The sequence below is a fragment of the Homo sapiens genome, chromosome 12 (genome assembly GCF_000001405.40).
Source record: "Homo sapiens chromosome 12, GRCh38.p14 Primary Assembly".
NCBI classification, from domain to species: Eukaryota; Metazoa; Chordata; class Mammalia; order Primates; family Hominidae; genus Homo; species Homo sapiens.
In genome coordinates this window covers 90890288-90951473 of record NC_000012.12, presented here as the reverse complement: position 1 = coordinate 90951473, position 61186 = coordinate 90890288, and the positions used below count along the sequence as shown (strand labels likewise).

The 61186-nt window shown below is 36.7% G+C and overlaps 1 long non-coding RNA gene across 1 annotated transcript, besides 1 other annotated feature; it reads right to left on the bottom strand.

Annotated features, from left to right (window-relative positions):
• Positions 1-2804: 2804 nt before the first annotated feature.
• Positions 2805-33451, bottom strand: LINC00615 (long intergenic non-protein coding RNA 615). The gene is made up of 5 exons (NR_038868.1): positions 33424-33451; positions 12721-12803; positions 11114-11325; positions 4983-5050; positions 2805-3819 (listed from the first exon to the last, which is right to left on the bottom strand). It is a non-coding gene; the product is annotated as a long intergenic non-protein coding RNA 615 (long non-coding RNA).
• Positions 27848-28142: a silencer, noted in NCBI's record as "tiled region #14687; HepG2 Repressive non-DNase unmatched - State 24:Quies". NCBI's record gives its function as "represses a minimal TATA promoter and a strong SV40 promoter by Sharpr-MPRA in HepG2 cells {active_cell/tissue: HepG2}" and the evidence as "EXISTENCE:reporter gene assay evidence [ECO:0000049][PMID:27701403]".
• Positions 33452-61186: the final 27735 nt, after the last annotated feature.

Below are 61186 nucleotides of genomic sequence, written 5' to 3'. Positions count from 1 at the left end.
ACTATAAAAACATAGATCACTAGAGAACCCAGGAGTAAGGCTGAGGATGTTTATCGTGGGCAGAGGGACCCCTAAGTCTAAAGGCCAAGAGCTGAGAGGAGCTTGATGCCTTTGAGGAACTGAGGATAGAAAGACCAGCATGTCTGGAAGCAACGGCCAATGACAAGTGAGAGAAGTATGCAGAATCCATATTATCTATTCTATTGACTTTTATGCCATCCATATCTTCTAGAATAGACACCAGCAAAAATTAATGAGAGGAGAAAACTATTAGTCATTGATGATTCTCTACCTGACCTTCTTCTTTTTTTTTTTTTTAACTAGCCAGATACTGTGATGCTTGCTTTACTAATCCTGATGGCTAATATGAAATAATTAACCCATGTTAGGGGTTGAAGGGATTGGTCATCCCGGGACACCCACCATTCTAACCAACCACTATCATGTAATGAGGGGGATCTTAGGGTTTCTTGCTCAGCATGATTGGAGCACCATAGTTCTCAACTCCCATGGAGAGCCTCTTGCACAGTTTTAGTTTTAGAGGTATGTGTACACATGAAGAGAAAATACAATTTTCCAAAATAAATTCATTATTATTAAAATTATTTCAAACTTTATTGGGTGAGCACAGTGAGGATGAGGTGCCAGTTAGGCATTTCTTTCAAGAATGGAGCTATTCTGCCAGTTGTCAGAAAAATAACGTTATAAATCATAAAACATGATTATAGGGCCTGGACTTGATAAGCGTTGTTGCTGTCTATTCTGAGGTTTTTTTTCTCATGTGGAGATTCTGGCATTTTCATCCTCTAGAGACTGACAGCATTTCTTGATTTGTCTTCATTACTTTGTCTCCACAGTAACCTCGAGGAATTTTATTTGATGTGAAAATATTAGCCCTCTAAAGATGGTAAATACACTTGACATCTAGAGATCAACTCTGAACTCTGAGTATGATTTTATAAAATTGTAGAACATCCGTATATGAGGAAGACAGTATTTGTAACATATTTAGTTCTATTAAAATAAATGTAGAGGTGAAATGACTAATCTCCTCCAGTTAACACAAACCTACAGATCTGGGAAATAAATGATACATCTCCTATAGGTGACCTTGGGTTAAGGGAGTCGATAAGACTAAAAAAAGTCCTTAAATTACAGGTTTTTTTAGCAGCGTAATAAAATGATACATGCAGCCATGTTTTGTATTCAATAAGGTTTATGTTAATGTAAGACAACCGAAAATTACTCAATGTTGTCATATCACCTTGGCCTTGATTATCTATATATTAAAATCAAAATCAGAATGTGGCTATCTTAGCTGTTTCAGTAGCTAAGTAGCATTTTTCTTTATTTAGTTTTAGTTAATTAGTGGAATACAGTCCAATGTCAAGGTCGGCTAATGGAAGAGAAGATTTGGATGTGGCATGGGAAGGCCTGGATGTGTGTTGTCCTGCTGCCTAAGTGACCTGTGATGGTGGCCACTTGCCTTGGGTTTCTCTTTCCTCAGTGTTAGTGATTATACTTTATCACTTAGGTATATTGTGAAGACAAAATACTCAATATTTAAGAAGAATTGTATTATAACTGCAAAACACTGTTGACCATTATATGTTAAACTACATTTTATAAAGTTATCTCACATAATTTCTGAACATTAGTTCAGTCTAAATTTATTAGCAAGACCCAGAAAATCTTATAGCAATTCTATTGGGCTGACATATCAGATATTTCAGTTGTTATTAATACCACAGAACTAAGTATGAACAAGCTTGTCCTTGAAATGTAGTTTTGGCTTCTGGTAAAATAGTGTGTAAATGGACACTTCACATTGTCTACTGCCATGATTTTTAAAGTGTGGTCTATGAACCAGCAGCACTGACACCCAGGTGTTAGATCCATTGCAGAAGCCTCATGGGAATTTAATGATTAAGACTATGGTTTATGCATTCAAAACTATCATTTATTGCTTGTGTGACCTCAGGGTTGTTACTGAAATTTTGACATCTCATTTTCCTCATCTATAGTACCTACCTCATGGATGAAATGAGATTGTAAAGACTAAGTGAGATAATAGTTACCAAGCACTCAGAACAGTGGCATTCAATACTTCCTAGTTACAATAAGTATTCAGTAAATACACAAATGAGGTCATAGACATGTTATGTGGTGTCTAAAAGTTACTTGTTAGTGATGCGAGCAACTATAAGTGTAAAATCTCCCAAAATAACAAAATGATTAATTAACTCTGCCCTATTTCCCCTAGTGTAACTCTAATCAGATACATTACCTTTGAGCTGCAGATACCATTATGCAGACTATATGAGAACCAGTTAAATCTCTAGAGTTGAACTCTTTCCCAAGATAATATTCTCTGTCCTTTATCTCCCCTCTGCCCCTGCCCTTGCCCCAGGTCAATGATGTTTCCTTTTACGGTTGACATTAATGCTCTAATGGTTGGTGCTAAGAATTACCCGTCCTTTTCCATAGAAGCAATGGATAGTTGAATGCATATTTTCAAAATCAAAATCAATGCAACTGTAATACTTGAAAAACAAATTTGTTTGTAGTGGGTTAATAGTTTATATAAGTGATGTGACGACAATCTAACACAGGAATATTTTATGTGTACGTATATCAATATACACATTTGGTGGGAACAAATGCCTGAGTGGGATAAATTGTTATAAATGTTGCTTTGTTGCTTCTCATCTATAATTAAAGTAAAATCAAAATTTTACTTTAGAAAAATATTCGTAAGAATTTATAGGTAACTTTATAAGTGTATAAGATAACTGGATATCATTCCTAATATTACCACTTTATTGAAGGTTCTGTTTTATGCTACACTTAAAATTAAGCTCATTGTAGATTAAGATACAGTTACAGATATATGAAAATGCCAAACAATATTTAATGCCTGTTGTAAGTCACTTATGTAGAACAGTTAAACTATCAAAATGTAGACGTTAGATTTCAAAACACATTTGAATACATGCAAGGTGGTTAATATACATTATCACATTTAAACATATAACTGTCCTATGAACTAATGCTTTATCTCCCTTTTTATAGATAAAATACCTGAAAATCAAAGGAAATTGTTTCGAGACCCAAGTCCTCAATTTTGTTAAAAGCTGTAGGTACACTGTGTTACTTGAACATTCTGTTATTTTATTTCAAACAACCTATCTAGAAACAAAACTTCCTTTAATAAATTTGACCTGAGTCCAAGGAGGGTAGGCACCTAGAGAGGAGATACTTAAATCCCTGTTTCAATTATAATTCTTATGCTAGCGCACACAAATGTCAAGAGTGTGATATGCAAGGTGTAATTCACCCTTGCCAGGCCACTGGGCTGGAATCAGTCATCCTAGAGTATAAGTGCTTTTTGTGGTCAGGAGGAATTAGAAGAGAGTTATTTGGAGGATCAAGACACTGAAGAATATACTGCTTGAAAGGTGCTTGTATTGGTTCGAGCCCAGAGAGTGGGACCAACAAACAATACAAGGCGGTGTGGAGCAACATGCTGTTTTAACGAACGCCTGGCTGCAGGCGGGCTGAGGCCTAAGATGGCGTCAGCCCCAAGTGAGGACAGGACAGGGGTTTTATAGTCCTCTGTAAACAGGAAGTGTCCCAGTCTGACATGACTGCTACGTAGTACACGATGGCCTCTTTCTCTATCTTCAGGGGTACATGTCTTCCGGCCAGGGTAGGTGTCTTCTGGCCAGGTAGATGTCTTCCGGGCAGCTCTCGTCCTGCTTTTGCTATCTTGCTGATGCACGCTGCTGGCGCAAGTGGTCTTGCGTCTTGGGACTGGGCCTCAGAAGAGAGGAGTTATTCATTCCCTTAAGCTTTCAGGCCCTGCGAGAATCTTTTACTGCTCTACCTATATATTGCTGCATGGTAATATGATCTAGTAGTTCTACTACAAGGGGCAGGGGGAGAGGCAGGGAGGGAGTGTTGGAGACAAATGTATTCCTGGAACAAACTACATTTAAATACTTCTCTGGCATTGCCTTAAATCAAGTATACTTTCATTTCAAGATAAATCCAGTCAAGATGGGTATAACAAGTGCAGAATTTAACTTTTAGATGTCAACCATTTTAGAAATCCGCTTACATATAAATACTTGTATAAATAGAGGTACATAGCAGAGTTTCTCTAACAGAAAAATCCTATATTCAGAAGGATTCCCAAGGGGAGTGACTGACAATTGCCCTCCTTGAATAATGGGCAGCTATAGGATACTACATAATAGAGCTAAAATGTTCTCTGTAACTATGAACACTAGGTCCTAATGCCCTACAACTTTGAGCCCCTAGTGACTTTTGACAACTTGCTAGGGTCATTTCTCCACTGCACATGCTATAGTACCCTAGTGGGTCTACCTTAGTATAACAAAATTATTTCCAACATGTAGACCATGCATGTATTTCTGACTCATTTCCAACTACTAAAGTATCTATAATTATCTCAATTATTGTAAAATTTAACATACAAACAATGGCTTTAAATAAAAAGCTTGTAGACTTTGTATGTTGAAAGGTCATCAGCTCAAATCTTTTATTCCTCCCTTCTTTTTATACAGAAAATATATTAATGTTTTCTATATGAAGATCACATGCAGAACTGTTTTTTACAATTTAAAATACATGGTCGTATTTCCCTCAATAAGAAGTTCTAGTTTTAATTTAAAAAAAAAAATTGTCCTGCCCAGTGCAATGGCTTATGCCTATAATCTCAGCACTTTGGGATTGTATGAGCCCAGGAGTTTGAGACCAGCAGGGGCAACATGGAGAAACCCCATCCTATCAAAAAAAGTAATGTTTGTTATCTGAGGCATTGTAACCCATGGCTGTGGTCTCAGCTACTCGGAAGGCTGAGGTGGAAGGATGGCTTGAGCCCAGGAGATGGTGGAGGTTGCAGTGAGCAGAGATGAAGCCACTGCACTCCAGCCTGGGTGACAGAGCAAGATGCTTACCTTGAAAAAAAAAAAAGGAAGGCTTTTGTTTTTGACCACAGATTCCACCAACTGGTCCTAGTTTTGCACTATAGGAAAATAAACAAAGGTATTATATTTCAAACACAAAAAGGACTTGGCTGTATTTGGACTATCTTTTGGAGAAGCTCCCCTACTTATTTACACCATTGTTCATGTTACATAGGTTTTGACTTACCTTCTTTCTAGGCTGCTTGTTTCATTCTAAATCTATTTCTTTTTCTTTTTTGGATGTTGCTTTTAGAATGGTTATTCTCAACTTAAGACACTAATCACATACTATCCATGCACTCTTCTCATGAGCTGGACACTGTGTTTCTATCTAGCTATTAACCTTGTGCTGCCTAAATTCAATACTGTGATTTCAATAAATAAATACAATGCAATATTTAGTGAAGCATAGACAGTACCAAGAGTTGTAATAAAATTTTAATGATTACTGCATGTTCTCTTACTTTTTGATTTCTTTCAAATTCTATTGGTGATATTTTATTATCCCAGGAAGGTTATTTTGTGTAAACTTTTAACACCTAAGACTAGAAATCCACATTTCTCTTTAAAAATTTAGATTTGACATTAACTGGCATTTTTAGCTGTTATTTAAGCTATTAATATTGGCATCTCCTGATGGTTTCAGAGGGCATTTGAAATTTTTATAATGATTGATAGTTCTGTTATCATGCATTATTTGTGTATCCTCTCCTAAATATATTTAGATTTTTAGCATGTCAGTTTTAGGCCTAGTAATTTAAGACTCTTAACTGGTGTTAATTTACCATTTATCACAAAAATTTCTATTAGACTACACATTTCATATGACATTTATCATTAAATAGTACCACCAAAAGCAGAATTTTAATGCTGCCATATATAATTACAGTTCTTATTTTTTATTAATTTTTATTGATTGCAGAATTTCCTTGAACTGGGAGATTATAATATAGGATGGCAAGCTGAGGTCAAGACTAAGTGGCTGTATATGTTCCCCTGGCAACCCCCAGTGGATTTTTCCAAAATCAATGTTCATCATTTTTTTAAAAAGAATAATGAGTATTTAATGTTTTCCCCTAGTCTTAAAAAAATTTTGTGAATTCTACATTATTTCCTGAACAAATATTTAAATACAAAACAAATTTAATAAAATGGCTTACTTTTCTCTCCTTCACTGTCTATATTGCCTTCTTATGTAGAACTTATGCTCCACAACTATTAATATATAGGTGCCACCTAGTGGCAAAGGCAAAACATTTAAATGTAAGCTAATGATAGATGAGCTGTTGTACTATATTCACAGATGCATTTTTTAGAACACATAATACATTAATACAAATGCAAAAAGAGTACTGTAATGGTATTGTGACAAAGCACCGTATTAAGATAGATATTTAAATTATTTATTTGAATATGCTGCTATACGGCTTGGTGTTTAAAAGTTAGTATCTTTTTGAACTATAAGACTAAGCCATAAACATAAATTACCAAAGTGTGTGAAGGAAAGGGGGAAAACATTGGCCCAGAAGAATCCTTGTATGTCTGTGGATTATTATTTTGATAAAGTTATAATAATTTTATTCCATGAATCATATTTTATCTGAAGGTGTTTCTACAATACTTCTGTCTATTCAAATTCCTTTTGACAGTAACACCACTAATTAACATTCACAATCTGCACTGACAGTGTATTTGTTTTCCTTTAAATAGTGACAATAAACAAGACAATTATCAAATTTGAAATTGCTAAACTAAATAATGCTTAACACTTTAATCTCAAGCAATAAAAATGAGAGTATGTATCCATTGGCCTGGTAGTGAAAGCAGGACTTGTGATAGTCAATCACCTCCTGGGACTCAAACATGGTGTAATGATCATGGCCACTAATTAGAGTACATCTTGTTAGGGAAAGAAACAAACTTGCTTGTTTGTTGGTCTGGCACCCAGAAGATAATTAATATTTTTATTGCTGCCTGATTCCCAGCTCTTTCCAGCTGCTATCTAGGTCTAGTGGGAGCACAAATCAATGCTACGAGCAGGCTCTGCCTTAGCCTGAGAGATAGTTTCTGCCTTTACAACTGCCTTAGTGATGCATTCATCAGTTCTTCCACAGCGCTTCTAGAAAGAGGTGCTCTGTACTTCTTGCTTTGTACTTCCTTAACACTTCACTTTATTGATACTTCCATTATCCTTTCTAAATTATCGTTAATTACCTGTGGTTCTCTTCTGTCTAAAAAAGGTTATAGGTCAAGGAATTGATCATCTTTCTACTTCCAGTGCACAATCTTGCACATAAGAAGCCCTTAATACATAATTTCAATATTTAAAAAAAGAATAAAATAAAAATAAATCTATGAAATGATCTATGATTCTTAGGTAGTTCCAACAGAGAAGCATAATTACTTATCCATGTGTGTACTAAAACCTACTTCATTAGGAAAGCAGAAGAAAGAGTAAGTAGAGACTCAGCCACATCTCTTGTGCTCTAAACTGTGTGGTATAATAGCCCTGTCCTCATGCATAGATTTGCACAGGAACTGAACACAAAATTTTTTAATGTAACAAGAAGCTCTTGGTTCCAACTTGCTGGGCCACAGAATCACCATGAGTATAAACCATCTTAAAAATGCTCATGGCAATGTTCCTGTTTCTAAAAGGCACATGAAAATACATTTTTAGATTATTATAATTTTACAATTTGGAGTACCTGGTGAAGCTTAACGTAGCCAACACTTATTTTATTCTGTTTCACTTTGCTGAGTGTTTACCTTGTGTAGGACCTGTGCTAAGAACATATGCTTAGTTTAGCAGTGAGAAAGCCAATGCTAAGAGCTCTTGACCAAGTTACCCAGGATCCCACAGCTAATAGGTGACAGAGGTTGGAAACCACATAGTCTGTTTCCTTATATCATTAAGTCCACTCTGAAATGGATGGGAGTGTGATGAAATCTTAGATTCAGTTCAGATTATTCAAGGACATAACTTTGAGTCAATAGCCAAAGCCAAACTTTTGCAGTCATACCGCATATTGTAATGCTGTCCTGGAAAAAGTGCTGAGTCTCAGTAATTGATGTCCAAAAGTTCTGTGATAAATTATTTATGTGATGAGACATTTTAAAGAGAGTAAAGAAGCAGAGTGCAAAACTGTGCTAGAATATTCACATCATTAAAACTGTTCCCTGGCCCCTTTTCCCTTTCTTCTAAGGTGAAAGTATAAAGTTCACTCTGATTGCAGAATTCTTAATTCTCTAAATTAGGAATCAGCCTTTACTAATGGAAGTAGGTAGAAATGGAAAACTGCTAGCTACTGGCAGGAGAAGAGCCCAAGAGCTGCTATGTGGCAGTCACAATTAGGAAAAAAATAAAATACAGTATAAAAGCAAAGTAATAGCACTATCTGGAGGTCTGTTGAAAGAAAATGGATATAATGAAGAATGAAAGTTAAAGGTTGAAAAGATTTGCCATGAAAGTATCACATTTCAGGGCAGGCAAAAATCTAAATAAACAATATGGATTAGATTTAGTGAGAAATAAGAACTCGTCTAAGAACACTATTATAGGTAAGATATTATAACTCCTATTTCACTAAAAGTACCATCAGATTCAGCTAGAAGTAAAGGAAAAGACAGAGAGTTTAAATGTTGGTGTACCTTAAAACATATTCACCTTGCAAAGTGAAGATAATTAGTGCTTCTTGAATTTAGCGTAGCTAAGGAATGTTACAGATGGATTGCCAAATAATTTAAATGATTTTAATAAGCAGGGATAAAATATCAAGTTTACTTATCCAGGTATATAAATTCATCTTAGTTCATCAAAGAATCTTTTCTATTCCATGATCAAATATACTACTGATTTCTAAAATTTTATATCTATATATAGAGAGATATACACACAATATGTATATATATACACAAAATAAATAATTACATACATATAATTTCATATGACATAACAGTTTCCTTTGGTGTACCTCTAGCTCTTGATTATCTATCAAGATGATTATGGCAGGGATAATCTCAAAAGGGATAGAATAATTCATATTTACCTTTACCTTACAAAGATTAACTATGCCTTCTACAGTAGACTCATTTTTTTTGTGAGAGGGTTATAGATTCTATAAGCATATACTTAACGCAGGGGACAGGCCTAATTTGAGGGGCTATTTATTCATTCATTTACCCATTGTGTCGCATGTTCCTTCTAAATGCCAGGCATTCTTCTAAATGCTATTGATACATCTAGGAGTTATATTCAAATTGTTTAACCACTGGTTCTACGGGCACCAAGTAATCAGAACAGACACTGCTCAAATAGCACCTCAGGAATAATTGTATATAAAAATACTCACTGTTACCAAGAGGTTTTCCACTTAATGGGGAAGACTGAGTTAACAGGCAGTCACTAGACAGTTTGACAACTGTTCTAATAATTGTAAACACAGCATACATAAAACTTTTTCAAATAATCCCTTAAGTTTTTCCCTATTAGACTCTTGCCTACTTTATAATCTTGATGCATTAAAATTTATGATCCAAAAGTATCTAATTAACCAAAAATTATCTTCAGAGCATGTGATTTAATTTAAAATTATACTTTGACTTTTTAGAAAGTTGATTTTGAAATTAGTAGCTTGTTTTTATAAAACAAAACATAAATTTTTCATGGCTGCTAAAGTATCCATTTCAACTTAAAGATATGTTGCATTCTTTCAAGTTCCCATATCTGCAACATAGCATGTAAAGATTATAACGTGGATCATATTTTATGTTAAATGTGCTTACAGAAAATGCAGTGATTCTCTAAGACATTTATCAAAAACATCAGAAATTCAAGTACAGTAAAATAACCCATTTTTACTTGAATGAACCAACTAAATTATTTCCCACTTTACTTGCCCTCATTTGGAGATCTTGTTATAAATTCTCAGAAACAAATAAATGAGTTTAAGGAGAAACATCTTTGTTAATTTCTGAGGCTTAATTGAGATAGAAATTCTTTTACATGTAAGAATCTTAACAATTGTACTAATTAAAACTATTATTTTTAATTGTAAAAATTGTCAAAAATATAAGTTTTATACTCATAATCAGATGGATATCTATTTTGTAAAAAATTCTATATTCAAAAATCTCTCTGGATATGGAGAAAGTCATTAAAATCAAGCCCTAATGAATAAACAAAAGCTACATGCAGTTCTGTGTTAGAAATAACAATAAAATTGTGCACAAGCACACTTTCTAGGTCTACAGGGTAGTCTATTTTTCCTAGGTGGCCCACCACATTTGCTGAAATATGACACAGTTTTGCATATTTTTTTCCTTAAATACATACGCCATTAGATATTACGCAGCATATGTGGTGCATTGCAGATGTTGCATTAACTCTTGTTAATTTCCCCTAGGTGGCGATCTTTTCAAAGAAGCTGTACAGGCTCTTCCATGTAAGAAAATTGAGTTAATATAAATGTATATATACCCCACTCTAGCTATTAATAATACTACCTTCATCTACACAGAAGGGAAATACAATTTTTTGGTGGGGACACAATATAAATTTAAAGCCTCTTCTCAAAAACCTTACAAAACTGGATATATAGATATTATCTACTTTAAGAACTTAAATGTCTGTTGGAGAAAAGATATTTCAAAAATGTTAGTTCTGGGATATTGGTTAATTATGGATGTAGCATGATAAATCATACTAAAATTTTAGTTTCTGGACTCATTGCTTACAGCTTTTTTTCCTAAAACTCCAACATTGTTGTTTAATGAAATAACAATGGGTTTCATCCACCTCTTTAGAGTTATAATTGTTGTTGCTGTTTTTCATGCTGTTCATAGCTGCTCTTTTGTGACAGCTCCTTTAGGTGGGGTACCCCACTGGTGAATGAAACAGGTGACTAGGCAAGGTTAAGCCCGCTTACATCTTAGCCCATTCCGTAATATATTGAAAGACAGGAGGAGACATTAAAATAGAAAAACAGACTACTTAGATGTAGATAAATGATATGGAGCAGAAAATATTCTAAAATTCAGAAGAAAAAGACCTTTCTTCCTATTCAAGGAGTCTACTTACTTCTATATTTATATAGAACATATAAACCTTCTGAGACACTCACCTATACACACTTGACATTTGTATATATAAACTTAGCCTTCCTCTGCTTTGGAACATCACCTCTTGCTTTTGCTTCATTTGTTATTTTAAATTTTCCCTTGCTCCACCCTAAGGCTTTAACTGTCAAGAGATGTGAGGCTGGCAGTGATGACGCATGACTGCAGCTTCCTTCTCCTAAATGCAGCCACAGAGCAATCAAAGCATCCCATAAGCCTTCAAAAAAAAAAAAGGGTATAGAATTAAAATAACGATATTTGCTATTTGCAAAGAAACTTTATATTAATTATGTACTTTGACATTTGCAACAGCCCTGAGCAGTCAAAAAGCAGGAATCATCATCATCCCCATTTTACAGATAAACCTGAGAAGAATTAAGGTCTTTCATTAGAGTTAAAAAGTTGGCCACTGGAAACCCAAGACTCAAAGAATTTTCTGATTCCTTTGTAAGTTCACTAATGTTTTGGCTGTAACCAGCTCTTCACAATTAGACTCATACTATGTCTCCACTGCCTTCCCTTGGCTTCGTCCTGCTCACAAATAACATGAGTTTACTCCTGTATTCACTATGAGGAGTGGTTTCAAATTTGAAGTGAAGTGTCTAAATAGCCCCTGGGAAAGGATTTATTGAAGCAACTTATAAGAACCTCTCAACTCTATGTTTGGTACCCTGAGCAGAGGCCATGGGCAATAGAATTAAGCACTGGAGTTCAGTGTACTTACTAAAATTTTGGCCAGAGTTCCATTTGGATCTTTGACAGACTAACTTCCTGTATCTTGCAAACTTACCCTTGGCCACTTTTCAAAATGTTAAGTTCATCAGCTCCATTATCTCAATGTATGAATCCATCCTCCCATAAAGTCTTGTTGATGTTCCTTTTTCCCAACTCTTCACCATTGCCTGCCTTCTCTACTCTTTCCACTGTGACCTTTGGAAACCTCCAATCAGAACCAGCTGCAAAATTTGTGGAGCCCAGCGCAAAATGTCAATGCAAGCCTCTTTGTACAAAAAGTAGGCCAAAAAAAAAAAAAAAAAATTCACTTTCCTCCTGTGATTTATCTCTAAACCAGTTATGTGGCATTTTTGTTCTTTTGTTTTGTTATTTAATCTCATGCTCTTTGGGGCATGGAAATACATGCGAGGCAAGTGCAAACCCTCACAGGTACCTGGGTCCTGCCCACAACTCAAACTGTGGGGCTCATACACCTGATCTTGTCCCTTCCCAGACCCATGCTTAGGCCTCCACCATGGGTAGCAGTGGTCACTGGGCAGGTGAGGGGGAGCAGATAGCTGTGATTCTGTCCTGAGAAGGTGAGGAGGTGGGAAAGCAGTGGAAAGGCAGTACCACAGGTGAGCCAAGATTCCAAGCTCTGGCACATCCACTAATATTCCATCAGATTCCATTTACAGAACACAAATTCCAAGATAATCTTGTTAAGAATTTCAAGATATGTCCACAGAGCATTAAGCCCCAAAAGCAGGGTCCCTTTTTTAGAGTGAGGCTCTATTTCAGGGCACTGAGAGCAGTCAAGAAATTGTGCCTGCCGCCTCCACAATAAATGGCTTTCCCCACATTCTCAACCATTTTACAGATCAGATCTCTGTCTTACTGAAATCTGGTGCTCCTCAGAGGTATTTGGTTCCTAGGAATCTGCCGGAGCGTGCATTGCTTCTTCTCTCATGCTCATGGGAACTGGAGGAAAGGGAAGCAGGAAGAATTTTCAACTTCACAATGCTGACTCACTTATAAAGCATTACTCTTTCGACCTAATGTCAACGAGGTGCATATCCTGACTTGTGGTTCCACTACACTCTACGACTTTTCATCAGTCAGCCTCCTGTATTCTATTCCCCCTTTCACTGATTATTTCTTTGCCTCTAGAGTACAATCTTCTTCTCACCCTCAAACCTTGCCATCCTCCAGCTATGTTGAAAATCCATGCAACAATCTCTGTCATGGGCCTTTGACCGCAGCCCCATTGCTCTTCAACTCCACTTTAATAACTTAATTTTGAAGTTATATCTTGCACCTTGACATAGCCAAGAGGCACTAGAACTAGGAAATCTTACATTTTAACCTCCTGTTCTTTGACAATTTTCCCCTGTTGTGTTCTCTAACCCTTTACTGTCCTAAAGACTGACACAACATTTTAGGGGAGAGAAAAAGATTATTTGGATGCAATAGAGATAGGATTTTATTTTCTCTCAAGGATTTTAAATCATCACATATCAAATGCCCAATGTCATATGTTTTGTATCTTTGTAGTAGATTTCATGTATGTTTGATAGTATTATCACATTTCCAACAATTTTATATGCATACTACTGACACACACACATGCACACACACTTTGATTCTGGAAATTTAAGGTGAAGGAGCACAGGCTTTCTTTCCACTCTCCATCCTGCTAACTCTCCAGATAAGTTAATTACAAATTTTCTTTGAAATTGAAATTGTTAAGAGTCTCAGACCCTCCAGAACTCATTTTTATTTCACTCTGCCAAATTTTTCTGGCTTCACTGTAATCAGTAATGTATACATTTCACAATCTTACTCGAATTGCTTTCTTAAAAATATATTATCTCTTGTCTTTCAAAATATCTTATCTCTTCTCTTTCCATTGAACTGGCCCAGGAAACCATAAACTCGAAGTCAATAATAATGACAAAAAATAGTACCAAACATTGCATGTTTCATGTGTTTTATCTTGGTTTTATCTGATTTAATCTTCACAGTGATCTTATGAGGTGAATGCAGTTATCCCCAATTTACATATAAGGTAATTGTGCATTAACAAATTTCAATGACTTGTTTGTGTTACTTTTGAAGTTAGGATTTGTGACTCTCAAACTTTAGTATGTGAAAATACCATCTAAGAATTTAAAAGTGATCTAGAAGTGATCATGGCAGACAGGAGGAAGGACTAGATTATAGCTCAGGACAGAGCAGCTTGTGGAAACTCACTTTATGAATTTTAGCTCCAGATCAACTGTGAGAACAAACCAGCAATCCCGAGAGGACCCACAGACCCTCTGAATGAAGCAGACTGCTCCTGCAGGACCTGTGAAACACCCCGAATATTGTGAAGGCCCCAACTGCAGAACTGCGAAAGGGAGACCCTTCTCTCCCAAACACACACCCCCACTGGAGAAGCTGAAGGTCCATTTGCAGGACAAGTTTCTGACTTTACCTGCAGCTGAGTCAATTTAGAGAGCTGAGTGAAATACAGGGGTAGAAGAAGCAGCAGAAAGGCCCTGGGAGCTTGCTGCATCCCCTAGCAGGCCATTCCTGCCTGGCACTGCAGGGATCCATAGGGAGGGTGACCAGAGGAGCAGGGGGTAAAACTCCACAGAGAGAAAGAATTCTCTAGCTGAAATTTGTAACAATTTGAACAGGGTGAGAAGCCTTCTGGCCAGAACTTGGGGGAGGGCACATATCTGGTGTGCAGACTCCACAGGCATGGGAAGAACCAAGCCCTTTTCTTTCACAGCTGGGAGGCAGGTAGCCTCAGGCAAGTTTTCAAGCCCAACTTGCTCTCCGCCTGGAAACAGACTTGGGTCCATTGTGCGGGGGCACGGTGGGAGTGAGAGAGGCCCTTTGGTTTGTGTGGGAGCTGGGTAAGGCCTGCAACTGCTGGCTTTTCCCCACTTCCTGGAAAACCTGCATGACTCAGCAGAGGCTGCCATAATCCTTCTAGGTACACAACTTCAGTGACCTGGGAATCTCACCCCCTTCCCCAACAGCAGCTGCAGCAAGAGCCACCCAAGGAAAGTCTGAGCTCAGACACACCTAGCCCTGCCCCTACCTGATGGTCCTTCCCTATCCACCTTAGTAGCAGAAGAAAAAGAGCATATAATCTCAGGAGTTATAGGGCCCCGCCCACTGCTGGTACCTCTCCACATTACTACAGCTGATGCTTTCTGGAAAGCGCCACCCCCTGGCAGGAGGCCAAGCAACACAAAAAAAGAGAATTCAACCACCAAACCTAAGAACACTCAGAGTTCATTGCACCCCACCACCACCTCCACTGGAGCAGGCACTGGTATCCACAGCTGAGAGACCCATAGATGGTTCACATCACAGAACTCTGCAGACAGCCCCCAGTACCAGCCCAGAGCCAGGATCTCTGGGTGGCTAGACCCAGAAAAGACACAACAATCACTGTAGTTTGGCTCACAGGAGGTCACATCCACAGGATAAAGGGGAGAGTACTACATCAAGGGAACACCCCATGGGACAAAAGAATCTGAACAACAGCCTTCAGCCCTAGACCTTCCCTCCAACAGAGCCTACCCAAATGAAAAGGAACCAGAAAACCAAGCCTGGTAATATGACAAAACAAAGCTTCTTGACACCCCCCAAAAATCACACTAGTTCACCAGCAATGGATCCAAACCAAGAAGAAATCCCTGATTTACCTGAAAAAGAATTCAGGAGGTTAGTTATTAAGCTCATCAGGGAAGGATGAGAGAAAGATAAAGCCCAAAGCAAGGAAATAAAAAAAAAAAATGATATAAGAAGTGAAGGGAGAGATATTCAAGGAAATAGATAGCTTAAAGAAAAAACAATTAAAAATACAGGAAACTTTGGACACACTCTTAGAAATGTGAAATGCTCTGGAAAGTCTCAGCAATAGAATTGAACAAGTAGAGGAAAGAAATTCAGAGCTCGAAGACGAAGTATTCAAATTAACCCAATCCAACAAAGACAAAGAAAAAATAATGAGAAAATATGAACAAAGTCTCCAATAAGTCTTGGATTATGTTAAACAACCAAACTTAAGAATAATCAGTGTTCCTGAGGAAGAAGATAATTCTAAAAGCTTGGGAAACATATTCAGGGGAATAATCGAGGAAAACTTCCATGACCTTGCTAGAGGCCTAGACATCCAAATACAAGAAGCACAAAGAAGACCTGAAAAATTCATTGCAGAAAGATCTTTGCCTAGGCACATTGTCATCAGCTTAAGAGCTTAATCTGATGTTATCAGCTTAAGAGCTTAATCTGATGTTATCAGCTTAAGAGCTGTCAGACGGAAGCACCAGGTAACCTATAAAGAAAAACCTATCAGATTAACAGCAGATTTCTCAGGAGAAACTCTACAAGCTAGAAGAGATTCGGGGCCCTATCTTCAGCCTCCAAACAATTAGCCAAGAATTTTGTAACCTGCAAAACTAAGCATCATATAAGAAAGAAACATGCAGTTGCTTTCAGACAAACAAATGCTGAGAGAATTCGCCATTACCAAGCCACCACTATGAGAACTGCCAAAAGGAACTCTAAATCTTGAAACAAATCCTGGAAACACATCAAAACAGAACCTCTTTGAAGCATAAATCACACAGGACATATAAAACAAAAATAAATATTAAAAAGCAAAAACATAAAACAAAAATCCCAAAGTACACAGGCAACAAAAAGCACAATGAATGCAATGGTACCTCGTATTTCAATACTAATATTGAATGTAAATGATCTAAATGCTTCAGTTAAAAGATACAGAACTGCAGAATGGATAAGAACTCACCCACCAACTATCTGTTGCCTTCAGGAGACTCACCTAACACATAAGGACTCACATAAAGTAAAGGGGAGGAAAAAGGCATTTCATGCAAATGGGTGCCAAAAATTAGCAGGGGTAGCTGTTTTTATATCAGACAAAACAAATTTTAAAGCAACAGCAATTAAAAGAGACAGAGGGGCATTATATAATGGTAAAAGCCCTTGTCCAATAGAAAAATATCACAACCCTAAACATATGCACACCTAACACTGGAGTTCCCAAATTTATAAAACAATTAGTGGTAAATCTAAGAAATGAGATAGGCAGCAACACAACAATAGTGGGGGACTTCAGTACTCCAATGACAACACTAGACAGGTCATCAAGACAGAAAGTCAACAAAGAAACAATGGATTTAAACTATACCTTGGAACAAATGGACTTAACGGATACATACAGAACATTTCATCCAACAACTGCAGAGTACACGCTCTGTTCAACAGCACATGGAACTTTCTCCAAGATAGACAATATGATAGGCCATAAAATGAGCCTCAATAAATTTAAGAAAATTGAAATTATATCAGCACTCTCTCAGACCACAGTGGAATAAGGCTGGAAATCAACTCAAAAAGGAACCTTCAGAAACAATGCAAATACATGGAAATTAAATAACTTGTTCCCAAATGAGCATTAGGTCAAAAACGAAATAAAGATAACAAAAAATTCTTCAAACTGAATGACAGCAATGACACAACCTATCAAAACCTCTGGGATACAGCAAAGTCAGTGCTAAGAGGAAAGTTTCATAGCCCTAAGTGCCTACATCAAAAAGACTTAAAGGGCATAAACTGACATTCTAAGGTCACACCTCAAGGAATTAGAAAAACAAGAACAAACCAATCTCCAACCCAGCAGAAGAAAGGAAATTACCAAGATCAGAGCAGAACTCAATGAAATTGAAACAGCAACAGCAATGAAAATACAAAAAGATAAATGAAAAGATAAATAAAATTGATAGACCATTGTAAGATTAACCGAGAAAAGAGGAGAGAAAATCCAAATAACCTCACTAAGAAACAAAACAGGAGATATTGCAACTGACACCACTGAAATAGAAAAGATCACTCAATGTTACTATAAACACCTTTATGCACATAAACTAGAAAATCTAGAAGGGATGAATAGATTCCTGGAAAAATATAACCTCCTAGCTTAAATCAGAAAGAATTAGATACCCTCAACAGGTCAATAATAAGCAGCGAGATTGAAATGGTAATTTTTAAAATTACCAACAAAATAAAGTCCAGAACCAGATGGATTCACAGCAGAATTCTAGTAGACATTCAAAGAAAAATTTGTAGCAATCCTTTTGACAGTATTCCACAGGATAGAGAAAGAAGAAACCTGCCTTAATTCATTGTGTGAAGCCAGCATCACCCTAATACTAAAACCAGGAAAGGACATAACCAAAAAATAAAACTACAGACCGATATCCTTGATGAACATTGATGCTAAAATCCTTAACAAAATACTAGCTAACCAAATCCAACAATATGTCAAAAATATAATCCACCATAATCCAATGAGTTTCATACCAGGGATGCAGGGATGGTTTAACATATGCAAGTCAATAAATGTGATATACCACATAAAGAGAATTAAAAACAAAAATCACATAATCATCTCAATAGATGCAGAAAAAGCATTCTAAAAGCACAGCATCCCTTTATGATTAAAACTCTTAGCAAAATCGACAAACAAGGGACATACCTTAATATAATAAAAACCATCTGTGACAAACCCATAGTCAACACAATACTGAATGGGGAAAACTTGAAAGCATTCTCTCTGAGAACTGGAACAAGACAAGGGTGCCCACTCTCACTACTCCTCTTCAACATACTACTGGAAGTCCTAGCCAGAGCAATCAGACAAGAGAAAGAAATAAAAGGCATCCAAATCAGCAACGAGGAAGTCAAACTATCACTGTTTGCTGATGATATGATCATTTACCTTGAAAACCCTAAGGACTCCTCCAGAAAGCTCCTAGAACTGAAAAAAGAATTCAGCAAAGTTTCTGGATACAAGATTAATGTACACAAACTAGTAGCTCTTCTATACACCAACAGTGACCAAAAAGAGAATCAAATCAAGAACTCAACCCCTTTTACAATAGCTGCAGAAAAAATAAAATATTTAGGAATATGCCTAATGAAGGAGTTGAAAGACCTCTACAAGGAAAACTACAAAACACTGCTGAAAGAAATCATAGACAACACAAACAAATGTAAACACATCCCATGCTCATAGATGGATAGAATCAATACTGTGAAAATGACCATACTGCCAAAAGCAATCTACAAATTCACTGCAATCCCCATCAAAATATCACCATTATTCTTCATAGAACTAGAAAAAAACAATTCTAAAATTCATATGGAACCAAAAAAGAGCCTATATAGCCAAAGTAAGAGTAAGCAAACAGAACAAATCTGGAGGCATCACACTACTTGATTTCAAAATATACTGTAAGGCCATAGTAATCAAATCAGCATGGTACTGGTATAAAAATAGGCATATAGACCAATGGAACAGAATAGAGAACCCAGAAGTAAACCCCCATACTTACAGCCAACTGATCTTTGACAAAGCAAACAAAAGCGTAGAGTGGGGAAAGGACACCCTTTTCAGCAAATGGTGCTGGGATGGTAGGCTAGCCACATGTAGGAGAATTAAACTGGATCCTCATCTCTCACCTTATACAAAAATCAACTCAAGATGGATTAAGGTGTTACACCTAAGACCTGAAACTATAAAAATTCTGAAAGATAACATTGGGAAAAATCTTTTAGACATTGACTTAGGCAAGGAATTCATGACCAAGAACCCAAAAGGAAATGCAATAAAAACAAAGATAAATAGCTGGGACCTAATTAAACTAAAGAGCTTTTGCACGGCAAAATGAACAGTCAGCAGAGTAAACAGAAAACCCACAGAGAGGGAGAAAATCTTCACAATCTATACATCTGACAAAGGACTAATGTCCAGAATCTACAGTGAACTCAAACAAATCAGTAAGAAAAAAACAAACAATCCCATCAAAAAGTGGTCTAAAGATGTGAACAGACAATTCTCAAAAGAAGATATACAAATGACAAACATATGAAAAAATGCTCAATATCACTAATGATCAAGGAAATTCAAATCAAAATCATAATGAGATACCACCTTACCCCTGCAAGAATGGCCATAATCAAAAAATCAAAAAACAGTAGATGTTGGCATGGATGCGGTGAACAGGGAACACTTCTACACTGCTGATGGGAATGTAAACTAGTACAGCCACTGTGTAAAACAGTGGAGATTCCTTAAAGAACTAAAAGTAGAACTACCATTTGATCCAGCAATCCCACTACTGCATATCTACTCAGAGGAAAATAAGTCATTATTCAAAAAGAATACTTGGACATGGATGTTTACAGGGGCACAATTCAGGGATAAGACACTACAAATATGGTTCATTGTATACTGCTCTGGTAATGAGTGCACCAAAATCTCACAAATAACCATTAAATAACTTATTCATGTAACTAAATACCACCTGTACCCCAATAAATTATGGAAAAATAATAAATATATGATATTATATTATAAAAAGAAAATACCATCTAAAATCTTTCTTTTTTAAAAATACTTAAGTTCTGGGATATATATGCAGAACATGCAGGTTTGTTACATAGGTATACAAGTGCCATGGTGGTTTTCTGCACCCATCAACCCATCATCTACATTAGGTATTTCTCCTAATGCTATCCCTCCCCTAGCCCCATACCCCCCAACAGGCCCCAGTGTGTGATGTTCCCCTCCCTGGGTCCATGCATTCTAATTGTTCAACTCCTATTTATGAGTGAGAACATGGGATGTTTGGTTTTCTGTTCCTGTGTTAGTTTGCTGAGAATGATGGTTTCCAGCTTCATTCATGTCCCTGCAAAGGACAGGAATTCATCCTTTTTTATGGCTGCATATTATTCCATAGTGTATATGGCCACATTTTCTTTATCCAGTCTATCATTGATGGGCATTTCGGTTGGTTCCAAATCTTTGCTATTGTGAATAGTGCTGCAATAAACATGTGTGTGCATGTGTCTTTATAGTAGAATGATTTATAATCCTTTGGATATATACCCAGTAGTTGGATTGCTGGGTCAAATGGTATTTCTGGTTCTAGATCCTTGAGGAATTGCCACACTGTCTTCCACAATGGTTGAACTAATTCATACTCCCACCAACAGTGTAAACGTTTTCTATTTCTCCACAACCTCTCCAGCATCTATTGTTTCCTAACTTTTTAATGATCACCATTCTAACTGGCATGAGATGGAATCTCACTGTGGTTTTGGTTTGCATTTCTCTAATGACCAGTGATAATGTGCCTTTTTTCATATGTTTGTTGGCTGCATAAATGTCTTCTTTTGAGAAGTGTCTATTCATATCCTGTTGTGGGAAGTCAGGGAACCCAAACGGAGGGACCAGCTGGAGCCACAGCAGAGGAACATAAATTGTGAAGATTTCATATTAATATGGATATTTATCATCCCCAAATAATACTTTTATAATTACTTATGCCTGACTTTACTTTAATCTCTTAATCCTGTTATCTCCATAAACTGATGTATGTCACCTCAGGACCACTGTGATAATTGTGTTAATTGTACAAAGTGATTGTAAAACATGTGTGTTTGAACAATATGAAATCAGTGCACCTTGAAAAAGAACAGAATAAGAGCGATTTTTATGGAACAAGGGAAGACAACCATAACATCTGTTTGCTTGCAGGGTTGGGCAAAAAGAGCCATATTTTTCTTCTTGCAGAGAGCTTATAAATGGACGTGCAAGTAGGAAAGATATCACTAAATTCTTTTCCTAGCAAGGAATATTAAGATTAATATCCTGGGAAAGGAATGCTTTCCTAGGGGGAGGTCTATAAACGGCCACTCTGGGAATGTATGTCTTATGCAGTTGAGATAAGGACTGAGATATGCCCTGGTCTCCTGCAGAACCCTCAGGCTTACTAGGGTGGGGAAAAACTCCACCCTGGTAAATTTGTGGTCAAGACTGGTTCTCTGCTCTCAAACTCTGCTCTCTGTTGTCTAAGATGTTTATCAAGACAATACATGCACCGCTGTATATAGACCCTTATCAGTGGTTCTGCTTTTGCCCTTTGTCCTGTTCCCTCAGAAGCATGTGATCTTTGTTAGACCCTTATTAGTGGTTCTGCTTTTTGCTCTTTGAAGCATGTGATCTTTGTACCTACTCTCTGTTCTTACACCCCCTCCCCTTTTGAAACCCTTAATAAAAACTTGCTGGTCTGAGACTCAGGTGGGCATCACAGTCCTATCGATATGTGATGTCACCCCTGGCTGCCCAGCTGTAAAATTCCTCTATTTGTACTGTCTCTCTTTATTTCTCAGCTAGCCAACACTTATGGAAAATAGAAAGAACCTATGTTGAAATATTGGGGGCATGTTCCTCCAATAATATCCTTCACCCACTTTTTGATGGGGTCATTTGTTTTTTCTTGTAAATTTGTTTAAGTTCCTTGTAGATTCTGGATATCCACTCTGATGATAGTTTGTTTTGCTGTGCACAAGCTCTTTAGTTTAATTAGATCCCATTTGTCAATTTTGGCTTTCGTTGCCATTGCTTTTGGTGTTTTAGTCATGAAGTCTTTCCCTATGCCCATGTCCTGAATGGTATTATTGCCCAGGTTTTCTTCTAGGGCTTTTATGGTTTTAGGTCTTATATTTAAATCTTTAATCCATCTTGAATTAATTTTTGTATAAGGTATAAGGAAGGGGTCCAGTTTCAGTTTTCTGCATATTGCTACCCATTTTCCCAACACTATTTATTAAATAGGGAATCCTTTCTCCATTGCTTGTTTTTGTCAGCTTTGTCAAAGATCAGATGGTTGTAAATGTGTGGTGTTAATTCAACATCCCTTCATGTGATTAAAAACTCTCAATAAACTAGGTATTGAAGGAATGTATCTCAAAACAATAAGAGCTATTTATGACAAACTCACAGCAAATATGAAGGGCAAAAGCTGGAAGCATTCTGTTTGAAGGCCTTTTATGCATCTATTGAGATAATCATGTGTTTTTTGTGATTGGTTCTCTTTATGTGATGGATTATGTTTATTGATTTGCATATGTTGAACGAGCCTTGCATCCCAGGGATGAAGCCTCTGTTCTGCTCCATTGGTCTATATATCTATTTTGGTACCAGTACCATTTTGTTACTGTAGCCTTGCAGTATAGCTTGAAATCAGGTAGTGTGATGACTCCAGCTTTGTTCTTTTTGCTTAGGATTGTCTTGGCTATGCATGTGATTTTTTTGGTACCATATGAAATTTAAAGTAGTTTTTTCTAATTCGGTGAAGAAAGTCAATGGTAGCTTGATGGGGGTGGCATTGAATCTATAAATTACTTAAGGCAGTATGCCCATTTTCATGATATTGATTCTTCCTATCCATGAGCATGGAATGTTTGTCCATTTTTGTGTGTCCTTTCTTATTTCCTTAAGGAGTGGTATGCAGTTCTCCTTGAAGAGGTCCTACACTTTCCTTGTAAGTTGTATTCCTAGGTATTTTATTCTCTTTGCAACAATTGTGAATGAGAGTTCACTCATGATTTGGCTCTTTGTCTGTTATTGGTGTATAGGAATGATTGTGATTTTTGCACATTGATTTTGTATGCTGAGACTTTGCTGAAGTTGCTTATCAGCTTAAGGAGATTTTGGGCTGAGACGACGGGGTTTTCTAATTATACAATCATGTCATCTGCAAACAGAGACAATTTGACTTTCTCTCTTCCTATTTGAATACCCTTTATTTCTGGCCTGATTGCCCTGGCCAGAACTTCCAATACTATGTTGAATAGGAGTGGTGAGAAAGGGGATCCTTGTCTTGTGACAGTTTTCAAACAGAATGCTTCCAGCTTTTGCCCATACAGTATGATATTGGCTGTGAGTTTGTCATAAATAACTCTTAATGTTTTGAGATGCATTCCATCAATACCCAGTTTATTGAGAGTTTTTAGCATGAAGGGATGTTGGAAGGCCTTTTATGCATCTATTGAGATAATCATGTGGTTTTTGTGATTGGTTCTGTTTATGTGATGGATTACGTTTATTGATTTGCATATGTCGAACCAGCCTTCCATCCCAGGGATGAAGCCAACTTGGCTGTGTGGATAAGCTTTTTGATGTGCTGCAAGATTCAGTTTGCCAGTATTTTATTGAGGATTTTTGCATCGATGTTCATTAGGGATATTGGCCTGAAATTTTTGTTTTTCTTCTTGTGTCTCTGCCAGGTTTTGGTATCAGGATGATGCTGGCTTCATAAAATGAGTTAGGGAGGATTCCCTCTTTTTCTGTTGTTTGGAATAGTTACAGAAGGAATGTTATTAGCTCCTCCTTGTAATTCTGGTAGAATTGGGCCATGAATCTGTCTGGTCCTGGGCCTGTTTTTGGTTGGGAGGCTACTAATTACTGCCTCAATTTCAGAGCTTATTATTGGTTTATTCAGGGATTCAACTTCTTCCTGGTTTAGTCTTGGGAGGGTGTATCTGTCCAGGAATTTGTCCATTTCTTCTAGATTTTCTAGTTTATTTGCATAGAAGTATTTATAGTATTCTCTGATGGTAGTTTGTATTTCTGTGGAATCAGTGGTTATATGTCCTTTATCATTTTTTATTGCATCTATTTGATTCTTCTCTCTTCTTTATTAGTCTAGCTAGCAGTCTATCTATTTTGTTAATCTTTTCAGAAAAACAGCTCCTGGGTTCATTGATTTTTTGAAGGCCTTTTCGTGTCTCTATCTCCTTCACTTCTGCTCCAATCTTAGTTATTTTTTGTGTTCTGCTAGCTTTTGAATTTGTTTGCACTTCCTTCTCTAGTTATTTAAATTTTGATGTTAGGGTGTTGATTTTGGAGCTTTTCTACTTTCTCCTGTGGGCATTTAGTGCTATAAATTTTCCTCTAAACACTGTTTTATCTGTGTCCCAGAGATTCTGGTACATTGTGTCTTTGTTCTCATTGGTTTCAAAAAACTTATTTATTTCTGCCTTAATTTCGTTATTTACCCTGTAGTCATTCAGGAGCAGGTTGTTCAGTTTCCATGTAGTTGTGCACCTTTGAGTGAGTTCTTAATCCCGAGTTCTAATTTGATTGCACTGTGGTCTAAGAGACTGTTATGATTTCTGTTCTCTTTCATTTGCTGAGGAGTGTTTTACTTCCAATTATGTGGTCAATTTTAGAATAAGTGCGATGTGGTGCTGAGAAGAATGTATATTCTGTTGATTTGGGGTGGAGAGTTCTGTAGACCAACACCATCTAAAATCTTAAGTAATATTTCTAGGTCCCACCCTCGAGATTCTGATTTTGGATGGGTGGGTGTGGTATAAGAATTTGTATGTTTAATAAACCTCCAAATGATTCTGATAGTGAGGCTCACTTGGGCCTTTCATAACGCTCCTTTTATTAGGTCTTTATTTGGACTTGCCCAGCAGAAGAAAGACTATCAAGAGGGAGTAGACAGCTTGGGGAGCCCGTATTCTTTCTTTTCAGCCCTGGCTCATTAATTTTGCCCTTTGTGAACAAATTAAGATTAGAATTATTTGTGCCAGAAACTAAGTTGACTTTGAAAACTAAGTCATACAATGAATAACAGAAAATATTAGCTCTCATGATCAATCAGTTATATGAAAAATTGTTTTACTTAAGTTATTGACTCAACTTGAAAGTAAAGCATTAGTTATTAGCAAGTCTAATAATACTGTTACTTTTTTTTTTTTTAACTGATTTTTCTGGTAGTGCTCCTCTCATGGGGGCAACAGCTGCGGGGGTTCTGTCCCTTGCAGACCCTTGACCCAGGGACCGATGAATCAAGTACACAGACACACAGATATTCTGCTTTACCAGTCCAACTGAGTGTGTCCGAGCCACTTACAGACTCCAGCAGAGTCCTGTAAACAGTTGCAACTCAGCCTTCATTGGTGAGACTTGCATTTATTTAGTAAAGATTAAAGGGTTGTGAGTAAACACCACTAGAGGGTGAAGATTAAAGGTCAGGTCCCGAGGCCTAAAGCAAACACCATTTGAGGGTAATAAACTTCTGCCGACCCCCCAAGGAGGCAGTTAAGCATCTGTGGTAGGAAGAAGGTTAGTCTTAGGCCTATATAAGAGTGCTACCACAGTTGGTGCCTGGTGTGAGGAGAGCTACCACAGATTTTGACCATTGTGGCCTTCAATAAAATTTTTTTTTGGTGGCAATATTACCAACAGAATGCTGCAATACTTCTAGTTTGAACCAGGAGCAAGTATAACACAGAGATATGCACTGGTACTCTGCATAATTATTCACATAGTGAATAAAAGTTGGATGAACAAGATTATAAATCTTGTTATAATAAAACCTTATATAAGAATCTTTTAAAAAACACATTATTTTAAATGTGTCAATAGCTGAAACAACTGAGATTTTGTTTTTAATAACTTCTGATATTTCTAGTTCATTAATAATATATGCATTGTAGACAGTATTGCCTTTGAAAGTCTTAGATACTATGTGCCTTTTAGAGACTTTCACCCTTCCATAATTCCTATACATACATTTTAACTTGATTTAATGGCATTCATATTATTCAAAAGTCCCCAGTGTATCTGAAAAACCTCTGAAATGTTATATTCCATTTTTCTCCCCCTTATGTCAGTGGTTGCTTTATTAGATGTAGACAGCTGGGATAGCATATGTTTCTTTAAAAGAAACCTTTAAAATTTAAAATTTGGAGAGCACTCTCTTAAAATCCACCAGGGTGAGTTTAATTTCTTCTGAGATATCTGAAAAGATTCAAACATCAACATGTAAGAAATCTCACTCTACACTCGAATGTACACTGCATGGGGAGTTAAGTCCGGAGATGTTTTCATTAACTTTAGATGCAATTTTATATAAATCATTTAAATTAATGGTATTGATTGCCTTATTTATAAATCAAGGTTGATTTGGTATTTTAGAGTATTGCACCTTAGAGTATTTTATTTTTAAGGTATTATTGAGGTATTCTGGTACTTTAGAGTATTTTTTTAAGACCACATGTAGTGATAAAAGAAAAAGCACAGTGAAAAATATAAGTCACAAGATAGGAGAGAAAGTCGTGTTTATTGGACATCTGCTGTATTTCAGGCACAATGCCAAGCACATCACATATCTTTTCAATTTAAGCCTCACAATCTGCTCTGTAGAATGGACATATTATCCCTATTTTAAGGAAAAGATTTTAAGGCTCTAAGAAATTAACTAATTTGCTTAAGGCTAAACAGTAAATTGTGGAGCTGTGATTAGCAAATTCTGCTGATTCCATCTTCTAAATGTGTCCAGAATCTAACTACTTCTCACCATCTTCACGATTACCACTTTGGCATAAGCTACCACCAATTCTTGCCTGAACTATTGCAGTAGTTCACTCATACTTTATTTTTGCCATCTCCCTGGAGTCTGTTCTTAACACATAAGAGGGAGCCCTCTAAAATTTGTCAGATCATTCACACCCCTCCTCAAAACTCTCAAAGGACTTCCTTCGTTCAGAATAAATAGCAAAGTCCTTAATGTGTCATAGAGTTCCTGCATTATTTAGGCTTCTGTCTCTTATTATTTCTTTGACTTTTATCTCTTATAATTCTGTTACTTTTAGGCTGTTATCCACACTGGCCAGCTGACCTCCTTGCAGTGCTTCAACCATTCTAGGCATGCTCCCTCTTGGAGTGTGTGCATGGAGCTATTCTCCCCACCAACGATGATCTTCCCCCATATGTACTCATGTATCTCCTCCTCATCTCTTTCAAATCTGCTCAAATATCACCTTCTCAATGAAGCTTTACTTAAATATTATCACACTCAGCCCTCTCCTTTTAAACTACCTCTTCTCATCTTTTTCTCCTTACAACATTTCACCATCTGCCATAGGAAAAATACAAAACAACACACTGATTAATTGATAGTTTATCCCATTCCCCACTGGTAAATAAGCATCATGAGGGTAGGTACTCTTCTGTTTTGGTGCATTGTGGTATCCACTTGGGAGTGGGCCCACAGTTGAATCTCTTCCCTGTAAATGCCCTTGGCCAAATAGGATATACCTCAGCAAGGTAAGTGCTTCCCCTGGGAGAAGCCACCATTCCATGACTGGTAGATGAGAGTATGAAGGCCAAGACTCCTTGCCACATTTAAGGACAATGTTCAAGGTGCATGGAGCTCAAGCTCATGAGCTCAGCTTAAAGGTGGAGGTCTTTTTTGCAACTGTGCTGTGATTCAGCTCTCCCTCTGCCAACATCTGCTTCTTTCACTTCCCTCCAAATGTTGTTCCTGAGAGAATTCCTCAATAAACTTCCTGCAGGCAAACCATCTCAGACTTTGTTTCCTGGGGAACCCAGTCTATACCCTTGCACCTGTAAAAAGCATGATGTGCAGTTGATGCTTCAATAAATACTTTTTGAATAAACGGGTGAATAGAGACTAAAATAGAATAGAAAAGAATGGACTAGAATAGAAAATGTTAAGAATCTGTGTTCTGGAGTCAAAAAAATCTATATTGCAATCTTCACTCTTTCTCTTAATTCCTGCGACTTAGATTAATTTGCTTAAAATTATCCATGGAAGAGGTTACAATAGTACCTTTCTCAGATTATTTTAGGATTAAAGGAGATGAAGCATATAAAGCCAGAATCATAGCGCCTGGAAATTATGTTCTTAATAGACACTATAAAAATAATTATTTTTTCTATTTATACAAGAGATATAGTCTACTCTCCCAATCAATATTTCTTTCTTTCTTGTTTCTTTCTTTCTTTAACATACAGGTTAAATTGATTAAATAAAACTATGGTAACAGATTTTTAGGTATACCAATCAACATTATCATTCTGAGAGAGTGGTTAAAAGGGCAACTAGCCCAGCTCTCTGTTTCTAGGCTAAACTTACACCATTCAAAGCTGTTTATCATCTAAATGATTCTAATTGATATGGATGCCGAAATATTTCATGATTCCCCTGAAGTTTTTGTTCCAGTATTTAATTGCTTGGTACCATCAGGAGATTCTCCTTCAAATAACTTTTAATCTATTTCTTGAATTTTAATATATTTCATACAGTTCTGGCCACTATGCTAATGTAGGACTACTGATCTTTGTCCTTTGAGCCTCAATTTAAGTACTTTAATTAATCAAAAACTTTCTTATTGAGCTTTGTGCCAAGTATTGGGCTGGGCTTGATGACAAGTTTTAATTCATGGTCTTTCTTGCTGTACTCTGCCCTGCTTGGAGTCCTGGAGTCCCTTTCATCTTTTCTAATAGTCTTATTTTCATTTTTGTTGATCTTCTTTGAATGTGCTCCAATTTGTCTACAACTTTCATAAATACTTTAGGAAAGGCTTGATTATTGCCAAATATGGAAGAAAGATTACTACTCACTCATGATAAGCTAGTCATACTGCTATTAATATATTCCAGCATAATGTTTCCTTTATAAATAATTGCTTTATGCAGCTGACTCATCTGATTTGTATTATATGATGAGTGTAAGTCATTTTTTTCTTCTGTACTTGAGCACACAAAATCTTTCCTTTCTTAAATCAATCAAATTTGTACTTTGTTCCTCACTGTAATCTTTAATTTAAATTTGTTTAATTCAGTCCTAGGTTTTTTAAAAACATATTTAAGTTGAATTATCATCCTTTTTTAAATTAGCAGTTTTTTTCCAATGCTTTTCCTCATTCAGCTCAGTTCTAGTCAATATTTATCACCTATTATCAGCCAGGCATTGTGCTAGATATTAAGTCTACAAAATTGTAAATACAGGCCTTATTAAGAAGTTCTCAATGTAGAGGTGACAGAAAAATCTGTTAAATTCCAAGTGCGAAATAGAGGAATGCAAAAATTCAGAGTACCCTTGGTCACCTTGGAAGTAGGCTTCCTGGAGGAGATTATGCTGAATTGAGCTTTAAAGATTGCATGAAAATTAAGTAATGAAAGAAAATAGGACTGCAGCATTCCAGGCAGAGGGAGCCATGCAATAAAAAATGTAGAGGCTTGTAAGAACAAATGTATCTGGAAACTGTAAACAGCTTCTTACCACTAGTGTAAAATGCAAGCTGAAAAATGGTGAAAAAGTTAAAAACATTATTTCAACCTCACTGAAGAACTAATAATAGGTTGGTGCAAAAGTAATTGCAATTTTTGCCATTCAAAGTAATGGCAGGGCTGGGCACGTTGGCTCACGCCTGTAATCCCAGCACTTTGGGAGGTGGAGGCAGGTGGATTACTTGAGGTCAGGAGTTCAATACCAGCCTGGTCAACATGCAAAAAACCCATTTCTACTAAAAAAATATACAAAAATTAGTTGGGAGTGGTGGCACGTGATTGTAGTCCCAGCTACCGGGAGGCTGAGGCACGAGAATTGCTTGAACCTGGGAGGCAAGGTTGCAGTGAACTGAGATCATGCCACTGCACCCCAGCCTGAGTGATAGAGTGAGACTCTGTCTCTAAATAAATACATACAAGCAAAGGAGAGAGGCCTCAGAGGATAGGCATAAAAACAAAACAAAAGAAAACAAAAACCAGTACTAGCAAAGACTACAATTACTTTTGCACCAACCTAATAACATGTTATCTTTGGTGTCTCATGGTTGAATTGTCTTTATTACAGTCAATACTCATTATCATATATTCCATATTTGTAAGTTCACCTACATACTAAAATTTTTTTGTAATTTCCCAATCAATACTGCCAGCACTTCTGTGGGAATTAGTGTACATGGCGCATAGTGGTGAAAAATCTGATTGCCCAACTTGCATGTTCCCATTGGACGTTAGACAAGGCAATGCTCCATCTTCTTATTGCAGCTCTGAGACTGTAAACAAGTATCCTTTGCAAGGCCTTTTTTGTGCCATAAATTTTGCATTTTTGTACTTTTTTTGGTTATTTATTTATGTATTTATTTATTTATTTGCTCAAAATGGCCCCAAAGTATAGGAAGTGCTGTTTAGCATTCGTAAGCACAAGAAGGTAGCAATGTGCTTTATGGACAAAATGCTATGTGTATGTTAGACAAGCTTCCTTTGGGCCTGAGTTAAAACACTGTTGGATGTGACTTTAATTTTAATAAATCAACAATATACATTAAATTTAGTTGCCTTTTAACAGAAACATATGTAAAACAAAGTTATGTATTGATCGGTTGCCAAAAATATTGTGACCAGAGTTTGCAGAAACCTAATTTTGTATTTCCCCTAGGAGCAATAGTTCAGCACTTGCTAATTCAGTGTTTTCAGCAATGTGATAGAATATAACTACCATGAATAAGGAGAATCAACTGCATATTGTGCAACACACCAGCTGGTAACAACAACAACAACAACAAAACAACAAGTAAAAAGGCTACACTAACAAGAACTGAGCTGCATCTCCAAACAAAAGCATTGCAGTGCCTAAACTTCTAAATTCCATCAATATGAGGGGTACCTGAAGATATTTCTTGATTTAAATGCATTGCCAATATTGCCAAACCATACTTAACTTTGACCATCAAAATCAGTGAAGTTCTGGAGTGCAAGTTATTATTTGCATTGATTCTCTGCTGACTACATACAACTCTACTAAAATAGGAATGTCTTGCATTTGCATTAATTCAATGAATTTTTATTGATGATGAACATAATGGTGGTGATGTTAACAATGAAAGACAAAAAGTTGCATGAGTGAATGTTGCATGTTCAACCAAAATAGAGCAAATGCAGCTAGGCTGGGAAATATGTGCTTTGAGGGCATGTCCAGTAAAATTAAGTAAATATAAATATGATGTTTATTGAACTGCTTCTGCATGCACGTCTCTGTGCTAGTATTAATTATGGACAACAATCTCTTCCCACAAAGAGTTTACAATATAGTGAATTTTTTATGTTAAGACAATTACTTATCAAGATGTAAATTCAAGTAGAAAACTTAAAGAGAATGAATTAAAGTACTATGAACTTTTAATGGTGACTGAAACCCTATTTGGTAGTGGGAAGAAGAATATCACAAAAAAATCTTCATATGGAGATGATATTCCACCATACTTTAGAAAGAGCATATCCAAAGTCAGGAAAACCCAAGGCATTAAATTCAGTGAAGAAAGCACCCAGTTTGGCTTTATTATAAACTTTTTAAAGGCAAGAAGAAGCAGGAATTGTGACTAGAAAAGCAGGTTGCACTTTTAAATGCAATTGGAGGTTCTTGAGCAGGGGACTAATTATGAGGAGAACTTCAGGAAGTTTCATCTTATTAGGTAGTGTGCAGGAAGAAGCATATCCAACAGGTAAATGGTTCTGGATGTAGTTCCTAGGAGAGATTTTGTGGCCTATATAATGGTGGTGGATTTAAAAATGAAAAAGAGGACAGGTGTGAAGCTTTGCAGAGGTTGCATACATAGTCAGCTAGACCTTCCAGTCTGAGTTACTAGAAGAATGGATGCACCATTCATGGTCATAGGAACTTCAGAAGCAACTGACTGAGTTTCATGTTATACAAATTAAGTTTCAAGGGACAAGAGACATTAAAGTGAAAACATTTAAATGGAGAGTTGGTAAATATGTATCATGAGAGTGGTTGGAATGGGATTATTTTGAAGACATCTTCTTAAAAATAATACTAAATCCTAAAAAATGAAAGCAACTGAACTGTATGTTATATATGTAGATATACATATATAAAATAGATAGTTTATACATGTTAGTATATATGTTCAAATGTGCTCTTTCATTGGATTCTCAGTGCGATACTGTGGGTCAGGAGCCACAGAATTTAAAAGAAGACAAGAACTATTTTACTCAGAAGTTGGAAAAGAAAGAATAATAATGAAGTATGTACTCTCTCCCTCTAAGAAATATGAATGTGAAGGATGAAAATGGGCCAGGAGGGTGGTGGAAATGGCTATTAAATTCGAAAGAATATTTTCCTGAATTTGCCTAAATTCAGGTGTCTATTAATTTTTACCTGGATTGATAGTATAGGATTCTAACTGGCTTTCCTGTTTTCCAGCTCACTGATGCTCCATTCAGAGGCCAGTCTGATCTTTTATAACTTTAGATATAACCTTTTTCCCTTCTGTTTAAACACGTCTGTTGGTCCATCCTTTCTTATAAAAATATTTAAAGTCTCATCTAATTTCATTCTCACCAACTTGGACTCCAAACTCACTTCAGAGCACTTGGCATTTCCCAGGCTTACCAAAGTATGTTTAGACCTGTGGAAATTTTCTGCTGTCTGTCCAAGAGCCTACCCCCTACCAAACACTCCTAACAAAATCTTACTGAAATCTACAACTTCCAGATCAAATGCTACTCCCTGAGAACCTTTGCTCATCTCCATCCTCTAAGTAGATATTCAGTCCTGTGTTGCCCAAGTAGCCAGCCCAGGAAGATGTTGGATTAATAATATAGTTGAATATTGGTGTTCATGGGAGCCTATCAAGTCTGATTCTTTTGCCTAACATGAATGAGATAACTGTTTCCATTTGTTTGTTTTTAGCAAAAGTATTAGCGTTAGAGTAGGCAGATAGATATACGTGAGCAGGAGAGGAAGCCCTGAGAAAAGAAGGTCTGGGAAGCCTCACTCACTCCCAGGGACCACCCAAAATCTGCATGTTAATAGTATCTCTAATGATGAAGTGGGCGGGCAATTAGTCAAGTGTAAGCAAGGAAAAGAGAAAATACCTATGCAAAAAGGAACGCCTCTTAAGATGCCCAGTAACGGCTCACTCTGCAGTCAAACCGTCAAACTGTAGCTAGCTACATACTGATATGGAGGAGAAAGGGCAAAGGAGAATTTCCTAAGAAATGCACATGTGCAACAAGTATAGATTTAACAGCTATATAACCTTCCTTGGGTAGCAGTAATTAGCAAGGCAACCATCACCTAAAATTTGTAGTCAACACAAGCTGAAGCATGCTCATTAATCAATAGTAAGGGAGAGTCCCACAAACCTGGGATGGGAACTATGTGGAGAAAGGCAGAAATGGAAAAAACTAGACAAAAGAAGCCCAGACCGAGGTAGGAACTTAAAAAAAGATTCTGACATCATAAAAACCCCAATGCAGAGCTCTCTGGAGGGCTGCTGGCTCACTCTCTTTCAGCAGCCAGCTGTGCCTCATCCTTCAAAGGGTACTGTATCTTTAAATAAACTCTGCTCTCTATTTTCCTTCAATAAATTCTCTTTTATGGCTAAATTGTCTCTTGGCCAAATTCTTTCTCCCAAGAAAGACAAAGGACCCAGGATTTCTGCACTTCCCACTAACATTAGGATATTAGAAATTTGAAGTCGTGTCTATGTTAATACCATCAGAGTAGATTTTATTGAAAATTGCTCGGATATATATGAAACCTATCAAAATGCAACCACTATTTTTGCATTCTGCACAACATAAACCTGTTCAGACATGAAGAAAATCATGAAGAATGTTAGCATCAGCACAAATTTCCTGCAAACAAAAGTCTGCTTTAATCTCAATGTATTATGGAAAAGATTGTAAAGTATGGTCCTTTAATTAGATCCTCTTTGTTGCTTACTCACAGTCAGATTACCAATACAGTCCATAAAGTTATTTCTTAATTGAAGCAACTGTATCAATATTATGTTTTAGAATAATAGTAGTGTTGTTTGATTCTTTTGTGACAAGGCTTAATATGCAATTTCAGTTTCATTGTTTGAACTTTTTATTATTACTCAATAGGTATGAACCCTGAGCAAGTTGGTTAACTGCCTACCAATTGAATTATCTAAATTGATGAAAAGAATTCTATATTAATGAAAACACAATACATGCCACAGAAATTGTTAGAGTTACCAGCTGTTCAATTGCATTTAATTTTTGTCTTTTTAAAATATTTATATGAGATCCAGCATATACTATCTCAACCAGAGTAAAAATGACTTTCCAGGCTCTCCTACAAAGCAATAATTTTATGATGTAGACAGATTCTAATGCAAACATGTATAAAAATAGTTAAACTACTGAAGACAATTTGTATGTTGCACTTTCTAGGAATTTTTCCAAGTTAGGCAAGAACAAAAGATGAAGTAGATTGTTGTTGTTGTTGTTACAGAACTGGGCAAAATTAAATAGATGTGATGATTTGGGGAAATATACTTTCCAGAAACAATTAATTAAAACATTGGTGAACACTGAAGAAATTTTTATAAGCACAAGTTCTGCATTAGAAAAAGGTCACAACTTCAGACATTAATAGAATCTACTCTATCTTTTGTTCTTCCAATATTCAAACACCCCCCGCCCCTTGGCTCTGTATAAAAGCATTTCCAGTAAGCCCCAAAATAACTATTGCTTTTGTCTCACATTGTGTGTCCACCTCAATTCTTTTGTCATTTCTATTATGAAAATAAGCAACCCCAATTATAACTTTGCTACTTAAATAGCATCTGCATTGATTCACCTCACCTTATTTCTACTGTCTCTCTTCCATTGCAGGTTGAAAAAAAAAAAAAACCTCTAAAATCTATTCTCAAATTTCTCTTCAATTCCTATTACTGTTTTTCAGGACATTAGAAATGCCATATATAGATATATGTTTATCTATATATGATAAAGCCTATGTTTTCTTTTGGATCATTCTTTTAGAACCACTATTGGCACTACCTCCTCATGTGTTTCTCCTCAGCCTGTTCATTGCATCAGTTTTATATATTCTAGCCTCCAATTTTGATAAGCCTGCTTAACCCTCACAGGACTTCGTTCTCATGTCACATGACACTAGAAGTAGCCAATCGAGGTGTTGTGTCTTCTCTGAGATCTCCAGCTCAGCATCTTGTCTGTTCAACCACAGATTACTTTCAATTTAATACTCCCACTCAGCTGTTTTATAATTAAATAACAAAAAATATATAATGAAAACATATTGAATCATAGATAGCAGTTAGAGATCTCTGCAGCAGTAACCCCTTAACTTTTCTACCTTTTGGCTCAGTTACTTCAGGACTTGCACAGTCAATATCCTTACCTTCCTGAAACTTTCTAAGCCATCTATTTCAATTTCAAACCAGAATTCCTTCCTTCTAACCACTGCCTCAGCTCTCCTAACAAGCTATCTTAGTCAGGGTAGCTGTAACAAATTATCATAGACTTGGTGGCTTAAACAACAAACATTTATTACTCAGTTCTGGAGGCCAGGAGGTCAAAGAGCAAGGTGCCAAAAGATTCTTTGTCTACTGAGGTTCCTCTTTCTGGTTTGGAGATAGCTTTCTTTTTGCTTTATTTTCACATGAAAGAGAACCAAGAAAGAAAGCAAATTATGTCCTGTCTCTTCTCATAAGGGCACTTATTGCATCGTGAAGTTTCCACTCCCATAAGCAAATTACCTCTCAACGATGGCACCACTTAATATCATGCCATTTGGAGCTAGGGTATGATATGGTTAGGCTTTGTGTCCCCCACCAAAATCTCATCTTGAATTGTAATCCCCACAGTTCCCACATGTCAAAGGAGAGACCAGTTGGAGGTAATTGAATCATGGGGACAGTTTCCCCCATGCTGTTATCATGATAGCAAGTGAGTTCTCATGAGATTTGATAGTTTTGTAAGGGGCTCTTCCACATTTTGCTCAGCACTTCTCCTTCCTGCGCCTTGTAAAGAAGGTGCCTTGCTTCTGCTTTACCTTCTGCCATGATTGTAAGTTTCCTGAGGCCTCCCGAGCCATGCTGAACTGTGAGTAATTAAATCTCTTTCCTTTAGAAATTACCCAGTCTCAGGAAGTTCTTAATAGCAGTATGAAAGTGAACTAATACAGTAAATTGGTACCACATAGAGTGGAGTGCTGCTATAAAGATACCCAAAAATGCGGAAGCAACTTTGGAACTGGGTAACAGGCAAAGGTGGAACAGTTTGGAGGTCTCAGAAGAAGACAGGAAAATGTGGGAAAGTTCAGAACTTCCTAGAGACTTGTTGAATGGGTTTGACTATAATGCTGGCAGTGATATGGACAATGAAGTCCAGGCTGAGATGGTCTCAGATGGAGATGAGGAACTCATTGGGAACTGGAATAAAAGTGACTCTTGCTATGCTTTAGCAAAGAGACTGGTGGCATTTTGCCCCTGCCTTAGAAATCTGCAGAACTTTGAACTTGAGAGAAATGATGTAGGGTATCTGGCAGAATAAATTTCTAAGCAGCAAAGCATTCAAGAGGTGACTTGTGTGCTCTTAAAAGCATTCAGTTTTATGCATTCACAAAGAGATGGTTTGGAATTGAAAGAGGTTTAAAAATGAAGCTGAGCATAAAAGTTTGGAAAATTTGCAGGCTGACAATGTGATAGAAAAACAAAATCCATTTTCTGAGGAGAAATTCAAGCCAGCTGCAGAAATTTGCATAAATAACAAGCAGCCAAATGTTAATCACCAAGACAATGGGGAAAATGTCTTCAGGGCATGTCAGAGGTATTCATGGCAGCCTCTCCCATCACAGGCCCAGAGGCCTAGAGGAAAAATGGTTTCATGGACCTGGCCCAGGGCTTTGTTGCTTTATGTGGTCTCAGGATTTGGTGCTGTGTGTCCCAGCTGCTCCAACTCTGGTCCTGAGGGGCCAAGGTACAGCACAAGATGTTGCTTCAGAGGGTGCAATCCCCAAGTCTTGGTGGCCTCCATGTGGTGTTGGGACTGTGGTACCCAGAAGTCAAGAATTGAAATTTGGGAATCTCCTCCTAGATTTCAGAGGATGTGTGGAAACACCTTGATGTCAAGCAGAAGTTTGCTGCAGGGGTGGAGTCCTCATGGACAACTTCTGCTAGGGCAATGTGGAAGGGAAATGTGCAATTGGAGTGGAGCCTCCACACAGAGTCCACACTGGAGCACTGACTAGTGGAGCTGTGAGAAAAAGGCCACCATCCTCCAGACCTCTGAGTGGTAGATTTAATGACAGCTTGTACCATGCACCTGGAAAAGCTGCAGAAACTCAATGCCAGCCCATGAAAGAAGCCAGGAGGGGGGCTGTACCCTTCAAAGTCATAGCAGCAGAGCTGCCCAAGACCATGGGAACCCATCTCTAGCATCAGCATGTCCTGGATGTGAGGCGTGGAATCAAGGAGATCATTTTGGAACTTTAAAATTTTGGACTTGCATGGGGCCTGTAATCCCTTTGTTTTGTCCAATTTATCCCATTTGGAACAGGTGTATTTGCCCATTGCCTAAACTCCCATTGTATCTAGGAAGTAACTAACTTGCTTTTGATTTTATGGGCTCATAGACAGAAGAAGCTTGCCTGTTTTTCAGATGAAACTATGGATTTAGACTTTTGGGTTAATGCTGGAATGAATTAATACTTTGAGGAACTGCTGGCAAAGTATGATTAGTTTTGAAATATGAAAGGGACATGAGATTTAGGAGGAGCCAGGGGTAGAATGATATGGTTAAGTTTTGTGTCCCAACCTAAATCTCATCTTGAATTGTAACCCCCATAATCTCCACATGTCAATCGAGAGACCAGTTGGAGGTAATTGAATCATGGGGGCTGTTTACCCCATGATGTTTTCATAATTGTGAGTGAGTTATTATGAGATCTGATGGTTTTATAATGGGCTCTTCCCCCTTCACTCAGCAATTCTCCTTCCTGCCACCTTGTGAAGAAATTGCCTTGCTTCCCCTTCACCTTCCACCATGATCATAAGTTTCCTGAGGCCTCTCAAGCCATGCTGACCTGTGAATTAATTACCTCTTTCCTTCATAAATTACCCAGTCTCAGGCAGTTCTTTATAGCAGTATAAAAATAGACTAATACACGGCTTCAACATATGAATTTTGGAGAGACACAAACATACAGTCCACAACACAAGCCCACACACTAATCCTTAGGGAAAATAAAACATAATGAAGATCTAAACAATGAGATATTTGTGCCCTCTATTTTCAACTGGTCATTGCCACTGCCTGGTTCTCTTTTATTCATGTCTTCTTCATTCCCCAGTGAATTTTCCATACATTCCATTCCATGTCTTCGAAAGCACCATCGGAAGTTCTCATTTTCGTGACTCCTTGGATCTTTATAGTTGATATTTAGATCTGTTTTATAAAGATGGGATTATTTGGCACATGCAGTCAACACTGAGACTTTTGATGGTACTTTATAAAATAAAGGAGTGTGGGACTAGAATGCATGTCTCACTACAAGATTCTAACTGGTGGTCATAGTGTGGGAAACAAGGATCATGACTCCAGTGCAGTTCATAAAGGCCTTGAGAGCTTTCAGCTCAGGCTCCAAGACAGTAAAAGTATTCTAGGCCATCAGTTCATTGAAATGGGTTTGGAGGGTAAAATAGATCCACCTTCAGGGACTTGAGAATCTCAAAAGCCATAGCATGGGGACTTGACAACATGGGATGGGGACCAAGGAAAGGAAGTTTCATTACTGATATCCAGAGAAAGTGACTGCATTGTTAAGCACAGACTGAACAAAATATAAGGCTCAGAAGCAAGAATAGTCTTGATGCCAAATAAAGTTTTTTGGGAACACAATCTTGGAGCTAAACCAGTCCAGGAGGTAGGGGGCGAATTAGATCCACTATAAGAATAGAAATAATCCTGTGATGGGAGCTAGTAGGAGAGATGATAAGAGTGGAGCAATAAAGAGCATGAAGCCAAACGGCATCTGGGCATGGATTCTTTTATCCTCTTTTCCGCATGTCTTCACACCAACATATATTTGTATCTTCTTCAAAATTTTCTTCAGATTCTCAAGAGAAATATTCTCTAGAGATAACAGTTTAATGTTATCTTTTATATACAAGCACAAACTTTGATCTTCAAGAGTCCATGGAGGTTTTTTAAAAATATTTTTATTTTCTCTGCTTAAGAGCTGTGTCTTACACTGGCACAAATTCATTATGATCTCAGTTATCCACATATGATATTTTAAGTGTCAGATTCCAAAGAAGAAGACCACCACAATTTTACAGAACATGCCATCATAAAATCGTCGTTGTTAGTGACTTAGGATGAGTGAGGAGGGTCTCAATTTAGATTCATTAATAGCTTTTATCCTGAGAACTGCTGCGATTTTATATAATTTTCCTGTTTTGTTTGATTTTCAATATTGCACACAATTCACTTGGGTTAGAGTTTCAAAACCACTTAGGAAATTAAGAGGCTTTTTGGAAAATAATTAATAGTAAAATAAGATCAAAATTGTAGGGTGATGTTTCATCTCTAGCAACTGAGGCTTAACATCTAGTACATAAGTAACCTTCATTTGTATAACCCACAATATTCTATTAAGAAAAATATAGATAGCCATTACACCCAGACTGTGAACCAAACAAACCTCTTTAAACTTTTTTAAAAATTTATCTACATTTTAGGGGTATACATGCAGCTTTGTTACATGGATATACTGAATAGTGGTGAAGTCTGAGCTTTTAGTGTATCAGCCACTCAGATAATGTATATTGTATCCATTAAGAAGTTTCTCATCATCCACTCCCCTCTCACTCCCACAATCTTCCAAGTCTCCAATGTCTATTATTCCACACTCTGGTGTACACATTATTTAGATCCCAGTCATAGGTGAAACATGCAGTCTTTATCTGTTTCTGAGTTGTTTCACTTAGATAATGGCCTCCGATTCCATCCATGTTGCTCAAAAGACATGATTTCATTCTTTCCTGTGGCTGAGTAGTATTCTATTGTGTACATAGGCCACATTTTCTTTATCTAATCCGTCGATGGACACTTAGATTTGTTGATTACATATCTTTGCTATTGTGAATAGTGCCACAATAAATGATAAACATACACACACCTTTTTCATATGCTGACTTGTTTTTTTCCTTTGGAAGATGTTGAGTAGTAAGATTGCTGGATCCAATGATAGTTCTATTTTTAGTTCTTTGTGAAATCTCCATACTGTTTTCCATGGAGGCTGTAGTAATTACATTCTCACCAACAGTAAGTAAATTTTCTTCTTCTCTGCATCCTCGCCAGTGTATGTTTTTTTTTTTTTTTTTCATTTTGGCTGTTGTAATGTGATATCACCTTATGGTTTTAATTTGCATTTATCTGATGATTACTAATGTTGAGAATTTTTTTGTATATGCTTGTTGGATCTTTGTATGTTTTCTTTTGAATGTCTGCTCATGTTCTTTACCTGCTTTTTAACAGAGTTGTTTTTTGTTGTCATTGGGTAGATTTCCTTATAAATTATGGATATTCGTGTTCTGTTGAATGCATAGTTTGCAAATATTTTCTCCCTTTCTGAAGGTTGTTTGTTCCCTCTGTTATTTTGTTTGCTGTGCAGAAGCTTTTTAGTTTAATTAAGTCACTTTTGTCTATTTTTGTTGCTTGTGTTTTTGAGGTCTTAGTTGTGAATTATTTACCTAGACCAATGTGCAGAAGAGTTTCTCATAGAAACTAGAGTTTCTTCTAGTACTTAGACAGGTTTTAGTCTTACATTTAACTTTTTAATCCATCTTGGGTTAATTTTTGTATATGTTGTGTGAGAGAAAGGCCCAGTTTTATTCCTCTGCATATGTCAATTCAATTTTCCCAGGACCATTTATTGAATAGGGTGTCCATTCTTCAGTGCATGTTTTTGTCAGCTCTGTCAAAGATCAGTGGGTAACACATACGTGGTTTTATTTCTGGGTTCTCTATTCTGTTCCACTGATCTATGTGTCTATTTTTATATCAGTACTATGTTGTTTTGATTACTAGAACTTTGTGGCATAATTTGAATTCAGATAATGTGATGTCTCCAGCTTTGTTCTTTTTGCTAAGAATTGCTTTGGCTATTTGGGCTCTTTTTTGGTTCCGTGTTAATTTAAAAATAGCTTTTTCTAGTTCTGTAATAAATAAAATTGGTATTTTGATAACAATTGTATTGAATTTATAGATTGCTTTGGGCAGTATGGTCATCTTAAATATATATGTATATATGGTCTAGAGGTCCCTGTTGATCTTACAGCTCATGAAGCCAGCTTTTGAGAAGCATTTAATTATGTTCCAGGTATTGGTAGACCTGAGGTGATACTGCAGGGAAGTATCCCAAGGGAAAATCAAAGGTGGCATGAATTTGACATTATATCTGACTCATACCTGAATGCAGGTGGTTTGAAGTCTGAAAATACTGAAAATGAGTGACTGCTGAGTTTGACATCCCTATTCACGTGATGATAAGGCAGTCCTCTAATGAGAACTTTGCTCCCACACAGCTCCTGGGCATCCAGATAACTCTTCATTGCCTGATACCTGCTGTACTTCATCTTCACTCGAGTTTGTTCTCTAAGCTTGTGGCTCCTGCCTGGCGTGTGGGCTTTTCTCCTTGTTCTTCCTTTCTTCCCAGAGTGTTGTGGATTTTCTATACACAATGCCTTTTTATGCTTCCATACGAAAGCCCTCTTCTTTCTTTTTTCTCACGTGGTTCTTTGTGAGCAATAAAGTGTATCCCATTTATCCAAACTTCAACCCCTATTATTAGCAGCAAAACTGCTGCATGTTCCACTCCCACTAGAGGGCAGTGAGACCTGAATCTTCCTAAAGAAAATTGCTTGGTATCCATGTGGATAGCCATGGGACGTTGAGGCTGCTTTAATCAGAGGCTTATTCTAGAAAGGGTTTCAGAAAAGGTGTGGAGGATGGTAGGGAGTACGGAGCAGATGCAGTATAAACCTTCCTCAATTTGGAGAAATAATTTATTTGTAAGATATAGTCAATGGATTTTTCTACCTGCAATGTCCAGTGTATGAATAAATAAAGGTATGGATGGCCTGAGTGTGTGTGTGTGTATATACATATAAAATATATATTATATATATTTATATATTATATATTATATAAATATATATTCTATATAAAGAGGCTATATATATAATAGACTATATATATTGTATAGATAGTATATATATGTGTCTATCTATCTATCTACATATATATACTATCAAAGGGTTCTGAGAACATCATATAAAACTTTGGCCAGTGTGCTGCATAGATATGGGCTGAAACACCATCTCTGACCACACTCACTTCTGAAAGTAAGTGAGTCTGTGACAGCCCTGGCTGCCTAAACTGTAATTATGTAACAAATGGTTCCTTCACTATGGGCTGACCAGGCAACAGTGACCTCTGTGAACTGACTTGAAAAGATGACTCAGGCCTGTCAGATTCTTGCTTCTATGAGATTGCATTTGTAATAACAAAAACATTAAATGTCTTCTACTTAACATTGGGAGTTTAAAGTGAAAAGATATGACTTAGAGAAAAGGCCTAAAGAAGCCATAGAAAAACTGAAGTTATGACAGAGCAGAAAATAATGAGAAAGCTGACGTGCAGAGAAAAGCAGGCAGGACCTGAGGGAGGAGAGAACAAGTGATCCCCATGATAAGCTATTTGTAGTTTTTCACTTATAATATGTACAGATCTTTATGTAGCAGCATATGCATTCTCAATCAATTTTGATTTTTAAAAAACCTCAAGTTTTAAAAAATATATTTTAAAGAACTATTTAATCCTTCTTGGAACATTCTCTACAAGTTTTCTCTTTCCTCTTTTTCCTTACAGTGTTTGAAGATTTATCAATGTTCTTATTCTGCCAAATGCTTTTCCTCAATAATTAGAATTGAAGTATTTTGAAGACACCTTTCTTGTATTGCTGGTGATGGCACCACCTTCCCAACACTCTGCTGATGGCCTTTGTCAAATGGCCTCTCTGCAGAAGTTAGAATGACTTCTTTACACCACAGAAATTAGAGGATTAGATTGGCCTCTCCTAAGAGGATCTCTTGAACTGGTTATGTCCTAGCTGGGAATTTCTGAGTTCTCTGCTCCTGGCTCCTACAATGGTCTTCTCTTTAAGGTTGGTTTGCTCTGAGGAGTCCATCAGCAATCTAATGCTTGCTTCGCAGGTCTCTCATTAGCTTGCCAAGAACTATAGACATTTTACTTCACTTCTTTCCACAGGAAAAGAAATTAGCCACTGATTCCTGCAGGCTCAAGATTAACACCACATCCCTACATCCTTAACTTTGAATACATTAGCTAAACCCAGGATTTCTGTTATTATTACTATTAATATTTCAATAGTTTTTGGGGAACAGGTGGTGTTTGGTTACATGGATACATTCTTCAGGTGTGATTTCCGAGATTTTGGTGCATCCATTAACTGAGCAGTGTATACTGCACCCAATATGTCATCCTTTATCCCTCACTCGTCCTCCCACCTTTCCCCCCAAGTCCCCAGAGTACATTATATCATTCTTATGTCTTTGCATCCTTATAGCTTAGCTCCCACTTATAAGTGAGAGCATACGATGTTTAGTTTTCCATTCCTAATTTACTTCACTTAGAATAATGGTGTCCAACTCCAGTCAGGTTGCGCAAATGCTATTATTTCATTCCATTTTATAGCTGAGTAGTATTCCATGGTGTTTGTGTTTGTGTGTGTGTGTGTGTGTGTGTGTGTATACACACACACATATATATAGTGTTTGTGTGTATATATATATAGTGTGTGTGTATATATATACACACACACACACATACACACACACACACGCACATCACATTTTCTTTATCCGCTTGTGGGTTGATGGGCATTTAGGCTAGTTCCATATTTTCATAATTGCGAATTGTTCTGCTAAAAACATGTGTGTGCAAATGTCTTTTTCATAGAATGACTTCTTTTCCTCTGGGTAGATACCCAGTAGTGGGATTGCTGGATCAAATGGTAGATCTACTTTAAGTTCTTTAAGGAACCACCATACTGTTTATGCTAGTTTACATTCCCACCACCAATATAAAAGTGTTCCCTTTTCACTGCATCCATGCCAACATCTCTTATTTTTATTTTTTATTTTTTATTTATGGCCATTCTTGCAGGAGTAGGGTGTAAACCCAGGATTAATAATCTCTAAGGCATTCTCTTTACTTTTCACTTGTGCATTTCAAACCACTTTGTGGTCCACTACAGAGAAATTACAGACAGAGGGTACCCAGACATGGGTCATGAGTCCTCCATATCCTTTGTCCTAGAGGTCAAGTGCATAAAGTTCAATTCTTCATTCACAGAGAAGCCTTATACTAAAATACTATTGCAGTTCACCATTTAATTTTATGCTTATTGACCCATGATTACATTATGTTTGCTTTGTAGAGTTCTTTTCACTGAGCACTAGGATATAGCCACATTTTATGTATTTGGCTTCTTTTATTTATTCCAGTTTTACAATGCAGCTTCGGTGGTATGAGATGTAGAATAACTAACTGCTAGAGTGTGCCATGGTAAAATGTATCGTGTATCGAGATAAAGAAGAGCTCACATGATAAGTAAAACCTCAAGTCAGAGATGAATTAAAAGGAGACCAGTAATTTGAAATAAATTAAATTTAGAGAAGCAAATATCTCTGGGCCATCTACAATTCTTCACTATATTAGGCTGGTGCAAACATAATTGCAGTTTTTGCCATTACTTTTAATGTGTGTTTTCTTTATTCATCACTATGACTTGGCAAAATGATATATGTCTTCCTCCCAAAGGGCCCAACATTTCTTATTTATCTTTGTATCTCCAGTTGAGTACCTTGCACATTATTCTGAACACTGTGACTCACTGAAGGACTTGTTCTCATGAAAGAGAAAAAGACAGTGTTCAGCTGTCAGCACTTTCAGGAATGGACTTAGCTGTAGAAAGCCACCTTGGCCAAGATCATGTCCCTTTCATGGGTTCCTCATCCAGTGAATAGTTAATGAAAGGGTATAAATCCCTAATCATTTTGCTTCAACTTGAGGGAACTCTAAGGGCAGGCTTAGCTTTAGAGCTTCCTGTGGTATTATCTGAAGCTGTCACTGGGTGTGGAATGCTTTTTAATTTTCCCCATGACTAATCTTTTTTCCTTACTCTTTCTTGTACAGGTGTTGATAACAAAACACTGCCTACTGATCTGCATGAGACACTCCATCTCAGAGTCTACTTCCTGAAGAACTCAACAAGTAACAACTCGTACTAGGAACAATTCAAAGCAGCAGGAGATTCATAGGAATTTGGAAAATATGCTTATTCACCATCAAGCTAGCAATAGGATCCTAATATTTAATTTGATGGGTACAGATAGACTCTGGTACAAAATGGTAGTCTAGTTGTTAAAAGTTCCACTAGTGTGTATTGGAATGGTGCATAGTAGTGGAAAAGAATGCACTGGCTGGTGCGTTATGTCAATGGTTTGATAACCATGAAAAAAACAGTTAATTATAAGGTCAATGGAATTGAGTGGTTCTTGCTAAGCTAAATTGACACTTTAGAAAATAACAAGTGGAAAACAATTATTCACCAACTGAAAGCTAATATAAATATCGGAGGGCCTCTTTGGTAGCATACAGGGAAGTTCTCATCTCCTGTAGAAGGAGGGCAAGCAATACTGAGGACCAGAAACTGAGGATTAGAGACTTGATCTTTAGAATAACTGAGCTAGAAAATAGTTTAAGTTCCCTAACAGAAAAGGCCTGCTATAAGGGTCAGGTCCCTTGCTGGGGAGGAATGATGCCTTAACGCATGCTCTAACGTATGGCATAGGGACACTTGGGTTGACACTCTGTCTGAATTTTGAATCCATAGTTTCCCGTAAAGTATCTGAGCCTCAAGAAATGGTTACCTCTCCTTATCAAAGTCTAGGCTTCTCCCTTCCCCTGGAGACAATACAGATCCTCCTCCGCAGAAGACATTTGCACTGTCCCCCCAAACAACCACCATATGGCTCCACATCCTTTCTTATCCGCTAAGTCTATTGTTAGTGTTAAGTCACAGAATAACCAAGCAAGGACCTATTGGGGCTGAGAAGACATAAAAAAGACTACATACTAAAGAAGGTTAAGGACCTAGCAAAAGCCAGAGAGTATATGTGGGACTAGATTTTCCAGGTGTTTAATCAAAGGGGCTGGAACATAGTTTGATAAGAGAGAGTTTGTGATTTGGGAATATTTGCCCAAGATACAGGATTTACTACTTTGGAGAGAACCCCAGGAGATGGTGCAAACTCATTAATAGAATGACTCCTAGACAAAAAAATGATGGAGTACATTAAGTGAAGCTGAATGCTAGAATTGCTACAGCAGGTGATAGGAGATGGGATTAAAATGCTTGAGGAAGTGGGCATGCAAGAATATATATATATATATACACACTATATCCAGCTAAAAGACTCTCCAGATGATTATGAGTGGTCAGGTGACTTAAAATTTAAGATGATCATAAGGAATCCTCTGAGGAACAAGGCACCAGCATTTCTCAGAAGTTCAGTGACAATTCTCTAAGATCAGGCGTGACAGTGGCCTACAGCAATTGCCCACTTTCTGTATCTGAGCCAGATTTCAAACCAAACCTCATTGTCTGAAGAAGAGGTAGGATTGCCAAGAGGAAAGATCTTGCACTGCTTTGACAAATAAACACGGTAGTAATTTCTCCAACTATTTCCAAAGGTAACTATAATCATTTACTCAGATAAATGTGCACTGTGAAAAATGCAATATTAATACTTTCAAAGAACTATTAAACATACCAATCATGGCCCTACTGTTTAAGTATGGACATACAGGGTCAGCCGAGTACTAAATGGAGTTCTGGCCAATAAACATATCCAGTGGATTCATTGAGTCCAAGTGTATGAATGGTGGTTATTTAGCAACTCTCCCAATGTATAATTGATATAGATATATTTGGTAATTGGGATAACCTTCATTTACAAGTTCCTATAATTGGGATAAGAGCTATCATAATGGGGAAGGCCAAGTAGAAGCCTCTAAAATTTTCTCCCTCCAAAATAGCAAATAAAAAATTACTATGTCTCCAAGCAGATGGTGGAAATAAATACTAGTCTTAAAAATTTAAAAGATGCAAAGTTGGTTGTCAGTCATATCTCCATTTAATTTATCAAACATAACTAACAGTAGTGCCATTTGCATATAGTACTGTGCTTAAAGAATCTTTGTTAGAGCACATTAGAAGAATATTAGGTACATCCTATGAGACTATTGATTTAGTGAATACATTCATTTCTGACTCTATAAATAAAAAAGTAAAAGTTGGCATTTGCATGAAACAGAGAATAAGATACATTTAGAGTCCTGCCCCAGGGCTATGTTAACTCCGTATCCTCTGTCATAATATGATACGAAGGGAACTTGACATCTGGTTATCCTGAAAATCAAACTTATTTTATTGATGACAGACATCATGTTAATTAGACCTATGGAGCAAAAAGTGACTAGTTCATTAGGAGCCTTGATAAGACAAACCCACTCCAGAGAAGGGAAGATAAAATGTATGAAAATTCAGAGGCCTGCCGAATAAGTCAAATTTTTAAGGAGTACAGTGGTTTGAAGCATTTCACAAAGAAGAAAGCACAATGTCTGGTAGGCCACCAGTTTTGAATTGACACACGACCCTGACCCAGCAGAGCATTTATAGTATTATACATGGGAAAAAATACTCGGTAGAGTTTATGGCAAGTCCTAACAACAAAATCACAAGACAGACCTTTAGGATTCTGGGGTAAGGTGATGCCTTCTATAGTGAACAATTAAATACTAGTTGAAAATCAATTCCTGAAGTGCTACTGAGCCCTAGTAAAGTTGGAAAATCTTACCATAGGATAACAAGTGATTATGAGCTGCATTTTGTCAGACCTACCAGGTCATAAGATTTAGCAGACCCAGAAATAGTCCATACATTGGAAGAATGGAAGTGACACACCCAAGATAAAGTATAAGTAAGAAAAGATTATAAGCAAACTGCATGAGCAGGTAGCACAGACTATCATTTTTTTCACTACTGTTGAAATAATGAACTTCCCCAGGTGACCCACATGGCCTTATGAGGGATCTTTTATTATCAGATGAAGGTGAAAGAAAAATATCTAGCTTGGATTATGGATTGATAGTCCAAGTATGTGTTTACAAGTTAAAAATGTTTGGCACTCAGGGGTGGCTTTGATAGAAAAAAGCATGAGAAAAACATTCCAATTGGCAAAATTTTGAATGGTGCACCTGGCCCTCTACTTTGTGTGGAAAGAGAACCGACTGAGGTTATAGTCACACCCATGAGCAATGGTGAATGGCTCGGCTGGCTGGACATAACTGAAAGGTGAAAGACTGCAATATTAGAAACAAGTGGACCAGGATTAAAGGTGAGTGTGTGGATATATGATAGTGATCAAAAAGTTTAAAAGTCTTTCAAGTCTTTCTATTACATGCTGATGCCTTCCAAAGAGTGTAAGAGCAGTATCTTCCACTGAAATGGCACAATAAAAAAAGTAGATAAAATAACCTAACCAACTGATGCTACTCAGATTTGGTCATTAAGCCGCCCGGTTTTGACACCATCTATCCCCCACTTCTGGCGGTAGTGTTAGTGATGGAAGTTGTGTCTGAGCCCAGTAGCGTGGGCTTCCATTCACTGATTCCAATCTAGCAAATGCTGCCACCAAATGCCAACCTGCCAGCAACCCAGACTAATGCCAAATCTCTGATGTAAAACCATCTCTCAGGGAGACCAACTAGCCACATGGTGGCAAATTGATAACATTTTGCTCCTTTACTCTGAAAGGCCCAGCAATTTATTCTAACAGAAATAGGCACTAATTTGGGATACGGATTTTCCTTCCTCACATGCAGAGCCTCAGTTTAAGGCTCATAGAGTGTTTGATGCACAAGCACAAGTTCCCACACATCATTTTATGAGATCAGGGCAATGCATTTTATATCAAAGAAGAAGAAGGAGTAGGCTCATTACTACGAGAACTACTATAGTCGTATCACATATCAAACCACCCAGATACTGCAGCCTGATAGAACACTGGAAATTCCTATTAAAGGGACAGCTGAAAGTCCAGCTATCATAGGTATACATTCCACGGGATGCCCTAATCATCATCCTGAACCTTAAACATCATTTCAGTGCCTCTTCGACACACCAATCCACAACATGAATACTAGCTACTCAACCAATATTTGTTGAAATGCGCATAGCTAAAGTTCTCTCATAATCTGATACTAATACACTCTGTTTGCAAACATTATGCCTGACTTCCCAGTATGCATCCCTCCCATACCAATGATCCAGTTAGACCATCAGAGTTAGTCCAGTCTGTATCCCTCCCATACCAATGATTCGTTTAGACCGTCAGAGTTAGTCCACTCCCTTGGCTGGAGTCGGTCCTTTCACTACTCTCACAATGTATTCCCAGCCCCAACAACTTCCTGTGAAGCAGTTCACTGTGCACTGGCATCAATCCTGGGGGCTAAGGGGGAAAGGGATTGTAAACACCTCATCCAGTACACGTTGAGTTGTACCAATTTCTATCACTTGCATGAGTCTGATGAGACAGAACACTCATATACAGCAAGTTAAGTGAAACAAGTTTATTAATTACAAAAAACCCCAGCAAGTTGCATTAGAAGCTGGTTCCCCAAAGTTCAGGAAAGTTGCACAGAAAAGATGGAATCTCATCTGCATGGGCTCCACTTGCACTGCAGCTAAGAGACTTGGGAAAACATCCTGCTCTTGGTTTTATACCCTGGAGCAGCATGATACATTATAATAAAGGATTTCAGGGACCGGAACAGAACCTAGGCTATTCTGCTAGTTCCCCCTTACCTCAGGACATTGCATTCCCAGAACATTCTACAGTTTTTCTTGACAACTACCAGGGAGAAAAGGATGAGAACTACATTGGTCCAAGGCCACCCAGAGATCTGTCCTGAACTTCTGACCTCAGTCAGTATCATCTTACTTCAATCACACTATTCTTTTACCTGTGCTTCTACTGTAGCCTCTTATCTTTGCTTCTGCACTTTCCTCCTACAGTCTATTCTTTGCAGGTAGAATGAATTTTTTTTTTCAAAATGTAAATCAGATCATGCCTATCTACTCTGCAATGCCCTCCTATCTCCTTTAGAATAAAATAAAGCGTCCTTACCAAGACCTGTAAGATCCTTCACAATCTCTTCTTCTTGCTGACTTTCTGACCTCAGCTCCTTACATACTCTATTTTCTCATTCTTTTTTAGCCACTTGGCCTTCCACAATGTTTCTGGGACATACCAAGCTCATTCTTGTTCTAAGGCTTTGGAGTTGTCATTCTCCTTGTATAAAAACAGCTTTCCTCAAATATTCACATGGCTCCCTCCCTCATTTCACTAAGGTCTTTACTTAAAAGCACCTCTCTCAAAGAGTCCTTCTCTGACCACTGTATCTATTCACCCAACTTAAAATCCCTTCCTGGTGTTATATATTTTTTTTTTTTATCTTGTACTCTACTTTGATTTTGTTCATAGAACTTGTCATAATATGACATTATACATTTTTATTCATTTATGTATTTTCAGTTTATCCAATTCGAGTATAAGCTGCATGACTGCAAGGGTTTTATTTAGTTTAATGCTGTAGTATTAAAAGTGCCCAGAGCTATGCTTTGCACATCGTATGGCCTCACTCAATGTTTGTTAAATGGATAAGCCACTCAGGAATCATGGTACAGCTCTGGTCTACGACATGTGGGAGGAAGTGTTTTAAGATTTTTCTGAACAAGCTTCACCATACCTAAGGTAGACCCACGGGAAGAAACAAGAATCCCTCTTTTTCCTCTAGATGCAGTTATGTTAAAATTATGAGACCTAGGATTTCAGTAGTCATGACTGAACCAGGCCTAGGAGGAAACCTATGCAAAGACCAAAGAAAGTGGAGAGGTGGAAAGAGCTTGGATCCTTAATTATATCACTGAGCTGCTGACTCATCTCTACTCATCCCTGCTGTGGGTATATAAGTGTAACACAGAGTAAATATCTAATTGCTTAGGTCAGTGTTCTTTGGGATATCATTTCATTTATGGTTTCATTCCTCACAGCCAAAAGTAGTCTGATGGATGCATGAACCTTTTCTAGCCCTTCCTACTGCACAATTCCATCTCACTCTTTAATCACATTAAAACTCCAAATGTCCACCCAACTGTCCATCTGTGCTTTTGTTCAGGTATTCTCTCAACCTCTTGCTTCTACACATGTAACATTCTATTCAGTCCTAATATTCCTTTTATGTGGCCCAACTCCAAAGTCCTCTGTGTCATGCCTTCCCGGCACATTGCTGCTGCATTACAATCAACCTTTCTGCTGCAGTCCTACAACTCATCGCTTATTTTCCTCCTGGTTCCTATTAACTCAGGCTTTACAATACAGTGATTTTCTCCCATTCCCACCTTTTTTCATTCATTTATGCTTCATTCAACAATATTTATTATTTATCGCCAGGCTCTGTCCATGTGTTAGTAAACAAAACATATCAAAGTCTCTGTCCTATATTCAAATGTGTGTTTGCATATATACATATATATATATATACACACACATTTGAGAGAGATATATACTATATAAATATATAATATATTGAGATATACATATAATATATAGATATATAATATAGATATATTATAAAATTAAACTTTTTTGTTTTTTTCACTATTCATAGAATATGTCATTGAATTACTGTAACTGGTAAGCTTATCAAGAAGATAAAACATGTTTTAAAGAAGTTGTATGACATTTTTTAAAGAAGTTGCATGTATGAGGAAAATTTATCATAATGTTATTATAAATTTTTATTTACATAAAGTCAAGTTTATATGTGCTCCTTTATCCAGAGACAGGAGTAATGGATACAACTCCATATTAAAGTCACTCGGCACAAACTAGTTTTATCATCAGATATATTATGCTAGTTTGAAGTTGTTGCAAACTAGCTTATTGCAATGAGATATAAATTCTGTAGCTGGTTGTTACTAACTTTTTAGCAAAACTCCCCAAACTGAACATAGATGATTGACAGATCCATCTTGATACAGATAGAAATATAAGTGATCTACATAGATATACACACGTATGTATTTGTGCATTATATCAAGATTTATTGAGTACTTAGACTGTAAGTAGGTGCTGCTCCAAGTAAAAGGGGTACAGTGGTAACCAAAACAAAGTCCATTCCTTCATAAAGCTTTTACTCTATTCAGGATGAAAGAAAATAAATATATAAGCAAGTAGTTTAGGAGATTAATGAATTGGTAGGGGTGCTACTTTAGTTAATGTGGTCAGGGAATTAGTATAAGAAGGTGATATTTGAACTTGGGTCTATTCATTGAAAATAATTCAGTGACATGAATATCTTAGAGGGTTTCAAAAAATACAGAATTCTTTTACAGATATCATCACTTTGAGGAAGCTTTAACTGCAAAAGTGCTTTCAAATTAAGTAAATATACTATCAAATTTACCCCAATTGTGTTTTTCAAGAAAGTTCATCCTTAGAATATGATTACAAAATTCTCAGTGAAACCTGTTGCTCACATTTCCTATTGTTCTATTGTAGTAGACACTATTTTGGATGTTTTGATGATGATCCAACCTCTACCCTCTATGGCCTCTTTTTCAGAGGTGTCCATGTGACACAGCTCTGACCAATAAAATGTTAACATTTTAACATAATAATATGTTAACTGGATATGGCTTCCTGGAAGCCTTTTGCTTTTCTGATTAAGGAGCTTTTTCTCCTTTGCTCTGTGCTCTATTTTAGGTAGATGACTAAAGCTCCAAGAAGCATGGGAAAAAACTAAGAGAATCCTAGTGATTCTGGGTATTAGTGGGTTGAAGAACCAGCAACAGTAGTTGATGACCTTCAGATTTCATATTATGTATAAAAATGTATTTACACTATTATTACCTGAGTGTTCTATTGCTTGCAACTGAGAACATTTCTAACTGACACAAGCATGGTCTGCATTCAGACATGCACACATTTTCTTACGACTTCTATTCATTCCTCCTTGGTTACACCCTCTCTTCAAACAATTTATTCTTCAGTGACAAGGAACTAAATCTTAGGGGAAAATAACTTTATTCTTCTCTTGCATGCTCAGATTTGTTAGTGCTGCTTCTTTATGAATGGTTTCTAAAACTGTATTTGTTAAAATGTTCCTTTGTGTTATTTCAACAAAGAAAATAATAAGAATCATGCTTATTTTAATTTTTATAGGTGTAGTATTGACTAACTTTTACAACTCATACATACAACTTTATAATCTTTCAAAATTGCAGTTTGGAAAAGCCTTTCTCTAGAATTCACAAAATAATGCCTTCGGTTGGGTTTCCCATCTTTGTTGAAATGATTCTATTTTCCTACAAATTGTTGTTCAGGAAGGATGACTGAGTCTAGAAAGAAAAGAGGGAGGTGCGTCATCCTTTCCATCTCTACACAGAGTAAATAAGTCACTGAATTTAGCATTTTGATTTGGTGTTCCCAAAGCATTGACTTTCTTGGTGTTTTTTTTGTATATTTACATTTGGAAATAAAATTAAATAAAAAATTACATTAAAAATACATCCACTTCATCTGTTATATTATTTGCGAAAAAACCTAAAATATTCCTAGGTTTGTCAGATTTAACTATTTTATATTTCTTCTTCAGAGAGACTATTGTTAACAAAGGTACTAAAACCAAAAGTTTCAAACACGTTTCTATATTTAAGTTTGTTAAAGTAGGAGGAAACTCAAGGGTGAGAGAATAAATACATTGGTGAGTCTGTGATCTAAGGTCAAACTTTAAAAAAAAAAATAACCTCAGACAAATAGTTTCACCCTCCATTCAACTTGTGTTAAACATGACCATTTTGATTTGTCTTCTACCAGATGTACTCATTTAATGACTTATTTATTACAAACCTAGAAAAATGCTGTGCCAGCTTCTGCGGAAGGAATTTAAAATATATGTGTATGTGTGTATATATATTTGTGTGTGTGTGTGTGTGTATACACATATATGGCATAGTCAGTTCTTTTAGGCATTTTACAATCTATAGAGTGAATAAAGTCTATGTAAGGAATTCTATGCTCTGTTTCTCTCTTTTGTGAGTGGTAGTTACCAGAATAACTGTAGGAAATCATAAAGATCCCTTCCCATCAGGTGATCAGGAAAGACTTCATGGAGTGGGTGTGTTTTGAGCTTTGATCTTGATACTTTTGAAGTCAATAAGAGCATGAATTCTAGAAATTCTAGAATAAGACTGCTTCTGTCCAAACTTCAGCTTATCTGGAAAATGTGCTTATGTATCTTTAGACACAATAATATCTACTTTATAGATCTCATTAAATACTTTAAAAAGTTAATATATGGGAAAGCTCAGAACAGTGTCTTTTATATTGTGTGTGCTTCAAAATGTTAACTATCATTTCAGTAGATGTAAAGATATGGTGAGAATTCCAGCAAAAGAAACCCTCTCAAGCAAGGGATATCTGCAAGAACACATATCTTCATGAGGGCTAAGTTGACTCATTGTATTGGTTTCCTAGGAATGTCACAACTCATTACCACAAATTGGATGACTTAAAACAAGAGACATTTATTCCCTCACATTTCTGAAGGCTATATGTCCTAAATCAAGGCATCAGAAGGGCCACACTACCTCCAAAGGCTTTAGTGGAGGATCCTTCTTTGACTCTTCCAGCTTCTGGTGACTCCTGGCATTCCTTGGTTTGGGTAACTCCAATCTCTTTCTCTATCTTCACCTGGGTGTCTCCTCTGTGTATTTTCCCCCTTTCTTCACTTATAAGAACACTGGTCATTGGATTTAGAGTTCACCATAATTTAGAACATCCTCATCCCAAGATCTTTAACTTAATTACATCTGCAAAGACCCCATTTCCAAATAACTTCATATTAATAGGTTCCAGGTTGACATACCTTTTAGGAGGCCACTATTCAAAATAACACTTTTATTTTTGGAATTAAAAAGTACATAAAGAGGAACTTTGGAATATAATTAGAATATAAAAAGTAGCTTTCAATACCTAAGGACAAACTTAATAATTCATTTTATAGACATTGGTAAGTCATTGAAAATTTGAGTGACAAGAAGAGGACTATGGTTTAAAAAGATTAATCTGGTTGCAAAAGGCAGAATTTGCTGAATAGGGAAGACACTGGAGACAAAAGACCAGTAGGAGATATGTGTGGAAGATCATGGAGAAGCTAAGACTTGGTCCAGTGTCATGATGCTAGACCAGTGTCATGATGCTAGAAATAAGAAAAATATTAGGAAGCAAAGATTTTAATAACTTAGTTTAAAAAATGAATTTGAGTGGTTAAGGATATGGGATAAGTTAAGGGTGCCTCTCAGAATTAAGTCCAGAAAGGAAGTTGTTTTTGGAGAAAGTGATTTTTTTGTGTGTGTTGGAAATATTGAATTTGTGTTGGAGATTCAGGACATATGCCAATAAATCATAAGTCTTGAGATATATATATATATATATATATATCAAGTCTATATATATGTGTGTATATATATATAGAGAGAGAGAGAGACTATATATATATATATATATATATATATATATATATATGGAGAGAGAGAGAGAGAGAGAGACTAATTTTAATCTCATTGTTTCAAGTATCATAATTATAAAAATTTAGGATTTTGAGAAACCCTAAACTGGAGACAGTCCTCTGAGTATACACTTGCTGGTAAGGGTTTCTCATGCAAAACTTCCTGCAATTAATAATTATGGTAGTTGAAACAATGAGATTAAGAGCTTATAGCCCAAAGGCTTTGAGAGACTCTATCCAGAGATAGTCCTTAAAATGCCACATATAGTAATGTTGTTATTTGGGAACCTAGGTAATAAAGTAGAGAAACTTAACTCCTATTCAACCATACAGACAAAAGTCATCCACATAAGATAAAATAAATATAACAACATGCCTCTCTGTATTTAGAAGGCAGGTGGCCTAATTTTATCCAATCAGCTTTGTTACTGAGCTGTAATTACTTCAATTTACTGTGGTATCCGGTTATCTGGGCAAAAGTATTCTTTCAACATTTTGGGTCATTTCAGTCTACCATCTTGATGTAGGTCAAGCCAGACCAAACATAAAAGAATTGTTTTTCTGTTCCCTTCACCAACATTGTGTTCTTCTTTTTTGGAGATGGAAAGTGTTGATATAGTATATTACTACGACAGCTGAAACCAACTTCACAAACCCTCTCATTATTAATAGCATGAAGATATGCTTTGCCAAGAGTGTAATGATTCTTTTAATAAAGAAATTTTACTCTCTCATCTACCACATTGTTTTCAAAAGCTGTATCATTAGAGATTAAAAAAACAGTATGTAGTGTATAGAGAGAAATGGCAAATAATACATTGGTAATTAAAATGATGTCAACAAGTTGCCAAAAGAAGGGAAAGAAACTCAGGTAAATATGATCAAAAAGACGTAGAGATACAGGAAGTTTTGCATGAGCAACTGTTACCAGCAACTGTATACTCGGAGGACTGTCTCCAATTTACTGTCTCAAAATGTGATTCCTATCTGCTCTGTAACTGTAGAAACATTCCCCTAAAGCCCTTAGAAGAAGTCAGTGAAGAAAGAACCCTGGCTACCCTACAGTCACCAGTTGCCTGAAATAGGCAGAGAATTTGCAATCTCTCCTGTCCTCAGGTGATTCTCCATTGAGGAGAAACCCAACCTGATGGGACACATGAACTTCCTTTCAGGACAGTCACCTTCAAAAAGGATTAAGTGAATTTTTCCTGCCATGGCAACCAACTCATTCTAATATGCTTTTCTAATCCTCCACAGCTTATCTGAAATCTGAAATGCTTTCAGCAAATTAGAATTCTACTAACTCTTTGAAGTCACAAGGAGATACAAAACTGTTTAAAACAAATAATATCTTATCTTAGGCAAACATTTGTTGTTAAATCATTTTGTCAAAGTGTGAATTAGATTGTGTAAAATAAAGATAAATCAGTTTGCATGTGCATAGAGGGGGCAGTAAAGAGACCTGAAAGGCAACAGATAACTAACTCAGGACAGAAGGGAGAAAATGGGCATTAGAATGAGACATGGATTCAACTCTGAACTCCCAAGATATAGGAAAAAATTCATCCTTACGGACGAATTTTTTATCCTTAGTTTCCCAACCTGTGAAACAGAGATTATTATCACCTCTATCAGGGTTGCCGCAAGGATTAAATGTGACAATATTGTTCTGGCACATTATAGGTAATCAATGAAAAATGTTCCTTTTTTCTTTCCTGGATTTGGGGAAATTTTTTTCCTCAAGGTAGACAAATGGTTCAGAAAGTAGAGAATATGATATAATCCCAGTTTTAAAGCTTCACATTTCACTCAAGATATGGAATACATTTGCAACATGGAGAATGGGGCATGGAGAATTTGCAACATAGTGGGAATGATACAACTGAGACTTTGAATATAACCTACTCCCATGCATTAGCATTATGACCTGGCTCTTGAGTATTATCCAGCAAATAACATTAAATAGCAAATTTTAGGGAAGAGGTCCTGACTTGGTTGTTTTTAATGGCCAGCCTCATCAATTTTCTTATTCCTTTCACACTTACTTTTTGATATATCGACTTTTAAATCATGCTCCTGATCTAGGATGTCTAATTAGACTCCTTTTCCTCTACCAAGTTCAATCAAATTCCTTACTCTGTTCACTCAGTTTTAGCATCTACTCTGTATATCTCCTCAATCCACATAGCTCCCTCTCATAGTAGGGGCAGGGATACTGGTATCAAGTGAAATGCCTTACAACTCAATTTTTCTACAATTTTTATCAATAATCTCAATGTTATCAATGAGCAAGTTGGATATTTTTCTTATAATTTTAAAGCCTGAAATATTTTTCTCACATGATTTATGATTTTTTAAAATAAGACTGATTTTATGGAGAGAAGGTTTGGGTTTTAGGTTAGTAGATTAACAACAGGCATCTCTGTATACTGATTGAGATGCCCAGCTTTTCCTCTTACTTCCAGCCAAATGCAATAGTCGAAATAAAATGTGTTCTCACTTGAGGTCAATATATCAAATACATGCTTAAGAAAGGTTCAACTGCTTGTGAATACAATGTACCAAAATGTCTCAAATGTATTTAAAGGTGGTTTCTAATGTTCTTATATATGGTTAGGCCATACTTTTAAATATGTACAGTGGTCAACTATTAGCCAACTTAGCCACAAACAAAAAAGGCTAAGTGCTATTAAAGTTTGTAATAGGGAACTCTGTTTTAGTTTTGCAAGTTACTCATGCCTTCCTGAAAGAGTATTGATTGAGCAGAAATCTGAAATATGAGTCAACTCAGATATGGAATTGGGAGTTTTACGCAAAGGGAAGGCAGCATATACAATGGTCCTAAGATGTGTAGGGCCATAATACATGCTAATTGACCTGCAAGAAGTTGGATGGGGAGGTAGTAACTGAGTACTAACTGGAAAGACAGGCAAGGATAATTAGTATATAAAGGCTTACACTCCATTTAACGGATTTAGGTCTCTCTCTTAAGAGCAAAGGGAAGCCACAAAAAGGTTTTAAGCAGAAAGTTGACATGATCAGATTTCTATTTTAAAAATACCACTCTTTTGAAAGAGGATTTATTAAAAAGGCAAAAGTAGATAGTGGGAGATCAGATAGAAAGTATTTTGGGAGTCCATCAACAAGGAGCTAGCATCACGGATGGTGGTGAGAAGAGTCCCATGAGTAGATGTAGGGGTAGTGGTGAGATTCACACTTTGGTTAGAGAGAAGTGAGTATATTTAGAATATTTGTAATAGAATATAACAATAATTTATTACATTGGAGGAGTGAAAGGGAGAGGGAGCATTCTATGATAACTCCAGAGTTTTGGTTTCTGGCTTGTTCATCTGATGGATAGTGAGTATCTTAGTTATGGATAAGAGCTTTGACTCTGGTGACACGTGTGGGGATAAATGGATGAATGATGGGTAGGTAAACAGATGGATAGATAGATTTTACATTTCAGATGTTATTATTCCAAACATACTAACAAAAAGGAATATAGTACGAGCTTGAGCAAACTCTGGACACCCTAGGATAAAGGATCTTTATTTTTGGTTGTTGGGAGCTGATCAGCAAGTCGTAACAGATATAAAAATGATAGTATGCTCAAGTAACATGTTTATGTCCATTGTGGTTCTTATCAGTAACAACAAATATGACCAAGTATTTATTTTGCCCATCCATTTCAATGTAATACATTCACAGTTCAAACCAATACATGCACATATCAGTGAGGCAGTATGATGAAAAAATTATCATGTGCATTTCAGGACAGAACTTTCTGATGTGCAAATCCTTATTTTGATATTAGGGCCTTAGAAAACTTATGTATTTCTTTGTATGGTAGTTTTCTATAAGAGTAAAAAAAAATAAAATCTACTCTATGAAGTTATTTTGAGAAGTAAATTAGTTAATACATGAAAAATGGATAGAAAAATTCTTGACCTTAGACATACAACTTTTCTACTTAGCATTTCTGCTGACTGTCTTAAGAGAGTCTTGTAGAAGATGCTAAGAAAAAATTTGGATCAAACATATTTTATTATAATATACTACAGTTGTGCTAAAACAAAGCTAGAGGAAGACAGGGTTTCGGAGAGAAAATCAAGATTTCCATTTTTGGCATGTTTATTTTTAGCTTGCTATGAGGTATCCAAGTGAACATTGTATACATCTGTGCAGTAAATCATCTGGAGTTCCAAGGTCATCCGGGCTAGAGATACATATTAATGATTGTCAATATACAGATGGGGGAAAAAACTATTAAGATAGATGAAAATTACCTATGGAGACAGTATACAACAGCAATGAACTTTGAGTTCCCCAGGAAATAAGACTCTGCGGTGGAGATTAACACACTGACAGTTTATTAGAAAGTGTTTATAGGATCAAAATAAATGAAAAAGAAGGAGGCAGGATTGGGCAGCAGGAGAAAAAAGACTATGGTGAGATATCAACAAAGACTTCAGATGACCCAACAGGGAAACTGAAACCAAGACAAATCTTCAGAATGGTCAAAGTTAAGGGATGTTTTGAGGTCTTTATAGCACTCTCCTGACCAGTCATTGAATGTAGACTGTCCCAACGATAAGGGCTCTCTGCCACCAGCATGCCCAGTGACTGGCTGAAAGGGTACTTCCATGACGCTTTTGAGAAGTGCATGGCAGCATCCACCACAAATGAAAGAGAAGCGTGTAAGGCTGACTCTTGAGCATCTCCCAGCTTTTAAAGGTCCAGAAGATGATGATAAGCCAGAAAAGAAGAATTAGAAGAGGAAGCCATACAAGTAGGAAAAATGAATGATGTTGGGTAATGGACACTAAGAAAGAAAGTATGTTGTAAAGGATGAAGTACTTCAAAGTATCAAATGTTGCTGAGTTCAAAATTTAAAAATATACTGTAAAGAGCAAGCTAAATCCAAAGGAAGGAGATTGAATAAAATATTTAAAATTAGAGTGAAAATAAAGAAACTAAAAAATAGAAAAATAATAAAGAATAAAAATGAAACCATTTTTTTGAAAAAAAATTAACAAAATTGACAAAGTGTGAGCAATACTTTGTCAAGCAA